At 37.3% G+C, this 72,089-nt stretch overlaps 2 protein-coding genes across 3 annotated transcripts; both read left to right on the plus strand.

The window, feature by feature from the left end:
- The first annotated feature begins 5,337 nt into the window (after positions 1 to 5,337).
- On the plus strand, positions 5,338 to 41,185 carry LOC135770074 (uncharacterized). Of its 2 annotated transcripts, XM_065279721.2 has the most exons (26): positions 5,338 to 5,480; positions 15,136 to 15,213; positions 16,708 to 16,734; positions 19,727 to 19,846; positions 22,119 to 22,258; positions 22,384 to 22,483; positions 22,621 to 22,662; positions 22,791 to 22,833; positions 23,250 to 23,430; positions 23,507 to 23,620; positions 24,116 to 24,284; positions 24,449 to 24,721; positions 24,899 to 27,379; positions 29,195 to 29,578; positions 31,455 to 31,579; positions 32,690 to 32,834; positions 32,922 to 33,215; positions 33,308 to 33,604; positions 33,691 to 33,870; positions 34,041 to 34,169; positions 34,398 to 34,706; positions 35,445 to 35,530; positions 35,866 to 36,058; positions 36,750 to 37,046; positions 37,392 to 37,718; positions 39,721 to 41,185. In XM_065279721.2, exons 2-26 carry the CDS (start codon positions 15,165 to 15,167, stop codon positions 39,723 to 39,725), a joined length of 6,510 nt encoding a protein of 2,169 aa, XP_065135793.2. In that variant the 5' UTR covers positions 5,338 to 5,480; positions 15,136 to 15,164; the 3' UTR covers positions 39,726 to 41,185. The 2 variants fall into 2 exon arrangements, with proteins under 2 accessions (XP_065135793.2, XP_065135794.2); XM_065279722.2 differs by lacking the exon at positions 16,708 to 16,734.
- A 3,463-nt stretch (positions 41,186 to 44,648) lies between these two features.
- igfn1.3 (immunoglobulin like and fibronectin type III domain containing 1, tandem duplicate 3) lies at positions 44,649 to 61,710 on the plus strand. The gene is made up of 23 exons (XM_065279727.2): positions 44,649 to 44,755; positions 44,847 to 44,969; positions 45,462 to 45,601; positions 48,181 to 48,280; positions 48,455 to 48,496; positions 48,614 to 48,662; positions 48,814 to 48,997; positions 49,278 to 49,391; positions 49,485 to 49,647; positions 50,948 to 51,220; positions 51,806 to 52,468; positions 53,461 to 53,582; positions 53,870 to 54,011; positions 54,180 to 54,473; positions 54,653 to 54,949; positions 56,551 to 56,730; positions 56,819 to 56,947; positions 57,423 to 57,731; positions 58,146 to 58,231; positions 58,345 to 58,537; positions 58,757 to 59,053; positions 59,134 to 59,460; positions 61,121 to 61,710. Exons 1-23 carry the CDS (start codon positions 44,707 to 44,709, stop codon positions 61,123 to 61,125), a joined length of 4,281 nt encoding a protein of 1,426 aa, XP_065135799.2. The 5' UTR covers positions 44,649 to 44,706; the 3' UTR covers positions 61,126 to 61,710.
- The last annotated feature ends 10,379 nt before the right edge of the window (positions 61,711 to 72,089 follow it).

The following is a 72,089-nucleotide window of genomic DNA, read 5'->3' on the forward strand; positions in this document are numbered from 1 at the left end:
GTTTAGACGGTTCTTTGCAATGCAATAAAATATACATAACTATATTACCAGTGGTGTATAAAAACCTTACAAAATGAACTGTATTGTTTTTATTACCTTACAATGAGCCATTTTTATCTAAATACACTGCGGGTCCCCTTACATGGAAGCCGCCATTTTAAGCCATCATATTTCTACAGTAGCCCTACATGGACAAACTGCTCTACAGAGCGCGTTTGTCACTACGTTGTCTCAGAAGATGACATGTTTGTACTGTGATGGCTACCGTAGCTTCTCTATGTGCTTCGAAATGAAGGGGTGCAATTTACAACCTCACCACTAGATGCCGCTAAAATCTACACACTGCACCTTTAATGTAACACATTAAAGGAACAGTATGTAAGAAATGTATATAAATAATCATAAAATGGCCAGTGATATGTCACTAGACATTAAGAAAAAAAATTATTTCAAATAGTTATATCAATGACACCAGTGGTCCGCCCAGGATATTGTCGTTTAAAAAGTGGAGTTGCAGCCCTAAACTGATGTTTATGTTTTCATGTTGTGTATTGACCACTAGTTGTGTGATTGCAGTACCAGTTTAAGCCACAAGTTTTGTGATTGCAGTACCAGTTTTAGCCACAAGTTTTGTGATTGCAGTACCAGTTTTAGCCACAAGTTTTGTGATTGCAGTACCAGTTTTAGCCACAAGTTTTGTTATTGCAGTACCAGTTTTAGCCACAAGTTGTGTGATTGCAGTACCAGCTTTAGCTACAAGTTTTGTGATTGGAGTACAAGTTTTAGCCACAAGTTTTGTGATTGCAGTACCAGTTTTAGCCACAAGTTTTGTTATTGCAGTACCAGTTTTAGCCACAAGTTGTGTGATTGCAGTACCAGTTTTGGCCACAATCCTACATACTGTTCCTTTAAGTTAAACAATTTCAACTTGTTTTTATAAGTTATGTCAACTCACAAGTCAAAATTTTAAATAGTAAGTTGAATTGACTTCTATAACAAAGCAGACATTGCATTTTTTAACAGTGTCTTACATTAGGTTTAGGTGCGGGGATAGGGGTGGGGTATCAATATGGTATTTTTTTTAATAATCATACTTCTTTGTACAATTCCCTTCGTACAAAATCACACGAATTAGCCAACCCATAAAATATTGTATGTGCAAATATCCTTGAGATCAGGTTAAATAATTAGCATCAAAATTAGCCCAGATGCTCTTTAGACCATGTTGACCAAATGTTATTTAATGGATGTTGTGTATATTTAAAAGCTTGTTTCTTTGTGTGTTGAATCTCAACTTGTCAAAAGCTGTAGGTTGTGTATTCATTGTCTGTTTGTACAGCGAGTGAAAGTGTATAATCTTCATAGGTTCTGCACTTTATATGGATTTTTGTTGCTTGTAGCAAATGTTAATGATCGGTCCCAGGCAATGACAATAAATCACTCATCAACAGAGAATCCAATTCGTACCAGCATAACTTTGCTCGGTGCACAATGTCGTCCATTTGTTCTGCTTCCATTTGTAGACTGTGTTACAAGGCCAGGGTGCAATTTAATGAGGGGGGTAATAAAAACCAGTGACCTTTGTCATTCACAGCCCCAAAAGGATTTGCTGCCGCACCGCAGGAGAACATACAGTTTTTTATCGAGTTGCTCAGAATATCCAATAAGTCGATTTAAGAGAAATTCAAGTTTTAAGGGTTGGGTTCAATTCCAAGTGCAGAGGAAGTGACGTCATATAATATCATGGAAGTTGCATCATAAGCGACAAGTTTATTAATGCTCTATTGCATGCCTGTTTCAGTTGTCTGAAACGTGAGATGTTTTTGATAGCGTGTTGTATTTTATAATTGCCTGTTATCTGTTCCGATATACAGTAGTACACCCAAAGTGTACTATTATAGCCTTCTATTTTCCAACCGTAGACACTTTTGATGATGTTGATTGGCTTTCAGTGTACTTGTGTCTATTTGTTGCCTCTACCAGCAGGGCGGTGACTGCCAAGAGAACCAAAACTTGACACTGTCTGAGCGTTTATAATTTTGTCTTACATTTACATGGATCCCATATATAAGCATAGATTTATTAAGAGTCAAACAAAGGTATTGCCTTAAAGTGTTTTCTTTTAATGGGCTTTACTGCATGACTTGGATCAGTCTAATCTGCTACTGCGTTTATCACACTGGTGATGGTATATATAGGACTTTGTCATGTAGTCTAAAATAGTATTGTGTTTTAAAGCCCGTAATAGTTTTGACAGACCACCCTGTGTATCGGTTTATTTAGTGATGCTTGTAATGGTAAATTGCAGTCAGAAGACTTTGACCTGGGCTGTTGTTTTAGATCACTGCATGCTGTCTTTGTAGCTCAAAGAACATAAAATGTTTCATTTTATCAGCGACATAAAATAGCGTGCACATTTTGCCAAGTCAGTTGTATCACGAATGATTTCTTTATTGTTTTGTTTTGAAGGGGAACCGAAAGATAACAAAGATTTCTGTTACTGCTGAGATCTCAATAATGGCGTTCTGTTTGTTATTGTTGGTTATTATTTTAGATTTGTTAATTAATGCTGTTTATATGGATTATGGCATAACAGAAGCCTGGAATTAAGTACAAATGCAAAGTATTAGTTACGACATTTAAACATTGTTATTCAGAACAAGAGGAAGATTTCATCACTCAGAAGTCACTCAGGAGACTTGATAGAGACCTTGGTTACGTTTCATTTAATATTAACTATGTCTCAGATGTACTCATCTAAGGAGAAAAAGAAAAAGAGATGCAAATTAGATAATTGACAATGACAGTTTTTTTACCAAAGGTTTTTAACCATACTGATATCTCAGATGTCAATATTTGGTGGCATACAGTAAATAACAGTGAGAGGTCTTTGAGTAAAAAAAAATAAATCTAATAGGCTTTATGCCCAGCTGCACTACTTCCTGAACTTCAGCCAGCTTCTTTTCCTGTCTGCCATTATTGGACAAACTGATTAATCCAGGTGTGTCTGATTATTGTTGTTGTGACTACTGAGGTCAGGCACGCCTGGATTAATCAGTTTGTTTGTGACTACTGAGGTCAGGCACACCTGGATTAATCAGTTTGTCCAATAATGGCTGACAGGAAACAAGGAGCTGGCTGAAGTTCAGGAAGTAGTGCAGCTGGGCATAAAGCCTAATATTTTAAATAGTTAGGTACAGTAAGTGCAGCTTTGAATTGTCACATCCGTAATGGAGAAATGTGACATCCTTAACATTGTTTCTTCCTTATAAATGCACACATGAAAAAAGTTATTTGTTATTTATTACACCGCTCGTTGGAATGCTTGATTTTGATTGGCCAGTTGCGACATTTGCAGGTTTGTTATTCCCAGATAACAACCATTCAAAACTAATAACACACGGTAACCCAGATGCTGCTAATCAATTTGACAGGTGCAGTTTAATATTACCCAAAAATTAAATATAAATGAAGAGTTTGGTTCCATAATGCGATAAACGCCAAAATCTGTATTGTATCAGGTCAGTATTAAAAAATAAATTCTTAATTTTACACAAAATCCGATATCCGCCATGATATTCTGTCATCTTTTTTGTCCCGTTTTGGGAGAAATGCCAGTCCTTAAATCCGCTCAACAAATCACAGCGCACCATTTCATGCATTGTGAATAATAAGGACGGCGCGTTGAATACACACTGAATCTTAGTTTTCCTCATCTACTTTATACTTTGTGATCAACAAACAAACAAAACAAAACAAAAAATACTTTTGATGGCATTGATAAACCTGTGGTGGTTTTCTGTGGTAGGGAAGAAACGTAAACCACTATTAATGCCATTAATGTTTATTTTTTTAATCAGTGTATACCACTAGTCATCTAAATGAATATAACATGGCAAAGATGAATATACATTTATAAATTGATTAAATAAATTTATAGCATTTTGAAAAAAAACTTTAATAAAAAAAGATTTATTGCATTTTGCGGAAACATTTTTTTTTATAATAGATCTTTGAAAATCAAATTATGGATTTAAATTTTAAATGTTATTATAACCCAAAGATGCTATGTGAAAGTTTGTAACAGAAAATAATGGTTTTCATCTTGTCACTTTCTTGGTATAGACATTTTTTACCCAAATTAGTCAAAATGGATTTATTGCGTTTTGGAACCAAACTCTTCAAATATGTCTTTTAATAACAAATATGACATTTTATTTACAAATGATTAAACCAAATGTCGCAAATTCATTCAGTGCATACGTGACATTTGAATATCTCATTTTACCTTATAACAGATTCCTTCAGAAGTTCCTGTCGAAAGGTCTGCATTTGTTAAAAATAAGCAAATTAATTTCAAATATTTCAAATCAATATTTAATGTTCCTTACCTTACTTATGAGGTAATGGCCGTGTAATAAGCAGATAATGTACAGGCAACCGGTTGTTAACGTGAAATAAACCCCAAGACCTGATCACACTGCCTACATTATCCCTTACACTGTAAAAAATCTTAATTTTGATCAAATCAACATATATTGTTATGCTACTTTAACTTTATTTTTATCTTTTTTTAAAAGTTAAACAATTTCAACTTGATAAGTTATGTCAACTATTCACGGGTCAAAACTTAAAATAGTAGTTGGTTAAAATAGTGCAAAGCCAAGTTGTTTTAACTTCATGCTCCATTCTTTTACAGTGTACTTGAAGGGCCGTCCCTCCTCCGTTTGCCCAGACAGCAGACGACTCCGAGCCGGATTCCCAACGGATCTGCTGACTTTGTCCAAGATCTGGTGCATAGTCGACTGTGGTATTATTACTTCTGGTTTGTGCATTTAATCCACAAACTTCCTACAAAGAATATTGTTGTCTAACAAAATCCTTTGTCCATTTATTGTCACATCCATAAAGCATATGTCCTATAACCTAAACAACATGACTATAAACTTATATTTTCTGATGTCTGGACTCCATTATCATAGATTTGGAAAATATAAACAGATGGTACAATATATTGGTACATTGCTCATATCACTTCTAAAACTAGGCTATTTTATTTCAGAACAAAGTATGATAAAAATCTCACTTTGGTCTTCATTTGATATTATTGCTGTAAGACTTCTCTATTTATTTTTTATTTTGTAAAATAAGTGACATTAATCTTACTGTGTACCCTTTTCTGTTTGTGTTAAGGTGAACTGAAATATTTCAAAAGTCATTGTACCTTATGAGGTGCCAATGGCAAGTACTGCAGGTGTTAAACATCTCACGGACCCTCCCTTCAAAACACTGAACCTTCTTTTGGTTGAAGGCAGATCTGGGTGCATAGGGAACGGCTTTAGAGACTCACATACACGCGCGCACACACACACACAGCTCAAAGGATTTATTACCTTGGACAACTTGGAGGCAGCAGTGAAATATCAGAAGAGGCCAGAGCACAAACTGAAAGAAGCAGAGGAACACAGATCTGTGAACAGGTAGGGATTTTTGTAGCTTGTTGTTGTTGTAGCTGTTTGTGTTGTGACAGAAGTTGTGCAACTTTTATTTGTCGTTTTCGGCCGTGTAGAAATATAGACAACAGAAGAAGATGTCAGTTCACTTGTTTTGCAGTGCAAGTTACAGATAGGAAAACCCACACTGTATAGACAAACCCTGTACTGTATTATAGAAACATACACGTTATATAAATAAATAACTTAAAAAAGTAAACTTGTAAAATGCAAAGTGCACATTGTGTACATTTCTACACTACTGTACATACTGTAAAGCAATGTATGGAGTACCTGAGGACATAAGCTTCCATACCTTTGTTTCACCACCCAGTGGGTCATAAACTGACACTTGCATGTTGCTCTACAGGGCACAAACTAAGAATGTTGTTAAGAAAAGCTAACGCACCATTTGGTGACCCGAGCTATGCATGTACTTCAACCTTATATAGCGCCTTGGGTCCTTTTACAATGCAGTGCTGACAACCTTGCACATTACCTTGAGCCCTGACACTAAACTCCAAAATGATCCACTTCTGGTTTATAGACTTCCATTCAGTTTATAGACGTTTCGTTTATGGACATTATTGGAACTCGACGACGTTCCGATCGTATTTTGTTACAGGAGATCTCGGATAGCTTGGTGGCCTCACAAAGAAATAATTTGAATCGGTCTCGGCTCAACAGTTTGGGTTTCATGCTGTGGAATCTGTGAGATGAGAGCTGATGGTCAGGTGGCATGAAGTCATATCAGAATGGTTGCACGGACGTTCTAACTATAGATGGGGTATCGGATCAAATGAAATCCAACATGCGCAACGGATTTCTAATTAAATCTAATGGATCTACTGTATGTCCAAAACATTATGATATATGATTAATGCATACAATATTGGTAAAAAGTTATAAAACTTGACTGAAATGTTCCCAAAAATCTTTTAATTTGAAGGTTATAGTGCCAAACATATTTATTTTGTTCATTAGAAAACAAGAAATTGAAATGATGAATAATGGGGCGTACGTAAAATTAAATGCAAATTCTAAGATACAAAGTCAATGCAAAGACGTGTGGGACAATGCAAATGATGTGAATTCGGCAGTGCGATTGCCGCGAAAACGCAAGTCGAAAATATTTAACTCAAGCAAAAAATTAGCAAAATGACACAAAGTTAAATACCGCAAGTCATCTAGAGCAAAAAACGCAATGCTTCACGTATGGTGTGAACACAGCATAATGGAGTGTACACACCAAACGCAAATTTGGGCGAATAGATTACATACAAAGTCAATGCAAGGATGCCCCATTCAAGCTTTCGTCTATTTGGAATACGAATGACTTGAATTGGGTAGCGCGATTGCCGCGAAAACACATGCCATTCGCCTAGAAACGTGTATTCGCGCAAGTTGAAAATATTCAACTCAAGTAAAAAATTAGCTTGACACAAAGATAAATCCTGTGAGTCATCTAGAGCAAGGAACGCGATGCTTCACGTTTGGTGTGTACGGTACATAATGTGGCGTACACAAATGCAAATTCAACGATTTGCGCGAGTAGATTACATACAAATTTAATGCAAATTCGCCCGAGGCGATGGGAATGATGCGAATTTGGTGCCGCGATTGACGCGAACACACGCTTTTCACCTCAAATGCCTTTTCTGCGCAAGTTGAAAAAATTTTACACGAGCAAAAAATTTGCCTGAACCAACATAAATCCAGCAAGTAACACTGAGGGAGGAACGCAATGCGAATACACACTTCACACATTAGACTAAATATTAAAGAAAAAGCAACCAATAATAATACAGAATTGATGTGAAAGCCTTAAATATTGTTTAAAATGCACCTCGGAGTTAAAGTAAAACCTTAAAATACTGATAAAATGCCATGAGTGAAAGTTTTAATTTATTTTGGACGCTTTTAGTCACAAGATATGTCGTTTACTATGTGGAAAATTATAAAGTATGAGTATGTGCATTATTTTGTACATTATAGCAGTGGTCCTAAAAATCTTTCCGAGTGCAGCACTCCTAGGGTATGGTGCATCCCTTCGTAGCCCCCCCATAAAACATTGTAAAACTTAGAAAAAATACAAAATTATACAAAACATATTCAATTATGCAGTGTAGTGCCGTTGGTTACCCTTATTTTTTAAGGTTTAATTACACGAATTTATGATAAATTAATGCATTTTTTAAAATGTCATAAAACTGGGGGCCCCCTAGCACGGCCCCCAGTTTGAGAACCACTGCATTATGGTATCTGTCAAATAACAGGTCTAATGATTAGTGATATCATTAATGTTTTGGCGTTCTGGGTTTTTATTATAAAGAGAAAGAAATACTTCCATAATGGCACACGCAAGGGTAAAAATAAAATCGCAAAGGAGGAAGCAATTAAAACTGGTAGGGTGGCGGTGATATTAAATAATTTTGCAAATCAAAAGTTTTAAGCTGTTTTTGAATTATCAGCTATTAAAAAAATAAATAAACAAACAAAAGATTGGCTCCGAAAACATTATTCACAAGCAAAGCACATCACTGGCAGCTGCTTTACATGAATTTAACTTTAAATGCTGTCTTCTGGGTACCACTTTTTGTTTTTATCTCCCTCACTGTGAACATTAAGAATTGCACAGGGAAATGCGTGATCCTGGTGAGCCGATCCAAGGGGGGTCGTTTTAACGGGGCGATGTTGACAAGACAGAGAGGAGGAGATTTTATCGCCAATCAGAGAAATGGGGTGATGGACTGAACAAAATTGGCTGGGTGATTTCGTTCGCTTAAACACCCTCTGGAATCGCATCTTATGTTCTCCAAATAAAGTGTCGACAAGCAGGCTGATTTATAAGCTGGCCATTTCCTCACCTAAAACACATGCAGCTAATGCAGGGACCTTTGGGGCTCATTGCCAGCTTTTCCTAAGGGAAATAGTGGTCCGAACGTCACCATCGATATTGCATTTATTGCATGACTAGCTTAAGGAACTTCACATGATAAGTTATTACTAACATAATCAGCGCTTGGGAAATGAGACACACTTTTATTAAAAATTTCTATTTTTGGTAGCACAAAGCATAAATGCTTCGAAAATGAGCAAATGTGGAGAGAGAGAATGTAATTGGAGATATTTTGAATCTAGATGAAAATGAAAAGGGCCCAGAACGTAGCCTTAAGCATCACCGTCACCTTGCTAATGTATCGCGCGCTAATGATATGTATGCTGTTACCCGCTAAGTGGCTTTCTTACTGAACTTTACCAGTTTCAGGAAATGTAAATAAGCAGCACCACCGACGGCGGTGCTCGGCAGGCACGATAGCCTATCATTTGATAAATGACCGTGTCCGACTTAACATGTCAGGAGAACAATTTTGCGAGAGGATAAAGGTTAGCGGTATAGTTTAAAACTTGAGCATGTCATTAAACTCGCTTTTCATATAGTGGTGTGAAGTGTTAGTTTACTCATACGCTGTTATTATATGGCCCAGCCAGCCTTTGGCACGTAATTATATTATGAAGGATGGCTGCGGTTTCTCACCGCGATAAAAACGTTTCCTTTTATGCACCGCTTCTCTTTATCAGAGATACAGGTGGAAAAACTACAAGCTCAGCTACCTCAGGCTATCCCGGCACAATGCATGGCTATTTTAAGTAACAATAGCGTATGCTTACTTTTTAATGGAATTCTCAAAATTAAAATGCTTTTATCATTTATTCACACTTGTGTCTTTCAATGCAATGGCTTGCGTGACATGCACAATATATTTCCGGAAGCAGTAGCAGATTGTCTTTGTTGCAAGGAAATGGTGACTCCGGCTGTCGAGCAAGATTTTTCCCTTTCGACAGTTTGCCTCTGGTCCCCGTCCAGTTTGATTGTATGAAAGAGAGCACTGTGAAATTATTCAGAGCGTTTCCTGTGATCCATAGAAAAAATTAAATTGCATAGTGTTGGACATGGGTCATTGAATTTTAATGTTAGGGTGAACCTATCCCTTTAAATGCTTAACATATCATGTGATGAAATGCTTATTTTTTTCTCAATATAAGCATGTGACTGTGCTGGATGGTGTAAGGCTCAGGTTGCATGTAAACTGAAAAGACCCCTAACTTGGCAAGCCTAAATGTTGGGATGTTTAGCTCAGCAGACTTGCATGGCTCATTTTCACAAATGAACAGAAGCCAAGATGTGGGCCAAGGACATATTTAAATTTGTGTGATCATGTTCACCCAAGACAACATCATCAACAATCATAGAGTTTAAATATGTTTTACTGTAAGGAGAGATTGTCTAATACCATTTCAGGACTTCAACTTATTTATTTATACTTTATAGCATCGATTATGTAGTGCTTTAAAACCTTTGGTAAAATCTTAAACTCAATTTGAGATTTAACAGGTGGGCAGTAGAGGGAGACCCTGAAGGAATTGATATTATTATTAAACAGCTGGTGCAAACCCAACGTAGTACCAAAACTAAACTAAAATATCCTTAAAATCCATTGCATTTTATTTATATTAGTACACTTTGTGAATAAAGGTACAAAAGCTGTCACTTGGATGGTACCCTGTAAAAAGGTTCATTTGACTTTTGTACTGTAGTGTATATTTTAATACCAGATGAATTGGTGCCAAAACACAATATATATGTAGTTAAATTGGATGTATTTTACTTGACGCAAGGTTCCCATGGGTCCTTGAAATCAATGAAAGTTTGTGAATCTGGGGGGGGGGGATTCAAGGCCCTGGGAAGTTTTTGAAAATATACATACATAGACACAGGCCATTGCTTGAATCTATTTTATGCAAGAAGTTTTCTGGAAAAAAATCCATATTATTCCCTGTGTAGTGTAGGATAATATCATAAAACGTCTAGACTTTTTAAGCACACGTGCTAAACTGTTCGCTTTAAATGCTTATATCTTCTGTATGCGAATGTTGATTCATACCAAAATGCTTTTTTGCATAGTTGTGTTTGACACATGAAAACGTCTCGGGTTACGTATGTAACTGTTGTTCCCTGAGAAGGGAACGAGACGCTGCGTCTCCCTTGCCATACTTCCTGCGTCCCTGTAACGCCGTCTTTGGCAATATTTCAGATAGCGATATACTTCCTGGCTCCCGCGTCACCCTGTCTTTGTTGTTGAGTCTCACCATTGGTTGAATTTGATATACACATTCAGACGCACTTACCCCTGGACGCGTCCCCAAAGCTTCACCACAGTGACGCAGCGTGAGTTCCCTCGAAAGGGAACTGTAACTACGTATCTTAAAAGGTAACACAATGTAACCTTGCTCTTACTTTAAATGTGTCCCCACATTTAGTCCTTGAATTTGAGGGTATTGAATCTGGAAAGTCTTTGAAAGGTCCTTGAATTTGAAGTTAACTAAAGTGTGGGAACCCTGTTGATGTCAACTATATTATGTCTTCTGTATGTATTTTCTTTTCATTTTAGCTATAATCCTAATTAATTGTCTGTCCTATCGTTGTACAATTGCACAGTTTGTTACATTTATTATTAGCATACATCGTATTTATTTCTTTATTAATGTATTGCCTTGATGTCTGATATCCCAATATTACATTATCTAGTGCATGCATTCACTTGTTAAAACCCAAACTGCAAATGATTAGCATAATCCTTTTAAAAGCTATGTTGCTACCATAGTCTGACTCTCCATGATGCAACCAAATGAAACATTTGATAAAAATGACAAGCCAAATCATGCATAATGATGTGTGCATGCGGATGGATGACACTCAGACTTAAGTACTGCGATGCCCGTAATGCAACATTTATAGCCCATTGTGTATGAGAGGTCAATCATGAGAGTATTGTGTACGAAACGTGACGATATGCCACTTTGTGAGATGACAGATGCAGCATTGCGGCATAGAGAAAAGAGCCACTGAATAAAAAACCTGCTGGTTCGGAGATTGAAACAGCATTTACAGCAGTCAATGACATGAGAGTCATAAATGGCCCTAGAATACTGGATGATTTGAAATACAAAAGCTCTGTTTCGAACTTGGTGTGATGCCTGGTGAGCCTTTTAGGCAATACAATAGGACTGGCACACTGCTATTTTTACCTCCCTAATTTAATTTACAATGTTTTGAACAACAAGTGGTTTTCATCAGGTTAAAGGGATAGTTCACTCAAAAATTAAAGGTCCCGTTCTTTCTGTGTTTTTGAAGCTTTGGTTGTGGTTACAGTGCGCAATACACTCACCTGCTGTAAAGGATTATTAGGAACACCTGTTACATTTCTCATTAATGCAATTATCTAATCAACCAATCACATGGCAGTTGCTTCAATGCATTTAGGGGTGTGGTCCTGGTCAAGACAATCTCCTGAACTCCAAACTGAATGTCAGAATGGGAAAGAAAGGGGATTTAAGCAATTTTGAACATGGCATGGTTGTTGTTGTCAGACGGGCCGATCTGAGTATTTCACAATCTGCTCAGTTACTGGGATTTTCACGCACAACCATTTCTAGGGTTTACTAAGAATGGTGTAAAAAGGGAAAAACATCCAGTATGCGGCAGTCCTGTGGGCGAAAATGCCTTGTTGATGCTAGAGGTCAGAGGAGAATGGGTCGACTGATTCAAGCTAATAAAAGAGCAACTTTGACTGAAATAACCACTCGTTACAACCGAGGTATGCAGCAAAGCATTTGTGAAGCCACAACACGCACAACCTTGAGGCAGATGGGCCACAACAGCACAAGACCCCACCGGGAACAACTCATCTCAACTACAAATATGAAAAAAGAGGCTACAATTTGCACAAGCTCCCCAAAATTGAACAGTTGAAGACTGTGTCATTTGTTTTGTGTGTTGTGATTCGACAGCAGCTTAGCTTGCTGTTAGCTTAGCTGGCAACTGATGTATTCCTGTGGGTGGAGTTTAGTCGAAAAACTGTTCTACTGACATCATTAAAGCAGGAAGTAGAGGGCTGTAGTCCAAACCGGCCATTTGCTGTAGGCTTTGAAAGGCGAATTCTGTTAAAGAAAATATATTGCCTGGCAGTGAACTTTAAGCTTTATCATTTTACAGGTATTATTTATGCTATAACAGCAACATTACACACTAACTAGGTTTAAAAAAATTGGATCAGAAGGAATGTGACCTTTAAAATTAGCTGTTAATTTACTTACCCTCCCACCCTTTAGGTTGCGCTAAGAGTCTAGTCTTAGCACAATGCTAACAACTTTTCGAATCAACTGTGCTTAACTGTACATGCACGTGAGGATTGTCAATCACAAATAAAGTTGCTGCCTAACTAGACGGGCAAATCAGTCATTTGTGAGATTACATTTTAGTTAGGACGTTGCTTTAGAAGACATTTATCTACATATGCCGCAGGGCACCAGGACAGCTCAAGTTTTGGAACTGAGCTCAATGAAATATTTAATGCACTCATCCTCAAATGAAATATGTCTCCCAAAGGGGGCCGGTTAAATCCAAATATGTCAAAATCCTAGATTAGTTTCCCATAAGTGCTAGTGAAGACTGACTGGGTCTAATCTGTGTATGTGAATGAATTTAAAAAGATGAATGTGTAGTGCTATGGCAGTTTTGCTGACTGGGCCCAAAGTCGCTCTAATGGACCATAATGCACCGCGCTGTCATATTACATCACATCTCAATGAATGGGAAATACCGTTTTGTGCTTCACCCCATCTTTGTGCATGTTTTCTACACTTTTACATGCATTTCTCTGATAAGCTACTAACATGATTTAAATTTACAAGTACCCATTCTTCCCTTTTTTGAAGTGCTATCTGATTCATTTTGAACGTCTTGAAATCTTAGAGAACGTGACACAACGACCCAAAGGAAATATTTAAGCAATATCACAAGAGTACGAATGCTGTTATGCTAAATATTAGCCCTTTTGGACTAATGTTTGGCCAATAGGCCTACTGGAAGACATTATGCAATATAGATTTCTGATTTATCTTTTTTTTTAAAGGAACACGCCCACATTTTGGGAATTTAGCTTATTCACCGAATCCCCCAGAGTTAGATAAGTCCATGCATAGCTTTTTTCATCTCCGTGCGTGCTGTAACTCTGTCTGACGCAGCTCCCGCTAGCTTATTGGTAGCAGTATGCTAGCTGGAGCCATTTACTTCCAGTATTTGTGCTAAGCTAAGCTAGTGGGGGCTGCGTCAGACAGAGTTACTGCACGCACAGAGATGAGAAAGGTATGTATGAACTTATCTAACTCTGAGGGATACGGTGAACAAGCTAAATTCCCAAAATGCGGGCGTGTTCCTTTAACTTTACAATAAGGTTGCATTTGTTAACATTAATAAATGCATTAGCTAATGAATTACCAATGCACATTCATTTTTCAGAATTGATTAATCTTTGTTTATGTTAGTTCATTGTGCATTAACATTTACAACTTTTAATTTAAAAATGCATTAGTAAATGCCAAAATTAACACTGTATGGGGTGGTTTCCCGGGCAGGGCTTATTTTGTCCCAGACTTAAATGCATGTGTGAGCTGATTTAATTTCAAAACACCTTCCACTGACATATTTTAACATAAATCAGTGGCATTGTTTTGCCTCAAGATGCACATCACTATAGTTTTTTGTGAGGTTTGTTTGTAAAAACTACTTAAAGGTGGGGTGCATGATCTCTGAAAGCCAGTGTTGACATTTGAAATCACCTAAACAAACACGTCCCTACCCCAATAGAATCTGGACCTTCTTTGATAGACCTGCTCCACACATCTGGCAACCCATACACGTACGCAACCCACACTGCAAAAAATGATTTTCAAGTAAAAAAATTCTCAGTATTTTTGTCTTGTTTTCTGTAAAAAAAAAAATCATGATTTTTTTTCTTGAATTTAGTGTTTAAGAAAAATTTTCAAAAAAAAATTTCTTACCCCATTTTTTTTGCTTATTTCATGCACAAAATAACTTTAATTTGATATTTTGGGTCTAAAAACTAGACTTATTTTCTTGGGTCGTTTTGCTCATCAAGAAAAAGCATCTTAGTTTAAGAATTTTTAGATATTTTTACTGAAAACAAGAACAAAAATATGAAGAATTTTTTTCTTGAAAATCATTTTTTTGCAGTGCATACAACGATATCGGTTAGTAGACACGCCCCTTACTGCTGATTGGCTATGCGTGTGTTTTGGTACTCAGCCTGACTCCCTTTTCCAAAGTGTTTTTCAAAAATCATGCACCCCGCCTTTAAATGTCCTAAAATAACAGGTGCTTAGTTTTGGATTAATCTAAACCCTGTCAGCAATCCTGGATAAATATTGTACACAACACATGTTGGGTTATAAATAAACTTATGCTGGGTTGTTGTTAACCCAGCCATGAGTTGAAACAACCCAGCATAGGTTTGTTTATTAACCCAACATGTATTCTGTCCAATATTTACCCAGCATTGGGTTAAAAAAATAACCCAGCAGAATTTAAAGTGCATGAATAAATAATGAAGATGTATTGTTCATTGTTAGTTCATGTTAGTTACCAAATGCAACATTAAAGCACTACCTATAAATACATCTAATAAAAGTCAACCTTTTATTAAGCAAACATTATAATCTACCCATTTTTTAATCAGAATGAAATACATCTGACCCTTTATTTTGTTTTTCTCGTTTCCAGAAAGTCTTGAGCCATTAGTCTGCATCAAGATGTGGAAAAAAGCGAAGATTGCAGACCCGACTGCTGCCGGGCAGGGCGGTAAGAACAATATAATTGTCCTTTCTCCCATACAGCAGACTGACACGGGCACCGAACCTTGTCCAAATGCTCCATTACCGAATTACTGGAACAACAAACCCAGCCGTGTTCTACGTGAAGAAAAAGCGTAAAAAGCACAGATGACACTCGAAAGAAATACTAGTTTTCTTTTATTTTCTTACATAATTCGTTCTTGTTTCTAATAGTCGCTAGTCTCGGAGGATGTCATTTAGTTCATCAGTTTTTATTGTATTCATAATGATTATTTGACACACTTGAACGAGCATGAGCCTCATTTATAGAAGTTCTACCGCGGTAAGCCCCGCGTTAAAATCTAATGCTGGATTTTCCAGATAAAATCTAATGACCTCGTCTCTATGGTGGAGTGAATAATAAATCTGTCCCCGAGGGCCTGCTGGAGCAAGACGAGATAAAAGCAAGTGCTGAATCTAACCTAGCCATACACATTTATTTAAACACATGAATGATCCGGCAGCTGTTGATTGTCGTAGGTTGCGAGTTGGAAACGGGCCACGCTGAACAAGATGCAAATGAAGAGGATGCTGTAAATATGGCTTACGCAATCGGAGCCTTCATCAATGGCTCGTGTGTCCTTCATCCGAGTGCAACGAACTGCACACGTTTGCTATCTTTCAGCATGGGTTTCTTTCAATTGTGTAACCAGGGATGCAAAGGACAAGCAGTCAACCAACCCCAGTTTTTTTTTTACCATATTGCACAGGACAGTATAGAGCAGCAGGATAAAAGAAAAGGGAGGCTTGAGGTTTTAAACCTGTATTCCCATGAGCACAACTGTTCGGTTCCCACTGTGCCACAGCTCCAATGTTTTATTTTTCAGCAAGACTCAATTGAGCATTTCGGAAAATTCACCCATGTAAAATTTATTGTTTGGTTCATTTATTTTTTTATATTTTTATTGTTTTATTTGCTTTGAGGAGGGGCATGTTTATATATTTTGGTTTAGTGTGTCAGTGAAATATAAATAAACTGTAATAAAAATGAATAAACAGGTGAGATTTATAAACAAAGACTTTTAGCATGCAAGTATTGTTTAGTTATGATTTGATATTGACGCACTAAAGCCAAAATATATTTGTTTTATATTATTTATAAATACGTTGTTTTATGAACCCCTCCTTTTTTATACAATCATGGGTGATAATGTATAACCGCAGCATCTTAATGCATAACACTTTTGTCGTTTTCCTAGCTTGTTTGTTTCTTCTTTGTTGCTCGTCTATTGTAATCTCACATTCAACTCCTTAGAGGATTGAATAATGAAGTTTTATTGCTTTAACCTCCCGTGTCTTTTTCCCTGTCCTGTGTTTTTTCTGGTTGTATTTGTGAGTAATTTTGTGTTCGTCCATTACCCTGTCAACTGAAACATTTGCCAGGATTTATAATTTTATGTTCTCCCTCCTTGTTTCCCCGATCCTTTGTCGCTGTTGTACTGTAATGTTGCGTCTATACCAGGACCGGAAATTCTCCCTTCGAGACGAGGTAAGGTAACTGGATGACAGCAACCTGAATATTTGCATGCATACATTGAAGTATTTGGTCAAACGTACCCGGTGAAACATGCAATAAGAATGCACGTCATTGTGCAAATATTCAGATTGTTGTCATTTAAAGGCACCAAATGAGTCCAGTTTTCTTTCTTGTGTAAATGTATTTCCTATTAAAACATGACATTTGAACAGAACATATTAAATATTTTTAAAGGGCACATATTATGCAAAATCCACTTTTACAAGGTGTTTGGACATAAATGCGTGTTGGCAGTGTGTGAAGGCAAAAACCCTACAATAAAAAATCTACTCCCTTCTTTTTTTTATCCCCATCCAATGCAGTATCATTAAACATGCTGTTTTGATTCTCTTGTTAATGTGACATCACACAAACAAAGTCCCACCCACAGCCACTTACTGACTGGTTAATTTTACCCAAAAGCTTTTCTTAATGTGTTTGTTAGTACATTGTAGCACTAATGAAGCTAAAGATAAAATTGTCTCATACTATATTCACAGGAATCAGATCTATTTTTAGTCCCATTTAAAGCATTTAAAGTCACACACATGCTCCCACCAATAGGGGCATTTTGGAGATGCTGTAACAAATGATCTGTTGGGTATTTGAGCTGAAACTTTACAGATACATTCTAGGCAGATATGAGACTTATACATCTTGTAAAAATGGGCATACTATTAGTCCTTTAAATCCATCATGATGCTACAAACCTTATGAAATGTGTCATGTTTTGCAATATCCAATAAGAAAAAGTGTTATCAATTATGGAATGAGAGTTATGTGAACGTTGACAACCTAATCCTGTGTAAAAGCGTATTTGTTTCAGAATAAGAGCATAATGTTGCTTTCTGATTAAAGATAACAAATACAATGTTTGCGCTTTTGTGAATCGTTCACAAAGCAGAAATGCCCGGTGGGATAGAAATTGGTTACATTTTTATTTCTTGATATCCAACAGGCTGAAGTTTCTGTCACAGTCATAAATTCGTGATTTGATTTGTGCTTTTGCTAGTCAGTGGCAGGCTCGATTGGGGGGTGGGTATTTGCAAAACAAAAAATTTTATATGCCCCTGAGTATCAATATTTTGGACAGATTTACAAGAAGGAATATAAAATGTGTATATCCATCCAAGAACAGATCATTCCTAAACCTACGAATAACATACTGTATGAATTTACACAAATAAGCCACTTTGTAAAATAGTTACAATTGTCCTGATTGCATAAGTGTCGTTTTTTTTTTTTTGGGGGGGGGGAAATGCTCCCCCAGACCATAGCCAATTATAATTAGTCTGAGCCAATTATGAAATATAAATATGAGAATTCAATTTCTCAATTCAATCTTAATATTTGAATTGATAGACTGAGTTTTAATTCATTTAAACTATGGTTGCATAACAACTAATCGCAACTAATCGTCTGCAGAATTAAAATTTTTGTTTACATCATATATGTGCGTGTATTGTGTATAATAATGATGTATATAAAAGAAAACACACAAGCATGTATATATATTAAAAATAAAAAATATTACAGTAAGTATAAGTAAGTATTAATTTCAACGATTAGTTGTGATTAGTTGTTATGCAGCCCTAATCTAAACCATATTTAAAAACCATGCACTGCACTTCCCTGGTTGGCCAGTAGGTGCCCACTCCAAGAACAAACATGAAACTCTGCTTAGATTGTGTTGGTATGTCTGCTAAAGTCTCAATTGTACTATATATTATAAGAGTACCATTGGTACAATAGCATATAGATGTCTTCAAAGCTAAACGACATGCACTAAATGTTTGGTTTTGGTTATATTGGGTCTCAAATCATTGAAACAGCAACAAATATTCCTCATCTTACATTTAATCTTCTACCAATGAAGAACCAGAGTCATGTTATCAGTTTAGGCTCTTTGCTTTAAAATATGCAAGGGACACTCCACTTATTTTGAAAATATACACATTTTCCAGCTCCCCTAAAGTTAAACATTTGATTTTTACCATTTTGGAATCCATTCAGCTGATCTTTGGGTCTGGCGCTACCACTTTTAGCATCCAGTAGCTTAGCATAATCCATTGAATCTGATTAGACCATTGGCATTGCGCTGAAAAATAACCAGAGTTTCGATATTTTTCCTATTTAAAACTTTCTGTCAATCTTAGTACACAATGTAACTACAGAAGAGTCAAGTTTTAAATAGGAAAAATATCGATAACTTTTTGGTTATTTTTAGCGCAATGCTAATGGTCTAATCATATTCAATTAGGGTGGCCATTCGTGCCAGTTCCGCCGGACACGTCCCGAACATGTTTTCGGGTCCTTTCTCCGGAAGTTGCGTTGCTCGACCGCATACGTCATCAAGATTCTCACATTTCAGTTAAAATACATTAAAAAATTAAGATTTATTTCTTTTAAGACATAAAATCATTATAGTTTCATTCTTACCTTGAAATGTAACGGTTGCTTTTCTGAAATTAAACCCGAAATATTAAACACGTATGCGGTCGACCAACGCGACTTCCGGAGAACGAACCCAAAAACATGTTCGGGACGTGTCCGGCGGAACTGGCACAAATGGCCACCCTATATTCAATAGATTATACTAAGCTATGCTAAAAGTGGCAGCGCCAGACCCGGAGATCAGCTGAATAAATTCCAAAAAGATAAAAATCAAATGTTTAACTCTAGGGGAGCTGGAAAATGAGTATATTTTCAAAAAAGTGAAGTGTCCCTTTAAATTAAATTAGGAGATAATAAAGATTTTACTAGTTAAAATACTGGATTCCTTTAAATATTACTTTAAATATATCATACAATGTGCATCACTGTACATCTCTGTAATGTATTTTAAAATATAAGAATTGGACTTATGCGTTAACTCAGTACAGACATTCGCTCGGCATATTTTACGTTGCTGTGCACCTGCTGTTTTTTATTCTTTAGTGTTGTAACACTGAACTCTTTTTCTCAGGCATCAAGCGGAGATCCAAGGTTCCCGGTGTTATGATTACACAGTACATCGAGGAACTACCTGAGGGGAAAAGTACTCCCGACTTTACTCGTAAGCCCATCGCCTTAACCATTCAAGAAGGTAAGCACATTAAAAGAAAAGAATCCTACAAACGTGAAAATCTTTGAGTGAGGTTATGCACGATCTGGGCAGACAGCAGAGAGCTAAAGGTAATCTTAGATGTGACATTAACAAGCCATGAGAACATAAAGGATTAACACGCGTGTCTAAAATGTACACGCTGAGGGACTTAACAGGTGATTGATTTAACATGTTCACTGCATGTCTACCAGATTTAACATAGTTATATATGCACTGAGGAACAGAAACCAAACGTCATGCTGGTTTGAACCATGCAGAGCAAGCCTAGAAATGTTTTTTTTACTTGATGTCCTTTATGTATTTTCGAACCCAGTCTCATGGAGTTGCGTATAAATAGCACAAAGTGTAAAAATTCCAATTTGGCTTGCATATGATACGCCAGTCCTTCCCATTCACTTAAACGGCGCATCTTTTTTTGTTGTTTTATTTATTAGTTTCTCTCTTTTTTTTGTGCTATTTTTTACCATTATCGCTTTAGGATTAGAACTTTTTGTTACATAAAAATGACATCCTAACCCAAACCCCAATTCTAACCCCAACTCCATGCGACCATGGCTTAAATATAGACAAAAACATGGAACCTGTATATTAAATAACCTCCTTAAGCAAATCTGAAATGTAACCCTAAACCCAAGCAAAAATGGTTTACAAAACTGAAAAAATTGAGAAACCAATAAATAAAATTACCAAAAAAGATGCGCCGTTTAAGTAAATGGGAAGGACTGGCGTATCATATGCACAACAGATTGGAATTTGGCGTATGTATTGCACGATTTTCACACTTCGTGCTATTTGTGAGACTGGGTAGGTATTTTCATATTTTCTTTGAACGAAATAAATAACTTTGGGCCTTGCTAATGCTTTTAATGCAGTTCAGCTCAGGTATGTTTCAGAAAAGATTACTGTGATTTTAACCCTTTCTAAGAAGAAGATAAAGTCCATGCTTAAGAAGTATAATAAAATGATCAAGGTACTATAAATGACACCAATGGTAGTATGATTTTTTTAAAATAACCTAGCATCTTGGGATGCATTTAAACAGTATTGGTGGAGATCAGTCTTTTGCGCCAGTATCCAGTCTAAGAAAATTATTTGTAGGCAGTTTTATAAAACAGTCAACAACACCAAGCAGTTAAGCATGAGCCTTTCAATCACGCAATTTTAAGACCCTGAGAAACATGAATTTAATAAAAATGCACCCAAAACGGTTGACTGATGGTGTACCTGAGGGCTTTCCATGATGAATATAAACATAACTGTGAACTGAAATGTCAGCTATGAGTAATGAAAGTTAAGAGACTCAAAGTCTGCAAGTAACTTTACCATACGATTGTATTTGTTAACATTAGCTGATGCATGAACTAACAGTGAAAACTTTGAGCATTTATTAATGGTAGTTCATGTTCCAAAGGGTTCCAAAGGGACACTCCACTTAACAAAAAAAAAATGCTTATTTTCTTTGGTTTTTTACCGCTTTGGAATCCATTCAGCCAATCTGACTTTTAGCATAGCTTAGCATAATCAATTGAATCGGATTAGACCATTAGCATCACGCTCAATTAGTAATTTACTCAATAATATTATGCAGCACCTGAAAATAGTCCCCTTGGTTACTTTCATTAGCAGAGAACTATTTTAGGGCACTGTGTAATATCATTGTGCCTGCTGCAGCCATGTTACGGCAGCAAATTCCTTTATTATTACGTTCGAATGAGAGTATAGTTCCTAGCCATAGCGGCCAAGAAAATTGCAACTTTTCATTTTCCGTCGGTATTAGTACATGATATAACCGCAGAAGAGTTAAGTTTTAAATAAGAGAATATAAAAACGTTTTGGTTATTTATGAGCGCGATGCTAATAGTCTAATCAGATTCAATGGATTATGCTAAGCTATGCTAGTGGTACCGCCAGACCCGGAGATCAGCTGAATGGATTCCAAAACGGTAAAAATCTAATGTTTAACTCTAGGGGAGCTGGAAAATGAGCCCATTTTCCAAAAAGTGGAGTGTCCCTTTAACTTTAGCATTTACAAAAACATTTTAAAATCAAAAGTTAACGTACATTGAACTAACATGAACAATTGACATCAACATTAACCAACATCAACAAAGCTTAACAAAATGCTATATTATTAACTATATTATTCTATATTTTATATTAGCTAATGTATTTACTAATCAATACAACCTTATTTTAAAGTTACGGTTAGTTTAACTGCATAAACAATCTGTATTAAATTTAATTTGAACAGGAAAGCTAGCTGTTTTCAAAGCCAAAGTTGTTGGAGATCCGACACCTGTTGTAACCTGGAATAGAGCGAAAGGGGAAATGAAGGACCCTCAAAGGTTTCAGTGTAAATATGACCCTGCAACTGGTGAACATACTTTGGAGGTACGTCATCCAAAAACTGCTCCACATTCAGTGTATTATTCACCATGCTTGTGATTTGTAGTGACTACAATAAAAACTAAGCAACTTGTTATTGGATTTCCCAATCCGATCATTTATTTTTGTAGATGCCCAAAGTTAGCAGTGATCAGGCAGATACGTATAAATGCTATGCCACAAATGAATTTGGAAAAGCGGTGTGTACTGTTGTCCTAAATATCATTGAAGGTACTTCATTTAATACACAACTTTATACAATTTATATTCACTTTCTGTTATAGAGTGAAAGTCCATATACCAACACATATAAAGTATCAGCATGCAGATGCAGTTCCACACATAATGTTTGTTCTTGTTATTTTTAGTCGGATTCAAGAAAGATAGAGAAATGAAGAAAGCTCAAGTGGGTAAGAAAATTGTGGCTGATGTTTATGACTGCAGTTCATTATATATATGGTTGAAAATGATTAAATGGGTTGCTTTTGACATTTAACACAACAAACAAGCATTTATTTTTTATGTTTGTTGACTGCAGTGGTTGATGACCCAACAGAGTTTAGAAAAAGGCTGAAAAAAAGGTAAGATATTTGTTTTTTGTATATGACATATTGATCATGCTTTGAAGTAGGCCTATATGTTTAATTCATTCCACTGTTCATTAGCCATTTTTATATTACAGACCTCATAAAATTGCTTAAAAAAAGCAATTTTCTTTCATGTGCATGGTCAGAACAAATGGTCAAAAAATGGTCTTGCTGTCACTGGGGTAGTACCCTTTTGAAAAGTACACATTTGCAAAGAGTTAATATTTGTACCACAATTAAGTGGATGGAATGACCAATGTATGGTAACCCATGCTTGGGATGTGACCGCTGCATTGAACCTATACTTATTGGGTATACTTATTAGGTCTCAAAGATGTCATTCCTGCTAACCATGTCAGGTGCTAGCTTGTGTCATGTAGCTTATATTTGTCTACCTAATCTGCCTAAAGTGCTGGCAAAAAAGTGGAAAAGAAAGATGGCGACATTGATGAAGCAGTATGGGAATTGTTGCTGAGCGCGGACAAGAAAGACTATGAGCGTATTTGTATTCAGTATGGTATCACCGATTACCGTGGTATGCTGAGGAAATTGGCTGAGATGAAGAGGGAGAGGGCAGCGGAGCAAGCACAGGTAAATGACTATTGAGGGAAGTCTTTAAATTTTGTAAACTCTGGACATATATTAACAATGTATTTTTGGTGTTTAGTTCATCAAGCATCTCAGTAATCTGAAACCCATTGAGGTGAAGGGTGAAAATGCTGCAACTTTTGAACTGGAAATGGAACTTAAAGACCCCAACAGTCGCATTTTTCTTTACAAGGTGAGAATTGTATGTTTGCGATGGTCCAAACAGGTCTGATTCTCCTTTTCAAGTCAGTGAGTCACATTAAGCAAAATTTGGTTTATATGTATTGACATTATTATCTGTGAAATTTGACAGCATGCCACAAGCAGGGACACCAGACACCAGTTTCCCCCACCTATAAACAAATACAGTTAATTGACTTTTGACTGTTTTACTGTCAGTGGTCATTGTAATAGCCAAAAGATGCAATTAAAACAAATTTAGCTGTCACTATTATAAGCATCAGTTTGTATGAAGTGTGATGCAGAAACAACACAAGCACATATTTGTGATAATAAATTAGCAAATAAAACAAGACAGAGAAAGAAAAACCCAAGTCTTTGCCAAGTTGTCTATTTTAGAATCAATCCATTAAGTCAACAAGACAAGATTTTTGATCTTTATCACTTAGTCAGTTTTACTTAGTCAAATCTTAGTCAAATAACATGTGGTCTTTCCCATTTCATGTAGGATGGTGTTATGATTCCATTCAGCAGAGACGCTGAAGGCAACATAAAGCACTGTTTGAAGCAAGTGGGCAAAAAATATATCTTCACTGTTAAAAACCTCAATCCTGAGGATGCTGGAATTTATCAAGTGGATGTTGAGGGTATCAATGTCTTCTCGACAGACTTCAAGAGTAAGTTTCATAGTGCATAAGCTTGTTCAGATTGATGTAACGTTAAATTCAAGGTAATCTAAGCTATAAATTCTCTCTATATTTTTGTCATTAAATTGTCGAGATGCATAATGCTCTCATACAGAAGACTGACCATAGTTTTTTTCTCCTTATTCAACCCATAGTTCCTCCTGTGGACTTTGCATTGAAGACTCAAGAAGTGAAGGCCGAGGAGAGAGAGGATGCCATCTTTGAATGTGTCCTAACTCATCCCATGAATCAGATTGTTTGGACCTTGAAAAACCTCCCAATTTCTAACAATGAGAAATATGAGATCACTGTTTCTGAGGATAAACTGATCCACAGGCTAAGAATCGTTGATTGTATGCCTGTTGATTCAGGAATCTATGCCGCTACAGCTGGAATGAAGTCTTGCAGTGCTTGGCTGATTGTGGAAGGTAGGTACAAGTCTGTTTGTTAAGTATTTTGTAATGATTGTGAAGTTTATCTAAAATAACTGTCTAATATATTAAATAGAATGAAACATGAAATGCTACTTTTCTAAAAGCTTATATTTCAAGCGGAAAAAAATGGTGATAAAAGTTTTTACATTTTAAATTTTGTGTCCACACCAGCTGACAAAGATCCTGAAACAAAGGGCAAGAAGAAAGCCCGTAAGACCACTCAGGCAGGTGGTGGAGCTGATTTGGATAAGATTGCTGCTGAGCAGGCCGAGCGGCACAAGAAGGAGATGGCAGGGGCATTGGAGGCCGCTAAGAAACTCCAGGCTGAACTTGAAGCGGTTGAAGCCGAAGCCCGAGCCACAGCAGCAGCTGAAGCCGAAGCTGCTAAAACAGCTGCACAGGCAGCTGCGACTGTGGCGACTGCCATGGCTGCAGCTGCAGCTAAAGCTGCAGAGGACGCTTTTAAAGCAGCTAAAGCCAAAGGGATGTCAGCAGCGGATGCTAAAGCTGTGGCAGATAAAGCAGCCCTGGCGGCAGCAGCTAAGGCCAAAGCACAAGCAGAGGAGGAAGCCAGGAAAAAGGCGGAGCTTAAGGCCCTTAACGATGGTCTAAGTGCTGAGCAGGCAGCTGCAGTTGGGGCTGCTGCTGCTGCTGCGTTGGCCACGAAGGCAGCTGCTGCGGCAGCAGGGATCGCAGGTTCTGGAGCTGGAGGAGATACTGCTGGAGCAGTTTGGGCAGCAGCTGGTGGTGCTGGAGGTGTTGGTGGTCTTGGTGAAACTGCTGGTCTTGGAGGAGCTGGTGGACTTGGAGGACTTGGTGGCCCTGGAGGAGCTGCTGGCCTTGGAGGGGTTGGGGGCCATGGAGGAGCTGCTGGCCTTGGAGGAGCTTGTAGTCCTGGAGAAGCTGGTGGCCTTGGAGGAGTTGGTGGTCCTAAAGGAGTTAGTGGCCTTGGAGGAGCTGGTGGCATTGGAGGAGCTGGTGGCCCTGTAGGAGCTGGTGGCCTTGGTGGAGCTGCTGGCTTTGGAGGAGCTGCTGGTCTTGGAGGAGTTAGTGGCCCTGGAGGAGCTGCTGGCATTGGAGAAGTTAGTGGCCCTGGAGGAGCTGGTGGCATTGGAGGAGTTGTTGGACCTGGAGGAGCTGCTGGCTTTGGAGGAGCTGGTGGCCTTGGAGGAACTGGTGGCATTGGAGGAGTTGGTGGCCCTGGAGGAGCTGATGGCCTTGGAGGAGCTGCTGGCTTTGGAGGAGCTGCTGGCCTTGGAGTTAGTGGCCCTGGAGGAGCTGGTGGCCATGGAGGAGCTGGTGGCATTGGAGGAGTTAGTGGCTCTGGAGGAGCTGGTGGCATTGGTGGAAATGCTGGCCATGGAGGAGCTGGTGGCATTGGAGGAGTTAGTGGCCTTGGAGGAGCTGCTGGCCTTGGAGGAGCTGCTGGCTCTGGAGGAACTGGTGGCCTTGGAGGAACTGGTGGCCTTGGAGGAGCTGATGGCCTCGGAGGAGCTGGTGGCCTTGGAGGAGCAGGTGGCCTTGCAGGAGCTGGTGGCTTTGGAGGAGCTGGTGGCCTTGGAGGAGCTGGTGGCCTTGCAGGAACTGGTGGCTTTGGAGGAGCTGGTGGCCTTGGAGGAGCTGGTGGCCTTGGAGGAGCTGGTGGCCCTGGAGGATTCAGTGGCCCTGGAGGATTCAGTGGCCCTGGAGGAGCTGGTGGCCCTGGAGGAGCTGCTGGCCTTGGAGGAGCTGCTGGCCTTGCAGGAGCTGGTGGCCCTGGAGGATTCAGTGGCCCTGGAGGATTCAGTGGCCCTGGAGGAGCTGCTGGCCTTGGAGGAGCTGCTGGCCTTGGAGGAGTTGGTGGTCCTGGAGGATTCAGTGGCCCTGGAGGATTCAGTGGCCCTGGAGGATTCGGTGGCCCTGGAGGATTCGGTGGCCCTGGAGGAGTCGGTGGACCTGGAGGATTCGGTGGACCTGGAGGAGTCGGTGGACCTGGAGGAGTCGGTGGACCTAGAGGAGTCGGTGGACCTGGAGGAGTCGGTGGACCTGGAGGAGTCGGTGGACCTGGAGGAGTCGGTGGACCTGAAGGATTTGGTGGCCCTGGAGGAGTTGGTGGTCTTGGAGGATTCGGTGGCCCTGGAGGATTCGGTGGCCCTGGAGGATTCGGTGGCCCTGGAGAATTCGGTGGCCCTGGAGGATTTGGTGGCCCTGGTGGAGTTTGTGGCCCTGGTGAATTTGGTGGCCCTGGAGGATTCAGTGGCCCTGGAGGAGCTGGTGGCCCTGGAGGAGCTGGTGGCCTTGGAGGAGCTGCTGGCCTTGGTGGTCCTGGAGTAGTCGGTGGACCAGGAGGAGTTGGTGGCTCAGAAGGAGTTGGCGGCCCCGGAAGTGTTGGTGGCCCTGGAGGAGTTGGTGGCCATGGAGGTGTTGGTGGGGCCAGAGGGGCTAAAGGAGCTACAGGAGCTGGAGGACCTGGTGGGGCCACTGGGGCTGGAGGAACTGGAGGTGAAGGAGCAGCTGGTGGAGCTGGAGGTGCAGGACAAGCTGGAGGTGCTAAAGGTGCTGGAGCTGGTGGTTTAAGAGGGGAAGGTGTTGATGCAGGCCAAGGTGATGAAGGTGAAGGTGGAGACCGGAAACACCAGAAAGCAGGACCTCTTGTACCTGATGCTGTCACAGGTAAGGATTCACACCAAGAGTGTGGCATAACCATTTCTAATTTAAAAATATGTAACAGTGGGCAATCATTGAATGTTGCAGAAGTCTTAAAAGGCAACATTAAGACCTTTTGAATTTAGTCCAGCAATTATTTTATTTGCATTATAAGTTCAATCATAACAAAACAAAGGCCAACCCATCGGGTAGCACATTGTAAGCAATTTATGTAAAACAATACTTTAATAGTTAAAAAAATCTAAAATCATAGAACCATTGTTAATATTGTCACGCAACAGCGTTTTTGCAGCTGTAAGCATCCTTGCGACAAATAAACTGATGTAACATTACACATGCACTTACAATAATTAAAATCCTACAAGTGTTTTTCGCTCTGTTAGCCAGAAAGCAGAAGTACATAAAATGACTTCTGGTATCTGGATGCAAATAGGACACAAAACACAATCACAGGCATCACACACCATATGTTAGTTTACAGTTTACATCATAAATCATGATAGGAAACACAGGCAGTATAGCTTCAGATATGAGCTTTGTAAACAGGATGGAGAAGTACTTTTGTAGGAAAAAGGTCCACTGATACCAGACACTGTAATTGATAAACGTGTAGGTTGAGCACTAAATCCGCACTTGTCATTTGTAAGACAGAGAAACTAAATAAAAAACAATTAACATGTCTTTTCTTTTTAACATGGATTACTTGAATGCTTCTTAAAATCTCAACAGGATAGTTTGAAATTGATCATGAGTCAAAGATTTGATATTAAAAAACATATTAAATATTAATGCAACACTGATTTTTTCCCCCTATATAATAACATTTAGTTTCTGATAATATAAGGCAGTAAATTGTCCAGGGATTTTTTTTAATACCTAAGGATGCAGTCCAGATTATCAGCAAAAATCTAATCTACATTTCATAAGTTTAGCTTTATCTCGATTTATCTTTTGTAAATGTGACTTCTTTCAACAACTGATATTGTCCTAAATTTACTGAAGCCATTTAGACTAAAGTTGTTATTTGTTTGTGCTTAGTGCTCAAACACTTCTACTTGTTTGTCTGTTTTGTTTATTTTGTGTGTCAGTTTGCAATTATTTTCAGTGTTTTAGCATTCAGAGAATTGACCGCATTGTTCTACAATTTAAAGTTAATTATCTCAGAATATAAAAAGCTTAAAATGATGTTGGCATATAAATCTGAAAAAATCATTTATCATCTTGTTTATCATCTTCTCTAGGCCTAATATAATTTATAATTATTTTGCAACTAAATGTGAAGCAAACATTTATAAAGCAAGAAAAAAATGCCATGCATTTCCAAACTGAATTGTGGATCCGTCAGCGTAGCATCAATAGTGTTGCTTGTGGCAGAAGTTGAACATTTCTCAACTTTGTTCTCAAATATGTTTGCCTCTGTCAATCAGATCGCTTTATGCAAATTAAGGTTATTCAAGACCGGAGAACAGAGGAGCATATAAATAAAAGAAAGATTAAACACTAGAGCTACATGAGCAAATGCTAGCGCAACCAAACAGATGTCTTTTAGCTGTCAAAACAAAAGCCGTCTTGTGTAGCGATACATTGTGATTGGCTATTGTCACCATGACGTGACTGCAATATTAAGTTTACACACAAGACAACTGTTGTTTTATTTGTTTATATTTTATGTTGTTTTTTGTCATAATGTCACTGTTCTTTAAATTGCCGTCATTTGTTATTAGTTTTGTTCTCTTTCTTCTTAAATTCTATACATTCTTTTTCTAACCCTCTTAATTATCTTAATTAAAAATGTTCTTCATCACCTTACACTGATTAAAGGTGGAGGTAGCCCATCAGATAAAGGACCTGGCAAGCCAACAGGGTCTGGAAAGGCATCGGGTTCCAAAAAAACAGGTTCTGGAAGTCAATCGGGTTCTGGTACCTCATCAGGTTCAGGAGCTCCGTCTGGTTCTGACAATGCATCAGGTTCCGCAAATACATCGGGTACCGGCAGTGCATCTGGTTCTGGCGGTGCATCAGGTTCTGGGGATCCACCAGGTCCCGGAAAGCCACCAGGTTCCGGAGGTCCATCAGATGGCACCGGTGAAGCTGCAGAAGAAGACAAAAAAGCTGAAGATGAAAAGGATAAGGATAAGTCAGGTGAAGCTGGCAAGCGTTCAGGTCGCAAAAAGGATGGATCACAGGTTCCAGAGACAGTTGTTGGTAAGCAATGGTTAATGATACATTGAGAAATGCATGGATGCAATTTGATCAAGTAATTTGTAACAAAAAATTACTTTGCCCTTGGTTTGAGGGTTCAGGAATAACGGTGTGATGTAATGCTGCCTGGGTCTAATGAAAACAAAGCCATTCAAACTGAATCTTTTTACATGTACTTTTATTAGCTATCTTTTATTCTAAATCCTGTTTCCTGTTGTTTAGCAGTCTTTTGCATCGCTATGATGAAAATGTTTGCGAATCTCAGTAATGAGACATAACTGAACATAAACACAAGAGTTTGTATGTATTTTACGAGTTGGGAAATTTGTACAAATTTGTAAGAAGTTATCATACGATCATCATAAAAAACAATAATCAACTCCACCCCTAACCCCAACGTCCCAGGGGCAAAAGCAAATTTTACAAAAATGTACAAATGTGGTCGTACGAATTAGTTTGCCACATCATAAAATACATACAAATTGCCATTGAGATTTCGTTGGCATACACTACACTGAACCAAATTATAAACACAACACTTTTGTTTTTGCCCCCATTTTTCATGAGCTGAACTCAAAGATCTAAGACTTTTTCTATGTGCACAAAAAGCTTATTTCTCTCAAATAGTAGGTGTTTCTCAATGTCAAGGAAGGATCCTTGGAAACCAGAATTTCGAGGATGCTAAATCATTGACATCCTTCAGAGGACTGTTCCAATGTAAAGGATCCTCGGAATTTCAACCAAGGACTGAGTCCATATACAGGAAAGGATGCACATGTGTATCCTTCCCGCTCTTCATGCTCTCAAATCACCCATAATCCTATGCGTTGCACCAAAAGCACACCTTTTCACTGACGTAATGACGCAATGACGTGCACTCGCTAGCCTGTTCCATTTACAAGAGGAGCCTCGCCTAGCCTCTGAAGGAAGTGACTTGTAAGGACCAGTCCTTGACATTGAGAAACACCTACAGTATTGTCTAAATCTATGTTGCCTGTGATTGGACAGCATGATTATTGCACTGGTGTGCCTTAGGCTGGCCACAATAAAAGGTCAAAGCGAAAACTCAATAGTCTTGAATTAAATCAAGGACATACTGTATACAGAGGACAAATCTGAGGTTCACTATTAAATAGTCTCTTCAAAATCTACCCAATCTGAAAAGTAATACATATTTCTTATGACTTGTTTGTGTGCGTCTGCTGTTTGTGTGTATATGCATTTGTATTGTCCTCACCACGCTTTGCTTGTGTTACTAAGTGAATCAGGATGAGATCTTAAACGCCTTTGAAAACAACTTTACAATCTTGAATTACACTCTGCACAATGGGAAGATTTTATGTACTGCTGACTCGAAGACCTGAAGAAGCAAAACTTCACAACAAGATTAAGGACCCATACGCTTGGTTTTCCACAAGAAGAGCATTCACAGAGAGATTTAGGAGACTAGAAAATGTTCAGTTTGGTTGATAGCAATAGCAAACAGAACTAAATACATTTTATAAATCAAGGATATTCTGACTAACAACAAAGTTTTTTGATTTGATAACCACAGATTATTTTGTGCCCCTAGTGAATGAAGCCCATGAATAGCTAGATTGTCAATTTAACTAAACTATACAACTTGACCAATAAGTGCATGATAATTAAACAATATTAAAATGAAAGTTTCAGGACAATACCATTCAAAATAATTCCACTAGAATGTGTTTTGGTCCTGTGGAAAACATAATGTAGTAAATGGACATGTGGATATAAAGTCAACAACGAAGGCGTTTGTTAACGTTAATTTGCATTAACATTTTATATTGAATATTTCAGTCATTTTTAGTCTGAAGTGTCCTGTGGATCTGAAATAATCTTGTGTATAAATCACCAGATCCCGGAGTGCACTTTTCTACTGGGCTGGATGACTGTAAAGCTATCGTGGGAGAATCAGTTGAACTGGTCTGCAAACTTAGCAGCGCTGATGCAAAGGGAACCTGGTATAAAGATGGCACTGAGGTACAGTTCGACTCTTTATATCACATGCACACTGTATTTATGAGTCACTTGCTATGTTTCCATAACCCTTTAAATTAATAAAATTGAAAATGCACCCAATCGAAAAACAGGAATTTCACATAAACTTCCATACTGTGTATATATATATGCGGCGTTGAATGAAAACAAACACACCTGTTTTATATCTCGAAACGTACAGTGGTGCGTTTCCCGAACGACGTCGTAACTCGCTGCTGAACCAACATAGTACGATGCATAGTTGGAGAAACGAACTACCTTGTCACAACTGTTTCCCGAAAGCATACTAACTCTGTCGCACATTCGTTGTTTGAACCATGTTGGTTTAACAACATAGTTGATGATGTCACGTGGGAGGTGAAGTACTAATGAATCTGTGCAAATCGATTTAATGACAGATTATATATATTTCATCAGAAGATTGATTTTGTTATAGTCATTTAGTTATCTGTTGTTTATTTTCAAGATATTTAATTCATGCGCAAGTTCCCTCTTATGTCACTTCTCCCAGGGATTCCCCAGGGTCCTAAAACTCATAGGACTGCGCACATGCACAGTTTTCAAATACAGCGCTTTAATTCTGTTTACAAACTTAAAGACGTAAAATAAAATTTGAATATATTTAGAACGATGGATATAGAATATACTACATGTTTTTTGCTTACTTTGTTCAAAAGCATGATTAACGTAAGTCTACATATAATAATACCAAGGAACTATGCTTCTAACGACAGGTGAAGAGCTGTCGTTCAAACCACACAAGTTTGGGATCCAGCTTGCGAATGTTCATTTGAACTATGGTTTCAGGAAACACCAAATCCCTGACCCCATCAGTAACAACGTAACTTACGACAGTAGTTGGCTAACGATGCTTTTGGGAAACGCACCCCAGAATTGCATTTTAGTCGCATAAGATATGTTAATGGAAATGTCTTTATTTCACAATAGTTTTTGTCAACATTTTGAAAATAATGCTAAAGTGTTTGCAAATCTTTAATCGAAGAAATAAAGATTAAATATTTTGACAATTTTTTTTCTAACAGCATAAGAAATGAAAAATATGATATATATATAAAATGTTTCTTCCTATAGGTTACTGGCTCCACTGAGGGTATGACCATCAGCAAAGACGGAGCCGTTCATAAACTGAAAATTAGCAAAGTTGCAGATGAAGTTGCTGGAAAATACAAATTTGAGGCTGAAGGTCGTAAAACTGAATGCGTGGTTGTTGTTGAAGGTTTGTTTTACAATTTCAGTCTGTGCGAATGCACAATGTTTTTCGTAATTTAGATCTGTTCATTTTAAAATCTCGTCTCTTGTTAAGATCCGCCAAGATTCAAAGCCGCTGATGTTGAAGAATTCGCAAAGCCGGTTGTGATCAAACATAACCAAAAAGCCACCTTTAAAATTCCATTTATCGGTCATGAGCCATTCAAAGTTCAATGGTACAAAGAGGGCGAGGAGCTTACGCCAGACAACAACTGCAAGATTGAAATTTCCGAGAGCCACAGTCGTCTGCTTCTTAACAAACTGCAGCGTAAAGACACCGGGGAGATAAAGGTCAAAGTCAAAAATGAATTTGGCACCACTGAAGCAATCTCTAACTTAGTTGTACTTGGTAAGTGATAAGATTACCTACATAGCAATAGTATTCTTTTTAGGAAATGATGCACACCATTAATATATGTCTGATCATTTGAACCAATTTAGATAAGCCCACACCTCCACTTGGACCTCTGGAGATCATTGAGGCAACTTCCAACTGCGTTGAGTTCAAGTGGAGACCACCGAAAGACGATGGTGGATGTAAGATTAAACAATACATACTTGAACGCAATCAAATCGGACGCAACACGTGGAAGAAGATAGGCCAGATTGGGGCTGAAGCCCACTACAAAGATACTGATGTTGACCACGGCAGGAGATACTGCTATCGTATCCGAGCCGAGACTGATGAGGGCATCAGTGAACTAATGGAGACCGAAGATGTTCAGGCTGGCACTAAAGGTGACTTAACTATTAAGATACTCAACTGTCGCGCTGATCACCCAGATTTATCTCAGTTATGACACAAAATCCTTTTTAATTTGCAGAATATTCAGGTCCACCATCTGCTCCAAAAATCGTCAGTGCCTTCAAGAAATGCATTAACTTAACATGGGCTCCCCCAGCCAATACCGGAAGAAGCAATATTTTGGGTTATAACCTGGAGAAACGCAAGAAGGGCAGCAACCTATGGGGACCAGTTAATCCACCAGACGAACCTATCCAAGGTTTGTATCTCACATTTTTAAATGGGTTAGGCCAGGTGCACTCTGCTCAATTTTGTCTGGGGTTGCGATATAAATATATATTAATATTTTATACTGTGGAATATCAAATTCCTCCATCGGATTTGATAACCTAACAGTAATCAACTTATTCTTTCAATACCCATCCACAGCCAAGAAATATAGCGTGACAGATGTAGTCGAAGGAATGGAATACGAATTCCGTGTGTCTGCCGTCAACATTTCCGGAGCTGGAGAACCAAGCGTTCCCTCTGAATTTGTGATTGCTAGAGATCCAAAAAGTGAGTTGTTTTGTTTCTCAGGTTCAATAACGTCAAAAAGAGAGTAACTGCTGACTGTGGTCTTAAGAAGCTGCACATGTTGCAGAATTGTCTCTGAGCAAATGGATTATATAAATCAGGATTTTTTGCTAGTTAATTTGTCTAGCTTCTCTCTATTTCATCTCATAATCTCTCAAATCGATCTGGAAATTCTCACACACTCACTCTATCTCTATGTTTTCTCATTAGAACCCCCTGGTAAGGTCACTGATCTTAAAGTGACAGATTCCACCTACAACACCCTGTCCTTATCTTGGACTAAACCAAAATTGCAGCCAGGCATTCAGGATGAGCCCAAGGGATACTTTGTTGATATCAGGCCTGCCGAGAGCCATGAGTGGAATCGATGCAACTCAAACGCTGTCATCACAACCTCCTACACTGTAAAGGGAATGAAACCATTGGGCATGTATTGGGTTCGAGTGTTAACCACCAACGAAGGTGGAGACGGTGAACCACAGGAGCTAAAGAACTATGTTTTGGCAATGCCACCTCCAGGTGAATGGTTGAAATTGGGTTTTTCTACACTGTTACCCAAATGTTATTCTTAATTGTAATCATGTGTTTTTTGTTTCATGTTTTGCATCGTTTATCTGGTTAAATAATTTCAAACTTTCATGTTTTAACACTGCATTTGTAAACCCTGGTTTAAATACTCTCGCTTGTATATTTATTATGTCAACAACCAAGATTTTATAACCGGGGATCAAAGGTGAGTTTTAAAATATTAACCCAGGGTCTGTAGTACTTTGTTACAACACCTTCCCACCTTGCTTTGTCATTCCCATACGGCAAAACAATATATATTTTCAAATATAATTTTTAACATATTTCATAACATACAAAAAATGCCCAGAAATATATTTTGAAATATGTTTGCAAAAATTTGTACTTATATATATATGTGTGTGTGTGTGTGTGTGTGTATATACAAATAGCTATATTTAAATATTATTTTAGATTTTATACATACTTAAACATTTTATAGTTATATAAAAGGTAAAATATAACTTTTTGCCATATGGGTTGTAAAGTATGAAATGTGTTGCCCCTGAAATACATTTGGAAATATATGTTAATACAGTATAAACTAAATATTTTTACAAATGCAAAAATATATTTAATTAAGCTTTACTTTCTACAAAATGTGTTTAGTATATATTTAAAACATATTTTTGGCCAAAGATTTTGTACCTGTAGGTGTTTTTACAACTTGATGTGTTTGTTTGATCTTAGTGAGACCAAGATTCACGGATGCAAAGATAAAGAGCTTAATGGTGGTCAAAGCTGGAAATTCTGCACGATTCAGCATTAACTTTGTGGTATGGAGCAATACTAAAACCAGACCTCTGGAGACAAATGTGTTTTACCAACCTGATCTTATGGGAATTCATAGTATTTTATAAGTTGGCAAATTCATATGAAATCATACAAAGTGAATTATACAAATTTTAAAAAGAAAACAACAATGATACCCTGCCCCTAAGACCAATGTCACAAATTTGCAAAAATGTGCGAATTTGGTTATACAAATTCATACGCCACCTCGTAGCACACACTCAAATTGCCATGAGATTGTATTGGTTTCACTGGTCACAGGTCTTACATGATCCATCTCAGTTATTCCTACACTAATATATTGAAAAATGTTTCCAAGGCATCTCCATTGCCTGAAGTCATCTGGCTGAAAGATGGCGTTCCAGTCTCTAAACGGGCCACTATCAGCAATGCCGAGGGAGGTTCTCAGATTCTTATCCCATCTTCAGAACGTCCTGATTCAGGAATCTACACCATCATAGTCAAGAATGTTGTTGGACAAGAGACCCTTAGTGTCGAGATAAGGGTCACAGGTGATGGATGTTATTTATAATTTGTGTACACTCTCAGAAATAAAGGTCCAAAAGTTGTCACTGGGACAGTAACCTTTCAAAAAGGTACACCTTTGTACCCAAAAAGTGCATATTAGTACTTTAAACTGCCAAAATGTACCTTTAAAGGTAAAATGTACTTGTTTTAAAGGGTACTGCCCCAGTGACAGCTTAGTACATTTATTTTTGGCAGGTATTTCAGTCAATCTACTTGAATGGGTAAAGACATATATCTCTTAAATCGTTGCAGGCTCTATCGACTGATGATTGGTGCTTTTCATTTGAAGGCGGGACTTCTATCGCCAGAGCTGCCATATTGAGCAATGCATTCTTCCATATTCATAGTAATACGAATGCTAAATATTGTTATGTCCAGTATATTTGATTAGAGTCACCAAAGTGAATAGCAGTAATATTTGTTTTGAGACAACCCATTGACATTGGTCAGAAAGGCAGATAGTCCCGCCCCAACCTTAACTCATTGGTTAAGCAACATTAGCTGTATCAGGCTCATCAGAATAAAGATTTGATACTCAAGTGTACTAAAATAACGTAAAGTACAAATGATTCGTAGTTGTCTCTGCATATTAAACTGGTATTGGGAGAATAAGTGTTTAAATCGCTTTGTAAACTGCCAATTCTGATAATGAAATACTGGCGTGTTTTGACACAGATGAACCCAAGCCCCCCGGTCCCGTGGAGCTGGATGAGAATGTGCCAGGCACCGTGACAGTTTCTTGGGAACCGTCACCAGATGAGAAACGCGATGATCGCCTATATTACGTAGTGACCAAGAGAGACTCCAGCAAGAGATCCTGGCAAACCGTAGCTGACCGCATTTTCAACAACCGTTTTACAATCTGTAACATCGTTCCAGGCAGAGAGTACCAATTCCGGGTCTACTCCAAAAACGATATCGGCCTGTCTGACCCATCTGATTCTGCAAAATGGCTTATCCCGTCCAAGAAAGGTTTGTGGTCCATGCTTTACCATCTACAGCAGCATTTTCACCTCCCTTTATTTTGCTTTATGCAGTTAGATTATTTGGTTTGTTTTTGGTTTGCATTTATCATCATTTTTTCCTCCTTGTCCATCAGAACAAACAGGCAACCCAGCCCCCTTGGGGCACTCTCTGTTATACCACTAGGGGGTGTCTAATATTTGCCCCTGCAATACACCCTTAAGCTCCCTAACCCATACTGTGTTGTATAGTATAGATTTTCGTGAAGACACAATTTGTTGCCTTTGTACTTAAGATTCTACTGATGACCAACATTTACAACCTTACAAACGGTTTCTGTTTCATGTCTATCAGAAAAGTTCACACTGGACATGCCGAAGTCTAAGACTTGCAACTTTGAAAGGCCTCCAAAGTTCATGGTTCCACTGAAAATCCACGCGGCACCGCAAGGCTATGAGTGCTTTATGAGCTGCGCTGTAAGGGGCGACCCAACGCCCCACATCACCTGGTATCGCGACAACGTCAGCCTCAACACCAACACCAACTACCTCATCACTAACACCTGTGGAGTGTGTTCCCTGCTCATCCTCAGAGTCGGACCCAACGACACAGGAGAATACAAAATCACTGCAGAGAATCCGTTGGGAAGAGCTGAGTGCTCTACCGTTCTCACGGTCAGAGGTAAGAGTTTGAGGAATGATAATGAACTCTTGAAACGACCAGTTTAGACCAGGATGTTTTGGTTGTTGGTCAGTGGTGGTTTAGTGCTTGTCTGGCTGGTCAATGGAAGTTTTGCTGTTTACAGTAAAAAATTACAGCTGTAATCTGTTACGGTACATTCACACGGGACAGAAGCGTTAACGCTTGATAGAAGGCTTGTCTGAAGCATGGCCAACAGCCAATCACAGTGGCCGCTACACATGCTCTGGTCTTCCATAAACGTAATTGGCTGGCTTCGCCTAGGTTATTTGCATAAGGCGATCTGATTGGCTGACGCACGCATTGCCGCTTGAAAAGTTGAGAAATGTTCAACTGATTTGCAGTTTTGTGTTTTAAATAGAGATGGCGATAGAAAGGCAAAAGTTTGATTGCTGCTTTAAGAAGCCTGGTGTCAGGGTTTTGGCTAAAGGGGATAGAGCTCCGAGATTTTGGGTTTAGGGTTAAGGTTGGGAGGAAGATTAGGATGAAAACAGCAGTTCTGGCGAGATGGGATACAGCTACGGCCTAAATCCCCTAAAATGTTGGGGGGGCAAACTTCTGATAAAAAATGCTTTACAGCAGAAAATAATAGTTTGGTAACTCATCAGTTTAAATTATATAAGCATTAGTTCTGCTGTCACTACTGTCGAGCTGGGTAGGCGTGGTTTCAGCAACCAGCCACCTCAGCTTTACCCACGTCCCGCCTCTTTACCCATCTTCGGTTATCCGCGAGTTAAGTCCGATTTATAGTCGTGCGTAAGTTCTACGCCGTAGCTACGTGCACCTCGCAAAATGTTTAACAGCGCGTCAGTTCTACACGGACCACAAGCGCTGTGATTGGTCCACCAGAACCCGCCGTCAGGTAAAAAAACTGCGTCATAGGTTTTTCCGGTGAAAACAAAGATGAGCCAAGTTGAGGAGTGATTTAACTCAAACTGCAACAAAAGTCGCTGTTTATTTACTTCCATCATTGCTGGTCTTCTCAAATCATACACAACAAGTTGATGTTTCTTCTTCGTTTGTGGGTAAACTTTCCGTGCTGCTTCTTCTCTGACGGTCGCACTGCTACTGTGGTTACACGCGTGGATACTGCCTACCAGCGGTTTGCGCGTGTGTTTGCACGTCGACGCGGACGACAACGCAAAAGTATAAATGAAAACTGCCGCGGAACCTACGCCGCCGCGGCTATGCCATAGGACCTACACACAACTATAACGAGCCCTCAATGCACGATGCCGCGCTGCCAAGATGGCGACGGCAGGCTCTACCAATTATAACGATCTTCAGAAACCTATGGGTGATCACTACGTCCTACATCCATATTTTTTATAGTCTTTGGTTTAGGGTTAGGTTTGGGGAAAGGATTGGGATAAAAACAGGACTTATCCAGCGAGATTTCACATGATTTTGGTCATTTCTCTATTCTTTCCAGCCATATCTTTGTGTCAGGGTTACCAGCACTCCATCTTCTAAAACACAATATAAACTGGAAACCTCGCAGGTCTTTTCAGCAGGATAGGTGTTTCGATTCACAATGATATCCGTATATTTACCAAAAACATAACTACAAAATTGCTTAGTATTGTTGATGATTCTTTGTGGTCACACAATGTCTTGTAGACAGTCCAGGAGGCTCTGAATATGTTTTATTCATTCTTGAATGAGGGCTGTAGCACTGTTTGTGTGCAGTTTACAATGCACTGTCTGATTACATGAAATGATGGTCAATTTCCATCGTTTGGCAACCTATGATGTCCCTCAGAATAAATGACAAAATGAGAAATAAATGAAAAACATCTGAATCCAATGAATACAAGACATTCATGACAATTTACAAATTAAATGTGCACCTTTGGCTGCACTGAAATGACTTGGATTGACCAATAGCCATTTCTATTATAAAATGTATTTTTACACAATGAAGTTGCAATTACAAATATGTTAATAAATGTACTATTTAAACATGTTTTTCTTTATTTTTCAGAATGAAACAACACCACAAGAAGATTATCAAAACATGCCGCTTGGAAGCCATAATTTTTACTTTTTTAATGGATTTAGGTGTCTTTATAGAAGTACAGTCTTAAATTCAGAATAGCATATTTACCGTACATGAAACATGTACACTTGACTATCTTGTGGCCTTAAATATCCCGTTCTTTCTGTGATTTTGAAGCTTTGATTGTGTTTACAGTGCGCAATATACATAAACACCGTATTTTTCCCACAATTTACTTATCTGTATACCCCTGTTTCACTGTCCAAAAAACGGGCTGATGTCTTCCTTGTTCAGAAGTCCCTCCTTCAGAAATACGTATTGAGTTATGATTGTGTAGTTTGTTTAGTGTGTTGTGATTCGACAGCAGCTTAGCTTAGCAGAGCCGTTTGAGCTTAGCTGGCGACTGACGTATTCCTGTGGGCGGAGTTTAGTCAAAAACTCTTATTTTGATGTCATTCAACCAGGAAGTAGACGGCTGTAGTTCAAACCGGCCGTTCGCTGTAGGCTTTGAAATGGTAATTCTGTTTAAGAAATATATCGCCTGGCAGTGAACTTTGAGCTTTATCATTTTGCAGGTATTATTTATGCTCTAACAGCAATATTACACACTAACTAAAGTTTGAAAAATGGGATCAGGGAGAACGTGACCTTTAAAGGGGACATATCATGAAAATCTGAATTTTCCATGTTTAAGTGCTATAATTGCTTCCCCAGTGCTTTTATCAACCTAAGAAATGTGATGAAGAACAACCCAGTATCTCTGCAAGCACATGAAAAAATAGCTTATTGAAATTTGGCTCCCCTTTGTGATGTCAGAAGGGGATCTTATAATACCGCCCCTTAATCTGCACTATCCAACCAGGACACTGGCAATTAGTGCAGTGATGAGCTCATTTGCATTTTAAAGGACACTAAAACTTCACAAACGCACTCTGGGGACATCAAAGATTTATTTTACATCTTTAAAAAGTCTTGTGAAATGTCCCCGTTAAAAAATGATAGAATGAAATGCATGTTAAAGATTGTTTATCATTATACTGTGAATTGCACTAAATATTTTTCAGTAGACAAACTGTACTGCACTAGTGCTGGTATATGATTAATTCATAATTTAGTTTGACAAAGATTTTATTTGAACTTATTTCAGGCTTTGTGATTGCTCTGTCGTTGTATGAAACTTAATTTATTTATTTGTGCTTTTTGTTATTTTTCTCAGCATGCGCCCTGCTTTCGGACACTTTCATAAATGCAATTGCACAATATTACTGTATTGGGAAATGAATTATGTAAACTGTTCGATTTCCTCGCCTATATTTTCTCATTCTTGCTTGTACTGAAATGCTAAGGAAACTGAATACTGAGTCTGAAAGAAAGAAACTCTGTAAGAGCGTTTGCAAAGATTTGCTTTATCAACATTAAAGGTTTGGTATTAATAAAATATTTAAGTTTATGATGGCTATTGGTTTTTGAAGAATCTAGGTACATACATACATATTGTTCATAATCACTTCACATCATCATATGCAAAACCCTTTCTCTGTTTACTATATAACCAAAAGCAAATATCCAATTATTAATTATTTACCTAAAATCCTTATATAGTTGTTTTTTTAAACACATGCATCTATAATACACAGAAAAGTAAGCTAAAGCTAGAACATTCTGTCCTTGTTATATTTGGTCAACCAAATTGTTAAAATGTCATATCTCGTGTGCAGCAGTGTAACATCAGTGCGGGGCTCCTGTGGCATAGTTATGCGCTCATGTCAAGAGTTACGACTCAATATATGAGTTATGACCTCTCCACTGATCCATATATGGATCGTAATGTCCTGGCCTGAGAATACCACTGTAACCCAAAACTGAAAAAGATCTTGACCAATTAAAGCCTTCAGAGATATTTGCTCATAGAAAAAAATTGTATCAAAGAAATCATAATGTATTATTTAGCAATATGGTATATTTGATCTTAAATCACAATTTGTGTTAAATTACATGCATCTTTTTAATATAACACAGTAGTTCATGCAAACATTTAGGCGGAAACTATACATTTCTTTATAACATTCCAATGTTCATACATAATGAGCTTACCTTTCCCAACGCATCCCGCAAAGAATCATGTCTGTCGTTATCACACTTCTCTGTCACCGGCCTGTCTTATTAAGAAGATAGTTTTAAAGACCTTCTCCAGCCTAAATTGGGAGGAGTCACAAACTCGTGTCTTTGATGGGTACTCAAGGGTAAATCTATACCTCAGCCATCACCCCTATAGAGCAACAGGACACCTTTGGTGGACCATCTCAAGTTGAATTGCAAAGGTGAAGAGTCTGCAGTCAAAGCTGAAAAGTGCGGGGACGCTTCACAAAGTAAGTTCTTTCCAAAATATTTAAAGTTTTGTTGAACTTGATGACGATTGATCATTGCATTTGATTGGATAACAGCTCTACCTACTGTATGATCATGTAAGTGCACCTAACAAGAATACAAGAAATTGCCCAAAAATGTATTTTCCATGCATTTTTTTTATTTTGTGCGCAGCAAGACTAAAAAAAATCATATTGTAGACTGGGTTGTTTCAATCCATGGTTGGGTGAAATGTGGACGAGCCGTTGGGTTTACATTAACCTTTAACCCATGGTTGGGTCAGTCAGTCACAGTTCTACAGTAAGTTCATTTAAACCAACAGTTGGGTTTGTCTATATTTTACCCAGTCAAACAGGAGTTTTATGTACTTTTTGTCTTATTTATAACAGATAAAAGAGAGCTGAATAACTTATCAATGCAATTTGTGAGGTAAATGTATTTGAGCACTTCAATTGTTACAAGAATATTATTCATGTATCATGTCAGACCTTAATGCAGTCAAAAGGGTTTTCTATCATCATTTAATGACCGAAGGATGACTGATCCACAGACTAGTTCACACATTCCTGCCGCACACCAGATTCCAACACTTGTTATGTTGGATCAGTGCGTTAACCCTGCTGAGACGGTGTAAAAACGACTGTTATGTTTTCCAACATTGTAAATACGACAGCCAACCGTTACATTTTTTTACATTTGTTATATCAGAATGAACCAGCCTAAAGTTTTGAGCAGGGCAGTTCTTACTGAACTGTAAATGTACATAAAACTTAATTTATTATTTTTTACTACCAGTTCTAAAATCGATTCTATTGGTGTGCAATAATTTTGTTAATGGGCTAGAGAAAACACAATGGTCAAATTAGATTCGAGCGCTAAATAAATGCGCATAAACAAGTAACGACATCTATCAGAGATTCAAAATGAATTAATAATTGCATACTGAAAGCCATCATGTTACACAATGTACTTGAGTGCAGTGTAAATGGCTTATGCTAAAATGCCCAAAATTGATAAATTACTCAATAAGCTGTTTAAATGTCTAGGTCGTTCCCCAGCTAAATCTTCTAAGTCCAGGTTAAGCAAGGATGGTAAGACAGAATTTACAAAGTCATAAAATGTGACATTTAAGTGTTAGAGCTGTAAGAGGAGTCGTGGTACTATTAGTTGTGGACTGACAGCTTAGGACACGGCCCCTTGGGCGTATTTATAAATCAATCATACGTCTCGGTTGCCGGGCATGGCTATTTTTCATCTCCTACAAATATGGTTATCGTCGATAAGAACTGTCTTCAGATAAACTTATCTTGATGTACTGCGTACACCCCGAATCAACACCTAATTTATTCTGCACAACTATAGTATAAATTATTATAGAGGCGTGAAGTGATATATAAATATAAAGTCATTTAAAAAAAATTATAAAACATAATAATCGGTCCATCTCTATCAATTTATCTATTTATACATTCTGCATTATTATTGATGCTATTTGTTGCAACAAGTGCGAAACAAAATATTTTACATGATTATAAAGGATTACACAATATATTCCCAGGGCGTTTGGTACAAAATTAAAAATATAATAAAGAATTATCAATGATCTTGTTTATAAGACCTTTAAATCAGATACTTATGAAACACATAGGTATAGGATTTATTTCATGTGACATCATGAGATCTTTAAAGCGCAGCAGAGGTTGTGCACTGATGGACTGTTTAATGAGGTATGTGACCTATAAGAGACAAAAACACGCAAGGCTGCTTGACTGAGCACATGCTATAGTGTTAAAACGGGAAGTCCTCACTTTACCGCCGCAGTAAATTACCACAGTATAGAAAACGGCTGAATCAAGATCTGTATTTCAATTTACAGTACACACCAACTTAAAACCAGAAGCGGAGATATCCATGGCTGCTACAAATCCCTCTGGGTCGTAACCACTTTACAGCTAATCGCAGAAATGCTACAACCGAGGATTGTTTTGGCAAAAGACGATTTTGTCTGAATAAAAAGCCAAGAAGCAATCCAAGTAAAACGCACACTAATTACCACCTCCAGACTATATTATGTCTCTTCTTCCTAAGAAGCCCATCTTAATAGAGACTTAAGCAAGAACAAGGTTTACTCAAAATGTATCAGCGTCACATTCCCGTGCAAGATGTATACTGCTTGAATCCTAAGGTCGCGGACTGGTGTAAGTGACACTGTTGCCAGCTTTTTCTTTCGTGACTGCTCCATGAATTACATCCTAGACAGCTGGAGCCTTCATGTTTGAGAAAAGCCGACAGAAGCTCCTAGTTTAGCCTGACTGCTTAGCTCCAAGTTCCCTGCCTCCGGGAGCAGACCTGCTTATAGGCGGATATTCATTAATATTCCTCATCACACCTACATCTAATACATGTTCAGATGCTGCAGACTCTTTTAAAGTTCTCGCAGAACTTGAAAAATAAGCCAACAACCGGGGAACTTTATAGTATACTTTGAAAGTGATTTTTTTATATACCTCCCTAGTTCATGCACTTACTTGTTTATGGATCACTAAATGTTATTCATTTTACAGGAGAGAGAGAGAGAGAGTTTTCTAAATCTCACATGCCAAAATGAAATTTAGAAAGAATAAGGATGAGGAACCTACTGCACCCGGGCAAGGTAGATCCATATTTTAGTTATACCAACGTTATGCCGATTTGAAGATGGAAGAACATTATTTGGTGATCATTTTGTTGTGTATTCTTTTCAGTGGCCATTAAAAAACGATCAAAGGTCCCGGGTGTTATGATCACGCAGTTTGTGGAGGAAATCCCTGAAGGAAAAAGTCACCCGGACTTCACCCGCAAACCCATCGCCTTGACTATTCAAGAAGGTACAAACAATACTGCAAAAAAAAAGATTTTCAAGAAAATATAATCTTAGTATTTTTGTCTTGTTTTCAGTAAAAATATCTAAAAAAATTTTAATTAAGATGTAAATAAGTAAATAAGAAGTAAATAAGAATAGTTAAGTGATTTTGTGCAGAAAACAAGCAAAAAAATCTTGATTTTTTCTTGAATTTAGTGTTTAAGAAAAATATTCAAGATTTTTTTGCTGACCCCATTAGCAGCTTTTATTGCTTGTTTTATGCACAAAATCACTTAAATTTGATATTTTTGGTTTCAAAAACTAGACTTATTTTCTTGGGTCGTTTTGCTCATCAAGAAAAAAGGATCTTAATGTAAGAATTTTTAAATATTTTTACTGAAACCAAGACAAAAATACTAAGAAAATCTTTTCTTGAAAATCATTTTTTGCAGTGAAACCATTGTTTATGCTAATATAAAAAGGATACAGTAAATTAAAACGTTTTATTCTCTTACAGGAAAGTTTGCATTTTTCAAAGCTATTATTACTGGAGACCCTACGCCAACTGTTACATGGGCTCGAAACAATGGAGATACATCTGATCCTGAGAGATATATTGCTTCCTATGACCCAATAGCAGATGAGCATCAATTACAGGTGTTTTATCATCTACAAATTGCATAATAGCATTAAAGGAATAGTTCTTCCCAAAATGAAAATTAGTCCATATTTTAATCACGTTCAAGCCATCCTTTGTTTACTGTATATGGTATATGGTGACTTTCCTCTTTCAGCCAGACACAGTCTGTGTCTTTTTACTGTAGCTTTGTAATGGCATTGGATAGTGCCCCATTTTTAAAGCTACATATAGTGCATCCATCAATCAAAAACTAATTTATACTGTACAGTTATTAAATGGGTCGGATGTGATAGCAAAGGATTTATTGGGTCGGAGTTGGGTTTTCGTGAAAATACTTAGATTTCTAAAGTTTGAAAGTTTCTAAAGTTTGAAATACCTGTATAAATGTTTCCATACAAAGAGCCATCTCTTAACCTCGGATGGCATTTAATTGGATGGATGTGCTTTTTGGAGTTTTTAAAATGGGGCACTGTAGCATTATAAAGCTGAAAATACTTGTCTCAAAGAAAAAAGTCATATACACCTAAAATGGCTTGAGGACAAATTAAACATGGGCAAAAAAAGTTTCTTTACTGGACTGCAAAAAAGTTTGCTGGTTTAACTTAAAAAAGAAAACTACCTGGTTGCCTTAAAAAATTTAAGTAATTCGACTTAAACACATATTTTTACACAACTTTTTTGAGTTAACTACTATTTTTAAGTTGAATTAAAGGAATAGTCTATCCATTTTCCATTTTAAACTATGTTATTACCTTAACTACTAAGAGTTGATACATCCCTCTATCATCTTAGTGCGTGCACGTAAGCACTGGGGCGCGCTGCAACACTTCGATAGCATTTAGCTTAGCCCCATTCATTCTATGGTACCACTCAGAGATAAGGTTATAAGTGAACAAACACATCAACGTTTTTCCTATTTAAAGGGGACAGAGAATGAAAAACCATTTTTACCTTGTCTTTGTTGAATAATGGTAGTCTACCCACATTCACAAACATACAAAAAGTGCTAAACATGCTAAACATCTCAGTCTCATAGAAATTCCTCTTTTAGAAATGTCAGCCAGAAAACAACCCAATCTGAAAAACTGATGCTTATGACATCACAGGCATCTAACTGCCCCTCCACTTTAAAATAATTGGCTACATTTTTTGAGTGGCAGCAAAGTCAGCTAATCAGTAATGAGATTGCAAGTTAAGCCAGTAGGGGGAGCCAAATAGGTGCAAAACCACTTGTTTGAAATCCCCCACCCTAATAGAGCTATTTGAGAGAGGTTTTTAGGAAGCTTCTAAGGCATTACAGACCCAAACAAAATTTTTTTTGTCTACATGTCACATCACAGAACAAGGATAAATACTCCGTTCAACCATTCTATGTCACCTTTAAGACGAGTAGTTATACGAGCAAGTTTGGTGGTACAAAATAAAACGTAGCGCTTTTCTGAGCGGATTTAAAAGGGTAACTATAATGTACAGTATGGCGGAAAAGCACTTCTGGGAGTACTTCGACTCGGCACAGTAACACTCTCCCTCTCCCATTATGAGAGGGAGAAGGGGAGCGGATTTTTCAGGCGAGTTGAAGTACTCCTAAAAGTGCTATTACGCCATAAAATATAGTTACCCTTTTAAATCCGCCCAGAAAAGCGCTACGTTTTATTTTGTGCCACCATACTTGCTCGTATAACTACTCGTCTTAAATAGGAAAAACGTTGATGTGTTTGGTCACTTCTAATTTTATCTTTGTTTGGTACCACTGAATGAATGGGGCTAAGCTAAATGCTATCGAAGTGTCGCAGCGCGCCCCAGCGCTTACGTGCACGCACTAACATGATAGAGGTATGTATCAAAGTTAAGGTAATAACATAGTTTAATATGGAAAATTGATAGACTATTCCTTTAACTCAACATTTTAACGCAACCAGGTAATTTACTTTTTTAAGTTGAACCAATTTTTTTACTGTGTAGAAATAATACAAAATCATGCAAATCTCTTGGTTGAATAATTGGTCCCATAAACCAAAAAAAAGAAAGAAATATATTTGAAAATATACATAAAATCGCCAAAAAAATGTTGCTGAAATATATTTTGGAATATATTTACAAAAATATATTTTTCACTGATATATTTTTGTATATTTTGAAATATATTTTAAAAATACATTTTAAAGCATCATAAGATATATTAAGCCCTCCATATATTTCAATCCAAGGAAATTATTCACATCGCATTGGAAGAAAAACTTTGTTATGAACATGTAAACAGTTTTACAAAGGTTGAAATTACATTTTTTCATCTTCAAAAATAAACTTTATAAAATTAATTTCTATTAAGCATATATTTAAAATACATGTAGGCAAAAAAAAAAAAAAAAAACATTTTTTTTCCATATGGGATGTTAAATTAGAAATATATTTGCCTGCCCGTGAAATATTTAACATTTTAAAATATATGTTGATATATGAAAGGTTAAAACTAAATATATTTTCAAATTCAATTCTACAAAATGTATAGCATATATTTTTGGCCAGAGAAATAGTTTTTTTATTTTTTGCCTTATGGGGTTGGTTGAATATTTATTAAAACGTGTTGTATTGTTAGATGCCGAATGTCGAAGTTGATCAAGCAGACACCTACAAATGCATGGCGAGTAATGAGTTTGGACGTGCTTTGGTCACTGTCACACTCAATGTAATTGAAGGTAAGTAAAAGTGATCATTTTTTATTGCTCTTTCATATTTAACAGAGATACAGAATCAAATGCTGCCTGGATCATCTGCAGTAAAGTAGAAATTAAACAAGCAAACATATAGTCTCTATAATACTTAACCTGTAATTCAGCAAAAAAGACAAAACAAAATCTATTTTCTTTCAGTTGGGTTCAAGAAGAGCAAAGCGATGCAGGAGGCACGATTAGGTCTGGATGATTTGAAGTCTTTTGTGCCATCTTGAGTTAAAATATAAACAAACAATACCTTTGAAATACAACCCCTCAGTGAGTAAAGATAAAGAGCAGCACTCTTTTTATTTACAGAACAACGAGAAAAAGCCGTTGCAGATCTAAAGAAGACCCTGAGGACTCGGTAAGATCTCCATAATCGTACCGACGATGAGATTTTAGTGCACCTTGCATATCGAATGAACTCGTTTTATTATCTTGTTTGTTGGCATGAAACTATGAAGTTTATTAAGAGCCCCCGGAATTGAGAAGGTTTGTTTATTGTGTTTTCGCAGAGTTGAAACCCAGAAAGAAGAAAGAAAAGACGGAGAAGTCGATGAGAAATTTTGGGAGCTGTTGTTGAGCGCTGATAAGAAAGATTATGAACGCATCTGCAGTGAATACGGGGTGACGGACTTCCGCTGGATGCTGAGAAAACTGAATGAGAAGAAAAGGGAAATTGAGGAGGAGCAGGCAAAGGTAAATTTAATAGTTATAAATGATTACATACAACCAAAACTCAACAACAGCTACATTGTGCCTTAAATGACAATCTGTCATAAAGTATGCATAATATTTCTGTATTTTTTTATTAAGTCGTGTACCAGTTGTGTCTTAAACTTACACATATTTCAAAATGTGACAAAAAATACTCAACACTGCTTGCTTACTTTTTTTCTCAGGAAGTCTGCGTCTCTCTGTAAATCTAGCCCTAGTGGTACCTTTAAAAAGGTTTATATTTTTATCTTTCCTTCAACAGTTCATCGAACACCTGAGCAACCTGAAACACATTGAAATTAAGACACCAGGATGTGCCGAATTCGAATTCGAGATGGACCTCAAAGATCCTAATGCCAAAATCTTCCTTTTCAAGGTTAAACACCCAGTCTTTTCGAATTACAGTTCTATTTTCTATCTTAACTAGGACATATGTTAGTTTTAATAATTTTTTTATTTTGTGTCACAGGATGGTGTTATGGTCCCATTTAACACTGAAACAGATGAGAAACATTCTCTGCGTCAAGTTGGCAGAAAGTTCATTTTTAGTGTCCATGGCCTAAACCCAGAAGATGCTGGACTGTACCAAGTCGATATTGAGGGGGTCAATGTCTTTTCCACCGACTTCAAAAGTGAGCTTCAACCCATTATTAAAATATAAGGGCTGTTACACTATAAAATTTTAACCTACCGTATACACTGTAAAAAATAATATATCAACATATATTTTTATGTGACCTTAACATAACAAATTAATTAAACAATTTAAACTTTTTATGTCAACTTATCACAAGTCAAAACTTGCATAACCAAGTTGTGTACACTGTTTAAAGTGAAAAATTGGTTCAACTTAACCTCTTCAGGCCAGGTATTAAATCAGTGTGCCTTATTTTGATTGGTTGATCAGTATTTTTATTGGTTTGAACCACAAAACAGGTGAAGTTCATTCCAGTGGACGCAGGGTCTGAAGGGGTTAAAAATTTACTTTAATTTGTAACATTTAAAGAATGTAATTTATTCAATAAAAATTTTTGCAAGTAAAATTTTAAGTTGAATAAACTTTTAAACTTTTTTGTTATCAATTACAGTGTAGTTGGGTAAAATATGTAAATATTTCCCTAAACCATTGGTTAATAAACCCACCATTTTTAGTTAAATTATTATATAATATTTAGTTTTACTATTATTTTCCACTGTAAATGAAACAACTTTATGTGTCAACTACAAAAACACACTGTAAAAATTCCTTGTTTCACTTAAATGTTTATCTTTAAACAATCTTAATAAATAAGTCATTAAACCTTTGACTAGTTAGATATTAATTATTTAAATTATAAAGTTGTAATCACTTAAGTTTAATTAAACGTAATTTTTTAAAATGTATCCAAACTCATCACTACCGAGCCCCTAAGGTGACATTGGAGTAAAAAATCTAAAGTTTAGTTTTGCGTGCTTACATGAAACTTTTGCGTGCGCACCTGAAACTATCGCGTGCTTACGTGAAACTTTCGCGTGCGCACCTGAAACTATCGCGTGCTTACGTGAAACTTTGGCGTGCGCACCTGAAACTATCGCGTGCTTACGTGAAACTTTCGCGTGCGCACCTGAAACTATCGCGCGCTTACGTGAAACTTTCGCGTGTGCACCTGAAACTATCGCGTGCTTACGTGAAACTTTCGCGTGTACACGCGAAACTAAACTTTGTTTGAGTTTTGCTCCATGTCCCCCTAGGGGCTCTCTACCTCACTAGTCAAGAAAGTTGAAAATTTACAGTAAGTCTTGTTTAAGTCAGGTTGTTTAAAAGTAAAAAAAGGAGTTTTAAATGCCATAACATTTTAACAGTGCATGCAAAATATGAGAAAACATCTTGCAAGCAGTCCTATAACAAAAAACAAAAACGTTCAATAAAGATTTGCAAATGTATCTTTGCAGTTCCAATGGTGGACTTCTTGGTAAAGATTCAAGAAGTGAAAGCCATAGAAAGAGAAGATGCCGTTTTTGAGTGCGTCTTATCTGCTCCGCTTCCGAAGATCTCTTGGATGGGAAAGAATACCCAGCTGGTTCATGGTGAAAAGTATGACATCAGTGTGTCTGAAGACATGCTGATCCACCGGCTGGTGGTGAAGGACTGCATGCAGGTAGACAAAGGCATCTACGCGGCCGTGGCCGGAATGAAGTCCTGTAACGCTTGGCTCATAGTGGACCGTAAGATCAAATTCAGATCCATTATCTACCTTAACAGATGAGTGATTCACTTATCAGAGAAACTGAAATGTGTCCGGATCCTCACGTAGACAAGAAACTATTTGAGAAGATTTATTTACTGATATCATTGCAACTGGCACTTTTAACTTCCAGCCAGATGGCGTTTTAATTGATTGAGAGATTCGGCAGATGTGATTAATAAATTTAATTAGAATAATTGAGCCACATTATTGCCATAATCTGTCACGTTATAGCATATAATGCTTAAATAAATTTAATGAAAGAACGATTATGTTGCACAATGGCTTGCTGCAATTATAAACCTTATATGAATCAAACTGACAGGCACTTAGAAATACTTAAAATAGTCTAAAATTGACCATTTCAATGAAATACCTTTAATTATTTAAGATGTTTCGAATTGAAAAAGCAGCACAAAAGAAAATTAATTGCTTGCATTGTTCACTATTACCATTTAAGCCCACTATATCATCAAAAACCTGAACGCTCAGTTCTGTGGGTATGCTCAGCAAGTTCAATGACCAGAATATTAACACCTCCTATGTTGATCTGCCCTTGGAACAGCTGACCCTGATCCGAACAACAGGGGCAGGAAACCTGCTCGCAAAACCACCACTGCGGGAGGGGGTGGTGCAGATCTCCTGAAGATCGCTGCCGTCCAGCAGGAGAAGCTACAGAAGGAGCGAGAAGAGAGAATGGAGCAGACGAAAAAGTTTGAGGCCGAGCTAGATGCTGCCATAGAAGAAGAGCCACCAGCGGAGGAGGTTCCTCCCAAGGGTCCCACTGGTCCTACTGAGGTTCCTGCTGGTTCTCCCAAGGTTCCCGTTGTTCCTACTGAGGTTTCCGCTGGTCATCCCAAGGGTCCATCTGGTCCTCCCAAGGTTCCAGTGGGTCCTACAAAGGGTCCCACTGGTCCTACCGAGGTCCCTGCTGGTTCTGCTGAAGATCCTGCTGATTCTGCTGAGGTTCCTGGTGGTCCTTCTGAGGATCCTCAGGTTCAAACAGCAACTTCAAAACCAAAAGACAAACAAAAACCTAAACCCAAACCTAAGCCAGACTGTGGTGACATAGTAAATGAGTCAGAACCTGTGCCTAAAGTGAATAAGAAAAAAGCACCAGAATTTTTACCAGAAGAACGTGTTTCATCACCTCCAGAGGAAGAGTCACCCAGCGAAGAACCAAAGAAGAGAGTTAGGACTGGACCTTTAATTCCAGACACCAAAATTGGTAAGTTGATATTAATTATTTACTTTTTTTTACCAAACAATCATAGTACTGTGTGTGGTTACCTCTATTCTCTTAAAAAAGGTCTGTCTCACTTCATAAAGAACCTTAAACCCCTTTAAAAAAAAAAAATATTTTGTAATACACTTTTAAAATATAATTTTTCTTACTTTTAGTCAGTCAAAAGTTTTATATTGAATAATCGTTGCTTTATTTGATTATTTCATCTAACTTTGTGTGTTTTTTATCAAAAACATTTAATTTTTTTATTATTATTATTTATTTATTTAGTTGGTTTGGTTCTTTTTTCAAGGTTTTTATTAATTCTTTATTTTTAAAGATATGAAGGTAATAAATGAGAAATCTAGGGGCTAATAGATTCTGGAAAAGTGGGCGGTGCCTGTTGGACCCTATTGCATCTCTATTATATTTGCAATACGATTTTTGTTCGCAAATCATTTCTTTGGATCCCTAATTTTTCGAGACAGATCACGGGAGTCCACCAACCCCAGTATGAGAAACGCTTCTTCAAAGCAGTGTTTCCCAACCAGGGGGGCGGGCCCACAGGGGGGCTTTAGCAGATTTCCAAGGGGGCCTCAAGATGACTTAAAATTATAAAAAATCGGACAAAACAAGCTAAAACAAGCAAAAATCAAGATGTTTCTTTTTTTGAAATTTTAGTAGCGAATATACATCTGTCTAGTAAATCCAAGTCTAATTTATTTTTTGTGGAAAAAAATGATTGTGGGGGCCGGGCTTCAAATATTGTTGTGGGCAATATGGGGGCCTTGAAGTAATAAAGGTTGTAAACCACTGCTCTAAAGGACCCCTTCAACATTCATGCTAGAAAAATGATAACTGGCAATGACTGATCGAGTAATCAATACTCATTTGTTGTGCTACATCTGGTCAATTAAGCCTTTCACAGATGATATGAGCAGAAATTTTTACAAAACTCCAGCATTTGAACTGTTGTCAATGCACCTGTTGTTCAGATCCAGGGGTTCACTTCACCAATGGCCTGTCAGATGTTCACGCCATCATTGGCCAATCAGCTGAAATGAAGTGTAAGCTGAGCCGTGACTGTGATGGTGTTTGGTATAAAGATGGAAAAGAGGTAAACATTGCCATCATGTACTAACTATCCAATTCTTAGAATAGCCTAGTCTATATAGACATTATTTTCAATTATTTTTCTATCTATCCAAGTGATTTTAATACCATTAATTTCCATACTACAAACATGGATATTTTGGGTGTTTTTCTGGACATGTAATGTACTGTAGTAGTACTACGGTATTCTTTAATACCATGCAAATATCATTATCATTGTATATAACAAAGTACCACTGTATATGTAATTGTGTGTATATATATTTATATCTTGTTTAAATATCTGTATAGATAACGTCCACCGATGATCTGAAAATCCTCAAAGATGGGGTCGTGCATAAACTAATGATAACTAACTGCCAAGAAGATGACAGTGGAAAGTATCGCTTTGAGGCAGATGGACGTAAAACGGAGGCGATAATGATCGTGGAAGGTGATTACAATTTGTCCTTCATCTCTGATTGGTAAAATGATTAATATTCATAACAATAATATCATACATGAATGTTTATTATGTATAGCTAATATCGATACTAATAAAAACATAAAATGTAGATAACCAAAACACAGGAGATCATGTCTATTATATTTTGTATTTCAGACCCACCAAGGTTGAACCAAGATGACTTGGCCAAGTTCTCAGAGCCTGTGATCATCAAAGTCGGACAAAACGCAACATTCAAACTGGAGTTCGTTGGGCGTGAACCAATAAAAGTGCAGTGGTATAATGAGGGGGAGGAGCTTACTGAGGACAATCACATCCGGATTGAAAAGTCGGCCAGTCACAGTCGCCTTGTGCTCGTGAGATGTCAACGCAAAGATAGTGGAGAAATTAAGCTCAAACTCAAGAATGAATTTGGAATTATTGAGGCCTTTTCAAAACTTATCGTTCTCGGTTGGTATACGAAGTCACGTGAAATTTAAATATAGTTAAGAAAATGCAATAAATAAAAATAAAATATGGGGTTAATGATTGGCTATTGCTATTCGATTTCTAATGAAGAAAATATATGTATATTTTGAATGCAGTAATAGGTTGATTAGTTGACATGTTATGTAAATGTTATAATGCAGATAAACCCACCAACCCAATGGGGCCCATTGAAGTAATAGAAGCTTCATCCTCCTGTGTGGAGTTCAAGTGGAGGTCCCCGAAGGATAATGGTGGTTCTCCTATAACAAACTACAACTTGGAGCGTAACCAGATTGGGAGAAACACCTGGGTGAAGCTTGGAAACATCCCTGCAGAGCCCCATTACAAGGACACCGATGTGGATCACGGAAGAAAGTACTGCTATCGCATCAGGGCCATAACGGCAGTGGGAATCAGTGATGTTTTTGAGACAGACGACATACAGGCTGGAACCAAAGGTGAGTCAAACCTGCTTTGTTCAACGTTGGAAGAACTCTAAAGAATGATAAATCAAATTCTTGGAGATGCCCCTGTAGCTACCTTAACATTAGCTACCATTAGATGCCCCTGTAGCTACCTTAACAGTAGCTACCATGGGTTGGATTTCCAAAAAAACACACATATTGATAAAGTGTATACCTTAACCTCTTCAACCCTGAGGACCCTGTCCCGGGTCCAGAATTTCGTATTTTGACTTAATATAAAATATTCTTTTAATCTTTGATGCTCCGTCATGGACCCCAGTAACACATATGAGATACTGTTTGAAAGCTTAGAGTCTCTACTTTCTGCAGATATGCATCACTTTGACATATCTTTTACTGTAAGAAAGTTATTTACACTTAATTTACACTATCACCCCCCCCCCATATTTTTTTATATCATTTAATATTCACATATTTCATATTTGTCAAATATGACAACCATGGGCAAGTCTTATATCAAATGAAAGCTCTCACTCTCAGGAATAAGGCTACAGCATTATTTTTTTTCTATTATCAACACATATCCAACAATCATCGAATGAATAATAAGGTAAAAAATTGTCTTTTGTAAACATATGGGAAACTTGAGTGTGAACTGCCTCAGATTTCACATATTGCCACAAATGATACACCATCTTTTCTCTTAGGTCCTACTCTAAACAATGAGTCAATTCACAGCATTTTCTTTGGTTGTGTGCATATATAATCCCTTGCTATTTATTATATGTGCAAAACAAAAAAATAATATTTATATGAAAAATGTATTTTCACACCCTTCAGTAAAATGAAAATATCTTTTGAATGCGACATGCTAAAGAGTTCATTCTTTTTTTGGGTGTTTACTGTCTGGTGCTGGTAACAACCAGAACTGTCTGCAGTCTGCTAGAGCACACAGAACCAGTGTTATACACTATCAAAGACAGTATTTACAACATAAAAAAAAGAAAATTTGGTGTTTCGTCATATGAAAAACAACATAAATAACAAAATTTGTCACAAACAGCAGCTTTTTATGTAACTTCAAAGGGTTTTCTTTAAAATGATATAAAGAAATTGCATTTATTCCACTGTATGTGGTTATGGGGACACTTCAAATGTTTTTAGGCAGAAATTGTATACAAAAAGGGTATTATTCCTCCCTTCAGTTGGAGTAAAATAACTTTTGCATAGATTATGATAGAGAAAAAATTCCTTTTTCCTCTGTAAGCTGACAATTGCTGGAATCAAACAAAACTGTCTGCAGGGACCTGAGATACCCAGGGCCAGAGTTATATACTTTCAAATAAAAACTTTAGAAAAAAACATCAAAAAGCGCCTATTTATTTTTGTGTTTATTAGAGGACTGATATCACATACAACCATGTTTAGCACTTTCAACAGTGTTTTATGTAATTTCAAAGGGTTACCTGTAAAATGATACCAAACTTTTGTATGTAAACCTCTGCATGTGGGTATGGGATGCTTTTGAAATTGGGTAGGCCAAATCCAGGTGAAAATCCCCAAAATAGCTTCAGGGTGCTTTGGATAAAAGAGTTCGACAAATTATACTATAATAACTGTTATATTGCTTACAGCATATCCTGGACCACCCTCCACACCCAAGGTGGTCAGTGCCTTCAAGGACCGCATCGCTTTGACATGGGTTCCTCCCACCAACACCGGAGGAACCAACATTGTTGGCTACAATTTGGAGAAACGCAAAAGGGGAAGCAACTTATGGACTCAAGTGAACCTCCCAGACGAGCCAATCAAAGGTTGTCAAGGTCCCTCTGATGTCTGTTCGAGATGTTTGTCGATTTTAAACTCTTTAGTAATTGTTATGTCATCTTTTGTCTTCCCAAGGCAAACAGTTTGAAGTGAAGGATGTTGTTGAAGGAATGGAATATGAATTCCGCGTGTCGGCCATTAACTTCTCTGGCACCGGAGAACCAAGCTCACCTTCCGAATTTGTGGTTGCCAGAGATCCTAAAAGTAAGTATGTCAGTCACACTCGCATAATAAATGTTAAAAGCATTTTTAATTTGCTAGCATAAACAGGAAAGGCAACCCAGATAATGACATCATTGTACAAACGCCAAATTCAAATAAAGATGAAGAATAAAAAAATTAAACATAAAAATATACAGTGTATATTTGTGTGTGGGGGGGGGGGGGTTGGCATATGTGGTTTACGGGGATATTAATAGGGTATAATGACTTTTTTATTATGCTATCAACATGGTTTACGGGGGCACAGGAAGTGCCAACAAGGTTTTGTGATGGTTGTGATTAGGGACTTGGGTAGGTTATGGGAATATAATAAACAGTTTGTACTGTATAAAATGCAATGCGTCTATGGAATTGTCCCTATGGAATTTATTGAATTGTATCATTTAATAACTAAACAAAAATTTTCTTTACATTAAGGCAACTTAACTGAAATTGTATGCACTTTTGTGATTTTCAGAACCCCCTGGTAAAGTCATTGACCTGAAAGTGACAGATTCCTCCTATACCTCATTGACTTTGGGTTGGACTAAACCAAAGGAAGAACAGGGGGTCCAGGATGAAGCTAAGGGTTACTTTGTGGAATTAAGACCAGCCGAGAACACAGAATGGAGTCGTTGTAACTCCAACGTCCTCATTACAACTTCATATACAATTCTTGGTCTTAAATCTATGGCCATGTATTGGGTACGAGTAGTTGCAACCAACGAAGGAGGAGATGGTCAACCACAGGATTTGGACAACTACATCATTGCCATGCCCCCACCTGGTACTGCATCATTTGAAATACCAGCTTGATTTTGTAGGAATTTGTACGTAATTTGTGGCTAATATGTATGAATTCGTAAGAAGTAAATTGTACACAACACTGATGATCATAAAAAACTCAACCGCAAGGTTGGAATTGTACAAAAATGTACGAATGTGGTTTTATAAATTAATGCGAATTAGCCACCTGGCAAAATACGTACGAATCGCCATGAGATACATATTTTTGATTAATGTTTACTTTAACGGTCCACCAACCAAACATACTTCTTAACTAAATTTATGTATCTCATGTTGTTTAATTTATCTAAATGTTTATGCTTAAATGCTGCAATTAGTTTCAGTTAGTGTCTGCATATGGGTGTACTAATGAAACTGAGTTTATTTAACGTTGTTAATATTTTATTATTTTCAGTAAGGCCAAAATTCACTGATCGAAAAATGAAAAGCTTTATCGTCGTAAGAGCTGAAAATTCTGCTCGGATCAACATAAACTTTGAGGTATCAGAGTAACTCTAATAGAAGAAAATGATCATATTCATCTGCTATCTTATGCTAACCTCACGGGTCTTATCTACAGAATTTAATATCAAAATATGAACTCTCATTGGCAGGCATCCCCTATGCCAACTATAATCTGGCTGAAAGATGGTATGCCCGTGTCCAAACGTGTAACTGTGAGCAACACGGACGGGTCGACCCAGCTCTTGATTGCATCTGCCGAACGCTCAGATACGGGGATCTACTCCGTCATTGTCAAGAACATTGTGGGTCAGGAGACGTTCAGCGTTGAGATAAGAGTTACAGGTGAGATAGAAGTCTGTCTATCTATCTATCTATCTATCTATCTATCTATCTATCTATCTATCTATCTATCTATCTATCTATCTATCTATCTATCTATCTATCTATCTATCTAGTTTAATAACTCTCTAAAGCATTCCTCCAGTGTAATGACAGAAAATGTTGTACTAATATATTTCTGGAAAATTTTCTGGATAATGCAGACACCTGTAATATTTACAGATGATCCCAAGCCACCTGGTCCACTTCAGGTGGAAGAAAACGTCCCTGGCACACTGACAGTTTCCTGGGACGCTTCTCCTGATGAGAAACGTGATAATCATCTGCATTACATGGTGATGAAACGGGACTCCGTCAAACGCACCTGGCACACGGTGGCAGATCGCCTATTTAACAACAACTTCACTGCGGTTAATATCATGCCAGGAAGGGAGTATAACTTCCGCGTGTATGCCAAAAACGACATAGGCCTTTCTGAACCATCCGTTTCCCAAACTTGGGGTGTTGTGAGGAAAAGAGGTAAGATGGCTCCACCTTTATCATTGCACTCTTAATATAGAATTTTTTATTGAACATAAATATTTTTCTGTACACTGCAGAAAAGTTCATTCTGAACCGGACGCCATCCAAAACCTGCAACTTTGAATCTGCCCCCATATTCACCGTTCCCCTGAAGACCCACACTACCCCGGAAAAATATGAGTGCTATATGAGCTGCGCGGTTAAAGGCGACCCCGCCCCCCGTGTCACCTGGTACCGAAACAACATTAGTCTCAATGCAAATGACAACTACTACATCACCAACACCTGTGGCGTCTGTTCCATGCTTATATTGACAGTCGGTCCCAAAGATAACGGAGAGTACAAAGTCGTGGCGGAAAATCATTTAGGCCAAGCGGAGTGCATCACACAGCTGACAATCTTAGGTATGTGCTACAAAATACTTGAGTTAGTATCTCAGCGGCTTTTGTTGGCTTTAATAGTGTCCCTGTGGTTTAAATGGTACAGCAATGCATTAGCATAAAGCTTGCGTGTCCAAGGAAAACACATTCTGTACTCATAAATTAGGGGTTCCATAATTGCAATTTTCCCCAAACACTTCCTGGCCAGGATTTCCGGTGGGTCCTCCGGAAGTTGCATTCGTCGACCACATATTGTAGGGGAGAGCGGGCACTACCTAACGCTTTTTGGTTTTGATCATTCAAAAAATATTTGAGTTTGATTTATTATATTTTTACTCAAGCAACACACACATCTCCGCTACAAATGAACATTTGAAGTTTGTTTCTAGTACTTACAACTCTTGGACAATTACACCAAACGTGACAGAAGGGCAAACGTTACAACTTACCCCATAGGTGGGGTTCATTGTAACAGGTAGGGGGTTAGTTGTAACACTTGCTAAAAATTCATTCATCCAGCCCTATTTTTAGCAATAGTTCAATTATAAATGGATACAAATGTCTAAATATGTGAGAAAAAGCAGCACAATTATGACAAAACATTTTTTTATATGTGACCCAGTCTGTAATAACCATAATACAGTTTCAAAATCAAATTCTGAGATAATGAGCATCAAATTCTGATTTTCATTATGATTTCAATCTTTGACGTGACTTTATTCAATCAATATTAAAGATATGAACAAAAATAAATTTGACACACGATTTTTGATAAGACAGGCACATTTATTTTGTTGGCAGCCAGCAATCATTCGTGTGTAGCCTATTTAAAACAACGGCAAGAATTAAGCTAACGTTAGCGGTTTTCATATGGTTAGTGCTGAGGGGTTAGTTGTAACACAACGTTACAATTAACCCTGCTGGGTCAAAAATATTTTCCACAAAAATGTTGCTAAGAGCTGCAGACATATTTCAAAACAATGCTATGTTTTAGTCAACAAGACACTTATTAATATGACACACCATTGGATTTGGTATCTTACACACCCAACTTAGAAACCGAAAAAATACATATGATGAAAAATTTACTTACATGCCAACAAAACACTCGTTCATCAATAACTCTCTGGAAAAACATGATACATTTCCAATAATTTGCGGGAGATGGTCTTTTGGCAGCGTGAAAAAAATACTAGAAAAACAAAACGCTCAACCTTGTGCAACGATGTATACAGTCCGTGTTACAACTAACCCTGCGCACGCCTTTGTCATGAGATAAATAAATCATAATTTTATAATGTTTAACTGAAATGTGAGTACCTCAATGAATTATGCGGTCGACGAATTCGACTTCCGAACACAACCGAAATCCTGGCCAGGACATGTCCGGGGGAAAATGGCACGTATGGTTACCCTAGATAAATGTATAGCTTGAGTTGTTTTTGATGAGAATGTCTGTTAAATGCATATTTGTAAATGTTACTTTATATTTACATTTGGCATATGCAAGTTACAGTAAATTTAAGATATGCATAATTATGTGCATACCTTTTAAAAGCCGGAATCAAACCCATCACCTTTGTATTCCAATGGCTTGCCATACCAGTTGAGCTATTCAGATTATTGTTTTTGAAGGTATTGACAATACTTGAGTAATAATTTTATTTTTGTTTCTCTTTCCCAGAATGATTTTTCTGTGAGTGATGAAGACTCGTGTGACTAATCTTTGATTTAAAATATCAACACTGAAAACCACAAGCAAGCTGAGAGAGTTTATACAGCTTTTGGTAATTGATTTATTGGTTGTGTATGTATATGTATATTGCTGTCAAACTAATGTCAGATAATTTATCAAATTATTATATAAACAATTATTTTTCAACCATTTCAACTATTAAATTGTCATCTATTCAGTGCCTCAAAATGACTGTTCATAAGAATTTTTGGACAATCAGGATTGATCTCTTGAACATCATTTGTTCAATTTTCTTATTACTGCTGTGTCTGACAGTATGTGACCCCTCTGGGACAAAGGTTATAAACGCATAAAAGTGAAAACAGGCAACATTTGCTCTTAATAGCCATTAAATCTGCCTGCAAATGTCAGCGTTGTGCACTAGCGTTCCTTGTAAATATTTGAACTTGCCATAAACCGGTATCATAAAAATCCCTCCACTGTATGTTGAAATGCGCTCTATTAGTGCATACGTTTTGAAAATCATTGCAAAATATATCACTCAGAGGCAGTTTTTCAAACAAATGTCACTGAATTGTACAAATAAATAAATACATAAATATCATAAAGGTGTTTTATTTTTTTATAGAGGCCATTGGGTCTTGGTTTACGGGTTCCATTATTATCTTTGCTCTGCAGGGAAACAGATACACGTTGGTAGTAAAGTGAAAAATGCGTGAACCTGGTGGCAGATGCCTGGGTTAGTGTGTACTGAGGTCAGAGAGAGTCAAGTTTAAATTTAACAGCTGTCAGGCGTCTGCAGACGTTTGCAGAACACTGAGTGGGTAAAAAAAATGAATGAACAGTCAGCAGAAAGCACAAAAAAAGAAAACAAATATAATAATATAGTGATATTGTATATAGCGATATTGTCATATGAAAATATTTCTTGCTATTGACATTGTTTCATGCTGAATCCTTGAATTTTTGAAGACATTGACTCTATAGTAGAATACTGACATGCTGACCCAAGCACTAAAACTTATACTACCCCTCCCAAAAATATCCTTTCGTGAAACTGTGCACGCAGAGTGTGTGCACATACAGTAGTAAAACTTTTATTGCAAACAAACAGGAATAAATCTTTATGCTAAAAAAACTTGGCATGTGGCTTCATGGTGCCATTGTATTATATGTATGTCATATGGGAAAACCTTTTGAGGGGGACGACCTTCCAAAAATATATAACCATTTATACAGTACATTTATATAGATAACAAAACTTTTAAACCGTGTTAGATACCTGTAAATATTAAGTGTGCACATATTGTTTCCAGATCTAAATAATTTACTATACCTATATGTTGGATGTTGGGATTTATACAGATTTGTTTTTTACTGCAGCAACATTGCCAATAAATCTTGTTTTATAGCAGCTTTAGGAAGAATGCTGCCTTACAAACCCCAATGACTAAGATAAAGCAGACTGTAGTGATAAAACAAATAGAAAGATACAAAACAAATATAAAAGGAGAGATAAACACTTGAAACAGTAAATAAAACAGTAATAATATTTAGCAAATTTTTTTTTCCCTGAAATTTTCCAAGGACCCCTAAGAACCTTCTGGGGGGAATTTCTTGTGATTTATTGTTTTCTACATAAAATCATCTAACATAATTTAAAGCACATTCTGTGAAAATATAAACTTGATATCTTTAAAGGGGTACTATGACGTTGCTTAAAAAAAGACATTAGTATGTGTATTTGGTCGGACTGTCAAACGATTAAAATATTTTAGATATCTAGATAAAATCTAGGTTAATCGCATGATTGTCATGAGTTAACTTGTGATTAATCGCAACCTAATTGCACATTTTGATCTGTTATCTTAAAGGCACACAAGGCAAGTCTGAGTATTATTTCTCTACTAGCTCCCCCTAGTGTCTGGGAGTAAATGCGTTCTATATCTAAGACTATACGAGACTGAAGGACACCGGGTCGGATACAGCGAACTTGCAAGTGGGGTATTCTTCCTACAGCAGTAGGGGCGGGCGAGAGAGTCTTCATTCGTCATGTAATGAGTCATTTAACCATATACCGACTTACGAAGATGATTTATTAACATAAAAATGCTGCCTTGTGTCCCTTTGTGTTTTTCTGATCGTATAACGAATTCCTGATTTTGTGTGATTATCACGTATTGGTTACTCAACTGCTTTTTCCTATTTTTAAACCATTTTCGCTTCGGTTTAGGGTTAGATTTGGTGCTTGCATTTATTTTTAGATTTATTTTTTATATGTCGCCTGGCGTTGGGGTTAGAGTTGGGTTGGGTAGGGTTGTCATTTTATGTAAATCTAACCCTAAACCGAAGCGACAATGGTAAGAAAATAGGACAAAACAGTTGAGTAACCAAAACGTGATAATCACACGAAAACAGGAATTCGTTATACGATCACAAAAAACGAAAAAATTTGTGTTAATATCACAAAAAAAGAATAAAAAAAACTATATAACGAAATTTTGTGAGACTGGCCGGATATGGATGCTTTATGCAAATGAATGTTTATTATTAGTGAAAGAGTCAGCAAAAATAATTTTGAAAACATCCAGTTAAAGATTTTTTTAAAGTTTCAAAAACAAAATCAAAAACAATATCTAAATGGTAAAGTTTTTTTCTTTCTTTTATTGTTTGATTGACATTAAGACAGACAGATCTACTTTAATTCAGATATGCTGTAGTGCAAGGATCTAATATAATTGTACAGAATATATACAGATTATACAGATCATCTTAAAATGACTGGGACAAGAACACAATAAAGAATAAAAATATTGGACAGAACACATGCTGGGTTATAAATTACCCCATGCTGGGTTAAAAATGACCCAATGTTGTGTTGTTGTTATGCAACCATGGGGTATAATAACCTAGCAGTTTGGTCACTTTGACCCAGCGGTGTATTCTGTCTTATATTTACCTATTATAGGTAAAAAATAACCCACACATTATCAGACGTTATCAGACGTAATCAAATGTTGACTTAAGACATCACAGATTATATATATAATTCTTGTCAAAACAGATATTTTTTAAACTGTTATTCTGTCTATGTGTATATATCAGGGTCACACGCCTGTGTGCATGCTTCAAATGTGTCAGGAAGATCGTTTTCAAGTGTTTCAAGCTTTTAATAACTACTTTAACATCAAGCAAGACCTGCACTTTATTTTCGCATTCCTGCATTTTTTAAAACCGAAACCAAAATCTTAAAATCTAATAACGCTTTGCATTAATTGCACATTAATAAATTTAGTGTCATTAACACTAAATTTTATTTAATGTTATTAATGCGTTAATTTTGACATCGATTTGGCGATGCAATGTGTGTACATGGTTTAAAGTTCAAGAAGCACATTATTTTCCACATACGGTACATTACTGTTGCTCCTCTATGCTTCCCCTTTCTAAAACGTGTCGATTTTAACAAAGCTCATCATTCCAGTGCTTTATGATGGTCCGAATACCTGTATGACAATATGACAGCTAGAATTAAAGTTACACCTTTTCTCTTTGCGTATACATTTGGGCAGTGTTATGCAAACCTTCCCACATAGTGACATAGATATGTGGGGGGGGGGGGTTGAATGAGGCATTTTAAGAAAGGGCGTAGATGAGCGTTCACTTTCAGAAAGTTTGCAACTCTTTGCAACTTTAAAGATCTTTTATAGGCGAGAGTGGGGTGATTTGTGGCAGGGGGGAGTTGTTCCACCCCTTTTTCTGGAAAACCATAGAAGAAATTGGTCATGTGACCACATAATTTTGAAAAGCCATCAATTTTACTTAGCTTTTCACACCTTATTATTGACAACTAGTCACATGACACACAAAACTCAATGAGATTTGACATTATTGACACTGATCTGTATATTTGAGTGAATACACAACCTATCAATTGGTAATAAAATAATAAAAATATGAATAATTTCTTTCACAAAGATATAATTTTCCTTCAGAACACATTTATTAAGCAAGTAGAGACATTTGGATAACTTTAATGATGGATGGATGTGCTTTTTGGAGCTTGCCATCTTGAACCCTACTAAGATAACATGATGGCATTATCAAAATGAATTGTGTGAAACATTTGGGATGGCATGAAGGTGAGTAAATTACAAAATAATTTTCAGATTGTGGGTGAACTGTTCATGCATTTTCAGAACGTACGTAATGATTTTCATACTATTGAATAATACACAACATCAATGCCAAAGTTTTTATTGTGCTAAAGACCAATCAAGAGCTTTCATTGAAGCGAGGTCAACTGTAATTTGCATAAGAGGTGTCACATTGTTCTTGACATTGTTCATAGCTGCCACAATAGAAGTTATTAATAAATCAGTCAGCTTGTGCTTATAAGAGGGTTTCAGGGAGACAGCTGAAATAATTAGGTAGTAAATAAGTCACACTAAAACGTTTAATAACATCAATATTTAAAACATAATCATATATTAAAAATATGCGTGCATTTCCAACCAACAGGCATTCGGATATGTATTACTCTTCCATGGATTTAGGTCATTTTATATTATGCATACACATTTGACATTTTAATCACGACTCTTTCTAATCACCTTGCGCTGTCCGGTTATTTCTGAATTAATTCATATCTGTACTTGTTTGTCCTTCTGGGTTCCATTACAAAAGGTTTAAAGAGTCACTCATACTGTACTAATCTTTTGGCATTTAAACTTAAATTTCCTAGGTTGTTTCTGTATTCATGTCTTTTTCGCCGCATGGTGCTTCTCATACAGATGTGCAAAAAATTCTTATCATGCTGCTAAAGACTCGGCTTGGCCCCCCAAGGTGTCCTTTATCAAAAGTGATGTTCTTGCCCCACTGACAGCGGTCAGAATATATTGGCGTTCCTTAAAAACACTTGTCATTGCTTTTGCTTCTAGCTTGTGGTAGCAATCAAATAAATTCTGTTTTTCTGCAGGCGAGTATTTACCCGATCCTACGTGTCCTTATGTGAACCCTGCGCCTGGCATCTTAAGTACGCCTTAATGAAATTAATATATTGGATTTGCTGCTGTGATTGATACGCTATACCTAAATGTAAACTCTAATCTACTCTGTTGAAACTTTACATCACCAAATCTGATTTATGACGGGTACTTACAGAGAAACTTATTGCTCTTCTGTCTTCCCATGAAATTATAAAATGAACCTTTTGGATGTCAGCCATCATAATTGCCAGCATGGAGAGATCTCGGAGTGGCAGTTGAAAACAAACTAAAAGCGAGAGCTTGTCATTGGTAACCTTGAGGCTTGCGATGCATCGGATGACCCTGCTCTTATGAAACCTGACGACTGAGTGAGTTGTCAGTTCAGTTGTGAAGGTTACCGTCTTTGACCAGTCTCGGTGGAATAGTCTTGGGCAAAACTTCCTGTGATTTTTTTTCCATGTCTGGCTGCTATTTAGAAAGTGCAGTTAACATTTTCATTGAAATCACTGACTCATTCTTGACACAGTGTTGAGTCATTGTTTAATGTTGCAAATGTGATGTTTGGGAGGTACAGTAAATATTCGGTTACAGCTGAGCATAGCAGACTAGAAATACAAGCTCATTTGAACATCTGCTGTAGGTTATGTAACCCTTGATAATGCAAAACGCAGCAATACTACTATGCTTATGATCAAAATGAAATATGAATGAGAAACGAACTCAGAATCGCTATGTAGTCCATATCGTTTAGATTTACTATGGAGTTTGTTAATATAGTAACCCTTAAAGGAATACTCCAGCCAAATAGCAAGATGACCCCATGAATTACTCACCCTCGAGCAATCCGACATACAGATGTCCTTCATCTTTCAGACAAACACATTTGGAGTTATTTTAGTAAATGTCCTTGCTCTTCCAAGCTTAAAATGGGACAAAACAGGGATTAGGGAATTACCGCTGACTTTAAACCCCCCAAAAAGTCCATTAATCCTTCACACACAGCTCCAATGGGTTAATAAAGGTCTTCTGTGGGTTATCAATGCCATTTCGTGAGAAAAATATCCAGATTTCAACAGGGTTCCCACAGGTCCTTGAAATCCTTGAAAGTTTGTGAATTTGGGTAAAAAATTCAAGGCCCTGGGAAATTTTTGAAAATATACATACATAGATACAGGTCATTGAAAGTGCTTGAATCTATTTAATGCAAGAAGTTTTTTGGGAAAAAATCCATATTATTTCCTGTGTAGTGTATGATAATATAAAAAGTCTAAACTTTTTAAGCACACGTGCCAAATCGCTTTTAATGCTTATATCTTCTGTATGCATAGTTGTGTTTGACACATGAAAACGTCTCGGGTTACGCATGTAACTGTTGTTCCCTGAGAAGGGAACGAGACGCTGCGTCTCCCTTGCCATACTTTCCGTGTCCGTGTAACGCCGTCTTTGGCAATATTTCAGATAGAGATATACTTTGTGGCTCCCGCGTCACCCTGTCTTTTTAGTTAAGCCTCACCATTGGTTAAATTTGATATACACATTCAGACACACTTACCCTTGGATGCGTCCCTAAAGTGTCAAAGCAGTGACGCAGCACGAGTTCCCTTGAAAGGGAACTTTAACAATGTATCTTAAAAGGTAACACGAACCTGGCTCTCACCTGAAATGTGTCCCCACATTTAGTCCTTGAATTTGAGGGTATTATATCTTGAAAGTCCTTGAAAGGTCCTTGAATTTGAAGTTAATTAAGGTATGGCAACCCTGTTTCAAACTTTATAAACTGTAGTAACTAGTTGTTATAACTGTGCCATCTTGGACACGCGAGTTTTAGTGTAGTGAGCGTTCGCAGCCATGAGTTAGTTGTGCAGTGACTGTCATGTGTGTTAACGTTATTGGAAGCTAGTTATTATAGTTTATAAAGTTTAAAATATGAATATTTTCCTTTCGAAATCACATTGATTATCCGCAAAAGACCTTTATTACCCATTGGAGCCATGTGGATTACTTCTGTGAAGGATGGATGCACTTTTGTGGGCTTCAAAGTCAGAAGTTGTTCCTTGATCTCTGTTTTCTCCATTTATAAAGCTTGGAAGAGCAAGGACATTTACTAAAATAACTCCAAATGTGAAATTGAAAAAATGATGGACATATGTATCTCGATTGCTTGAGAGAGAGTAAATTATAGGGTAATCTGGCTGAAGTATCGCAAAAAAATGCTTAGTTTATTAACTCTTTCACTGCCATTGACGAGATATCTCGTCAATTAAGAGAAAACGCTTCCCCGCCAATGACGAGATTTTCCGTCTTTCCGCAATACCGCTATTATCCACCAGGTGGCACCCTTCCGCAACTTTTTTAAACCCGGAAGTATTGCCCTATGGCAAGCTGCTGCATGTCCGTGTCTGTTTTAAAGATCGCTCTGAATGGGATCTCTATGAAATGGAATTATTTCTGCTTTTTGCTCAAAATGTGGTGTTTTTGCAGAAACCTACCCATATTCAAAAGCTGATTACAAAAGAACCACTGAAGGTAGGATGAAACGGTTTTTTTTGTTTGAAAGCAGAGGGTCTGTTCTTTCATTTGGTATATTGTATGTTTATATATTTAAAGAAGAACATTTTCTGGAAGGCATTAAACTTTAAAAATCATGAAAAACGCTGGCGTTGGCTGGCAACTTTTTTTAAAAACGCTGGCGGTGAAAGAGTTAATATGCAATATTATAAATTATTACTTATAATATCTGTGACCCTGTCTGTGAAAACCCAGCCAAGGTGTTTTTTAGTAATTTACTATTTTTTTATATAAAATCATTCTACATATAACTTTGAAATATTTAAAGGAACAATATGTAAGAAATTTATATCAATTAATCATAAAATGATCCTGAAATGTCACTAGACATTAAGAAATCATTTTCATTTCAAAAACTGGCCAGGATATTGTCATTTAAAAAGTGGAGTTGCAGCCCTCAACTGATGTTTATGTTGTCATTTTGTGTATTGGCCACCAGTTGTGTGATTGCAGTACCAGTTTTAGCCACAAGTTTTGTGATTGCAATACCAGTTTTGGCCACAATCCTACATACTGTTCCTTTAATATTGACTTATAAGGTTATTTCAAAGATTAAATTCAACGTTTGATATCAAACTTCGATGCTCCTAATCCGCCTACTTTAAGCTTAAAAAAGCTCTTCGCAAACCTATGGGTGACGTCACGAACACTTGTGCGTTTTTTACAGCTTATGGTTTGAACCCATGACCTTTTGTGCTGCTAGTGCAATGATCTACCAATTAAGCTACACGTATTCCTTTTGAGTTACTATTTTAGCACCAATTTATAATACATTAGTATGTGCTAACTCTTTTTTTTTTAAGGCTTCATAATTTTATATCAATTAAGCAACTAATTGCTGGAAAATTTGTTATCGCTTTCCCCCCAATTTAAGTATTATGTGTGGGTCATTTGTGGGTCAGGATTATTTGCCGCCCCATTTTGTAATCCCTATCAGGCTTATTTGTACAAAGAGTTGAGTATTTAAATGTCCATTAGATAAGTGTCAGTAAGTTTTCATTACACAAAAGAAATTAACATTTTATCTCGACCGTTCTCTAATGTCCCTACCTGCACTCCCTGTAGGAGGAGCCGTGCATTTGGCTGTGGGTGGGGGCACTCACAGGCAGTTAAGATTATGATAGAGGAACATTGCTATTAAATTCCTTGAAGGATTTTATTAGCTTTATGAGACACCGTGCTGGACTATCAGAGACCGTACACAGGGCTTAAAGGCAGGAGTTCATTTGGCTGTTGGTAAGTTCATTACCAATACTGTACTGTTGCCCTCGTCATTGTTATAGGATAGTTATAGTGGAAAATAATTGTTTTTGGCATCTTGTCAATACCTTAAACTGTGTTGGATTTAGAAATGACTTCAAACTAAGTTTGCACACAGTGTATATTCTCAGTTAACTTTGGAAGTTCGTCACAAACTTGACAGCCAAGGTAAAAAATAATCTAAAGATGAAGCAAGGTATTCAAAACTGATGTTGTGTGAAATGTATCGCTTGTTTGCACAGTAAGTGGATTTTCAGATTAGGTTCGATTTATTTTACATCTATTTCTTTACTTTGCTGACATTTGGTTTGTGTATCTGAAGCAGCTTATTATGTGTCAATGATTTGTTTGGTAGTAAGTGTGTGTGTGGTGTGATGGTTCCTCGAGGGATGAGTCACGCTGCACCGCTTACAAAAAACTGATTCTGCTTCTCAGGAGACACCTATGGTACAGTATATATCCATCTTTAACATTTTCCTCCACAGGTTTTGCTATATTCTCAGTGATTTTTTTTATATCTGTAAGACAAACTGTAGTGTAGAGACAATAAGGAAAAAGGAAATGATGGAAAGGGGACAAAACATAAAATCCATACTGTATAATGCATCTTTCTCAAACAAAGTACGTTGAAATAACACTTAAAGATAAATTATACAGTGATGTTTTGATACAACTTTAGAGATTTATGTATACAACATACTATAAGTGCATGGGGACTGAGGCTGTCAGTCATTAAAATTCAGCTTAACATCTTTTGGGATGAATTCTGAATCTCATTTTGTAGAGCATTTGCTTTGGATAAAAGCATTTGGCGAATGCATAAATGTAAGTGATCATGGTTACTGTATAAAAACTACAGGGTGTCTTACAGTTTGTATGTACAGATGTTACAGTACTTGTTCAGACTGTTTGGTGTCCTTGAGAGTTCCCCTAGATTAAAAACCTTGGGTTTTTGTATTATCAAATAAAGGACTGTTGATGAATCAGTTGATGAATCAGTTCAATTTAACTGTAGTTCAAGTGTTTTAATGCCCACCTGCAACAAATTAAAGTCTTAGTCATGTTTATTATACAGTCATAAGGTAGGCACTTTCAAAGAAATAATAATAATAATAATAATTGGGTGAGCTGTCGGCTTGTATCCTAATTGAAATGAAACAACTAATAAGGAATGCTTTACATTTACAATTTGGCAGACGCTTTTATCCAAAGTGACTTACTGTGTAGTGCATTAAAGCTATACATTTTTTTCACAGTATGTGTGCTCCACGGGATTGAACCCATGACCTTGAGCTACAGTACATACAATATGAATATAAATAACGTAGAGAGCACACAGAGAATTGATTCACATGCGTTTAAACAGATTTTGCATGTATAATAACACTTTAACGTTTTATTTCTTATGCAATGCATTATGAGATGGCTTCTAAGCATGGGATACATATAATTTGGCCTAGCAAAGCCATCAACAGTAGGGGAGAGCGGTGCACAAACTAATGCATTTTGGTTTTGTCTCAGTCATTCAAAAAATATTTGAGTTTGATTAATTATGTTTTACACAAGCAACACACACATCTCTGCTACAATTGAACATTTGAAGTTTGTTTGTAGTACTTACCATTCGTGGACAATTACACCAAACGTGACAGAAGTGCAAACGTTACAACTTACCCCATAGGTGGGGTTAATTGTAACAGGCAGGGGGTTAGTTGTAACACTTGATAAAAATTAAGTTTGCAGGCAAATATTTCAATACTTTTTTGTCTATATACTTGAAGTGGATATTGTTTATATATCTGTCTATAATAGACAGGTATCCACACTGTGTTCATTCATACAGCGCTTTTCTAACAATATTTAAATTATAAATGGATACAAATGTCTAAATATGTGAGAAAAAGCAGCACAATTATGACAAAACATTTTTTATATGTGACCCAGTCTGTAATAACCATACTACAGTTTCTGAGATAATGAAAGTCAAAGTCTGATTTTAGCCATTCATTTCAATATGATTTCAATCTTTGATGTGACCTTATTCAATCAATATTTAAGATATGAACAAAAATAAATTTGACACACGATTTTTGATAAGACAGCCACATTTATTTTGTTGGCAGCCAGCAATCATTCGTGTG

The sequence above is a fragment of the Paramisgurnus dabryanus genome, chromosome 7 (assembly GCF_030506205.2).
Source record: "Paramisgurnus dabryanus chromosome 7, PD_genome_1.1, whole genome shotgun sequence".
NCBI lineage: Eukaryota > Metazoa > Chordata > Actinopteri > Cypriniformes > Cobitidae > Paramisgurnus > Paramisgurnus dabryanus.

Bases quoted from the DNA above. Each gene is read 5' to 3' on its own strand.
- LOC135770074 (XM_065279721.2), top strand. From the start codon at position 15,165: ATGTGGAAAAAAGCGAAGATTGCAGACCCGACTGCTGCCGGGCAGGGC. The intron at 23,621-24,115 runs GTGAGAATTGTA...CATTTCATGTAG, and splicing joins GTCGCATTTTTCTTTACAAG to GATGGTGTTATGATTCCATT. The intron at 33,605-33,690 runs GTGACTTAACTA...TTTAATTTGCAG, and splicing joins TGTTCAGGCTGGCACTAAAG to AATATTCAGGTCCACCATCT.
- igfn1.3 (XM_065279727.2), top strand. From the start codon at position 44,707: ATGAAATTTAGAAAGAATAAGGATGAGGAACCTACTGCACCCGGGCAA. The intron at 48,497-48,613 runs GTCTGGATGATT...TTTTATTTACAG, and splicing joins GATGCAGGAGGCACGATTAG to AACAACGAGAAAAAGCCGTT. The intron at 48,663-48,813 runs GTAAGATCTCCA...GTGTTTTCGCAG, and splicing joins AAGAAGACCCTGAGGACTCG to AGTTGAAACCCAGAAAGAAG.